The 65,194-nt window shown below is 37.5% G+C and overlaps 3 protein-coding genes and 1 pseudogene across 3 annotated transcripts; 2 read left to right on the forward strand and 2 right to left on the reverse strand.

The window, feature by feature from the left end:
- Positions 1 to 12,380: 12,380 nt before the first annotated feature.
- Positions 12,381 to 23,981, reverse strand: LOC110801929 (pentatricopeptide repeat-containing protein At3g26630, chloroplastic-like; annotated as a pseudogene).
- Positions 23,982 to 28,653: 4,672 nt separating this feature from the next.
- On the forward strand, positions 28,654 to 33,390 carry LOC110801923 (tryptophan synthase beta chain 1). The gene is made up of 5 exons (XM_022007325.2): positions 28,654 to 29,116; positions 30,418 to 30,774; positions 31,146 to 31,588; positions 31,714 to 31,808; positions 32,875 to 33,390. Exons 1-5 carry the CDS (start codon positions 28,754 to 28,756, stop codon positions 33,048 to 33,050), a joined length of 1,434 nt encoding a protein of 477 aa, XP_021863017.1. The 5' UTR covers positions 28,654 to 28,753; the 3' UTR covers positions 33,051 to 33,390.
- Positions 33,391 to 34,426: 1,036 nt separating this feature from the next.
- LOC110801904 (glucose-6-phosphate/phosphate translocator 1, chloroplastic-like) lies at positions 34,427 to 39,883 on the reverse strand. The gene is made up of 5 exons (XM_022007310.2): positions 38,997 to 39,883; positions 38,127 to 38,352; positions 37,456 to 37,678; positions 37,049 to 37,262; positions 34,427 to 34,887 (listed from the first exon to the last, which is right to left on the reverse strand). The coding sequence occupies exons 1-5, from the start codon at positions 39,504 to 39,506 to the stop codon at positions 34,876 to 34,878; spliced, it is 1,185 nt and encodes a 394-aa protein (XP_021863002.1). The 5' UTR covers positions 39,507 to 39,883; the 3' UTR covers positions 34,427 to 34,875.
- Positions 34,881 to 48,341, forward strand: LOC130459590 (uncharacterized). Its single transcript, XM_056827052.1, has 2 exons — positions 34,881 to 35,184; positions 46,669 to 48,341. The coding sequence occupies exon 2, from the start codon at positions 47,232 to 47,234 to the stop codon at positions 48,339 to 48,341; it is 1,110 nt and encodes a 369-aa protein (XP_056683030.1). The 5' UTR covers positions 34,881 to 35,184; positions 46,669 to 47,231.
- Positions 48,342 to 65,194: the final 16,853 nt, after the last annotated feature.

The raw sequence follows: 65,194 nt of genomic DNA on the forward strand, positions 1-65,194 counted from the left end.
AACAACTCTCTGTTCAATTCATCGTTCTTTCGAATCATGTGGGGGATTGTTGGAGTTTTATTCACTCCAAGTGGTTTTGCTTCAAAAGAACAAATATTCCCCTTTGGTAAAATACCCTCTTATATTTGGACAAAATAAGTGATTGAATTCGTGATTTATTTCGTGAAAGGTCATAATAATATGTTTGACCATTCAATTGCATTTCCCTTGATTTGCTCTATCTAATTATGGGCTAATTGATTCACCTTCCAACTTTATTGTCACAAATTAATTACCTTCTTGTTTTGGCTCATTGACTAAAGAATATATAAGACACCCTCCTTCCAAATGACAACGTCACGGAAAATATTTTCTAGCTTCTCCACAAAATTGCTTCAAACTCTTTGTTCTTCTAGTTCTTGGGCAATGTTAATTCGGTTTTCAATCTACTTCTTTGCTACACCAACGAGGTAGACGTCGTGTAACCCTGGAGGTTGATTGCTAAGAGGTCGTGTGTATGTAACGGGGCAAATTCAACTTTAGGGCAGTGATGTTTTGTCACGCCACGACATTCTCAGATAAGGCCTTTTACATTTTTTACCTATTATTAATCCAGATAAGTTTGTTATGATTCATTTGCTATTAGTCATATTTTCCTACAGGAACATGTATATCGTCCTAATCAATAATCATTATTTAAGTTAGTAACGTTAACTTTTAACGATCAAAATTACAATTATGCCATCTCAATAAACTCAAGAGAAGAGAATCACGTCTTAACTGGTTAAATTTGTCAGAGTGTTCTTAAGGATGTAATTATAGAGATTTTGTTGAAGAATTTTCCTTTTCTTAACTCTCTACACACAAGAAAAATTAACATTTTTTTTCTACTAATAATTAAATTGAGTTGAAAAGAACAAAAAACCTCCTTTTTTGTCAGTTGCCACCCCATAAAATATGAATCCAAAATAAATATCATGAAAAATCACTAATAAAAGATCCACTCAAATACTCAATCACCATTAGAGAAAAATGACTTACCTCATAACCCAAGCCGTCTCAATCATACTGGAGGCCCGGTGCAAAAAAAAAAAAAAAAAAATTTAACCCCTTAACTTTATGAAGTTTGCCGCTTCAATAACACAAAAACAAATACGTAGTACTATGTACTACTTAAATTACTTCTTATGGCATGCCGACTAGAGTTCATTTTTTTTATGAGAAACTTTCTTAAGTCCGTATCTGTTTTTATTATAAAAATAAGCACGAAACGTAATAAGAATGGACAAAAAAAGCAATAAGGAAAATACGAAGTATGTCTCCATTAATAAATTTTATTTCAAATTTTGTGAAATCAAATAAACTAATCCATCATATTATTTTTTTACAAAAAGGGAAAAGGGACCTCATTGCTGCACCACCTAAAGAAATAAAGCATAAGTACAATACTACGTACATTCCTTAACAAAATCACAATTTATAAGATATTTAGCCTTTTGGAAGATAGTGAATAATTAAGAGAGTAGACTGGAAGACCAAACATAAATTTATTGTGTAAAATGCTTCTCAAAAAGTTACATTATTAATTTTGATTTATTAGGATGAAATTTCAGTGTAAAGAAGGAAAAAATGTTGGAGAACTTATTGTTGTTTACGGAATAAATTGTTATAATTAAGAAACATTGGAGCAAAGAGAGAAAGAGTGAGGGTAGAAGTATACTTGCATCATACATAAGGGTTAATCCGTCAAAATTATTCTTAAGAGAATCCTTCATTTTTTGAAGAAGGATTTTAGGGGCATGGCGGTCATTACACTGCTACAAAAAAGCATTTTTTGCTTTTAAAAGGTATAGGATAATAAATGTATTATCTTATCCTTTCCACAATTTCCCTGTATGATTAAACTAGTGTATCGCTATTCGACGCCCGCATACGTTAAAATCGCCCGCATTTTTAACGTGAAAGTACCTTTTTACCCTTGTAAATATGTACCCCCTCCCTCCATTTTCACCCAACGTTCACCCCCTCCCACCTCCGGCCAGCCACCATCTTTTTTCCTTCACACCACCACCATTGCTCCTCCATACCTTCATTTGGAGGTTTGAGCCACCCTTACCGTTACTCCTCCTTCTCTTCACCCCACCATTAGCTCCCGCCACACATCACCATAAATCCCGCAACCAATAATAGTTTCTTCCCCACCATGAAACTTTTGCTCCACCATTATTGTTGAAGAAGAGCAAGACCGTAGTATTTGCAAGCCGAAGCCAACCATCGTTAAAATCACCATCACCATTGACAGAGCATTCTCATCCGCCATCATCGGAGGTTAGGAAAATCGTTTTATTTTATTTAAATGAGAAGTCGGTATCGCACACAATTTGCGCGGGCCACACGCCGGTGGCGCACAGATCTTGCTCAGGGGACAGAAAGGTGGCGCACAAGATCTGCGGGTACATCCATGTCGCTGGCGCAAATTATGTGCGCCACCACCGCGTGGCCCGCGCAAATTGGGTGCGCTACTGGTTTTGATTTTTTTTCATTCTTACTTATGTAATTACATAGATTTGTTTATCTTAGCAATGTTATATTATATATTTTACATTAATTCCGTTGATATATAAATTTGTTTACATAGATTTGTTTATCTTACGTTATAAATGTTAATTAATTAGTTTATAAATGAAGAAGTTTTCCTTCATTATTCCATTAGTATACTACTGTACAAGCAATACAGCTGGTATTATGCTATGATTGATGCACTAATTATGCTCTAATTATGCACATTCCAAATATACAAGGATCACCAATATTGCTAACATAGCTAACGTAACTGCCTAATATACACAATATATTATTCTAACAGTTAAATTTTTTAGAAATGTTTTAGTTTTGTGGTGGCGCAAAAATGAGCACGTCGGGATATTTTGGGTGGTGGTGGGAGATGATGGAGTTTGGCTGGAAGTGTAGAGCAAAGGTTAGGAGAGATGAAGAGGGAGGGGTGAATTTAATTTAAAGGGCAAATAGGTACTTTTACATTAGAAATACGGGCGTTTTTAGCTAATGCGGGCGTCAAATAAAAATCCCCTTAAACTAAGCATATGAAAGAAGGAGAGTGCACAGGTACCTGTCCAAGATGTACTACTTAATGGCTTGATGTATATGCGAGGGTATTTTGAAAAAAGCGCACACACAAAAGTATTTAGTAAATGCACTTTCAGATAGTTGGTTGAGTTTTCGATGAGGAAAATATTGTACTCCCTTTCTATCAAACATGTTTCTAACATAGATGTTGTATGTAACTGCTGGATAAAATAACAACATTGTTGTATATGCAAAGCAAAATTTAGTTTTTAATAAAAAGTTTTAAATTATTAAGTTTTCCATCAATCCTAAACTCTTCTAAAAGCATGAACTTCCAATTTGGAACAGTTAAATTACGCCCTTTTCCCTCAAATCCTTCTTTTAGAAAACCAAATTACTCTTAAAAATATATAGTATGTTTACTGATTTATCGTTACATACTTCAATTACAATATATCATTCTTCTTCTTCTTCTTCAAATAAATATACTTCTTACAATTGTATTACTATTTTATGTTGTCAATATGGTTGTTCACTACTCACTTGTACGTTACACATTCACAACCAGTGGCGGTGCCAGGAAATTCGTACTACGGGTTTAAATCAACTCAGCCATCTTCTTTATATTCAAAATATTAGATAATTTTTTGATACCGTACATAAGACACATTAAAATTTTAGCAACACAATTCATAGTCTAAAATTATTGGAGGTTATTTGTTATTTATGTACATTGGGCTAATCAGTTGTGCTTTGTATCATGGGCTTAGGTCACAGTAGCCTAATACTTTCGGTTGTAATTTAGGTTGTATATATACCTTTCTGATACTCAATACAAACCAAGGAAAAACACTTCTATCTAATTTGTCATGGTATCGGAGCCCTAGCAGCCTAGCAACCCTTACCGTCTCAATTTTTTTTATTTTGTTATTTCGCCGTTCGTACCCATCTTCCAAAGCACCAGCGTGCCTTTGCTAGATTCACCATGGAAGGCGACGGCAACACAAAGCACGATACATCTTCTCCGTTCTACTTGAGTTCGGGTGATCAACCTGGTACTTTGATTACTCATGTCATCTTACAAAATGACAATTACTTGGCGTGGTCAAGAGCATTCAAAACGGCCTTGAAATCGCGTCGTAAATTTTTGTTCATTGATGGAACAATTACCAAACCTACTGAGAAGAAGAAATTATTAGATTGGGAGGCAAATAATTCCATGCTTGTCTCATGGATAATGAAAAGTATTGACCCTAAGGTGGCTTCCATAATTCCTTACCATGAAGAAGCCAAACCCCTTTGGGATTACCTAGAGAAAAAATTATGTCGTGCTAATGGTCCACGCTTGCAGCAATTACGGGCCGACATTACGACTTGTAAACAGGCGAAAAATCAGTCCATTGAGGACTATTACATTCACCTCAAGGGATTGTTTGACGATCTTATTCGTCTCAAACCCCTACATTATTGTGAGTGTGGTACTTGTTCGTGTAATGTTGCCAATAAGTTTGCTTTAGACCGAGAGGAGGAGAAATTGCATCAGTTTTATATTGGAGTAAATGATGAATTATATTCCACTGTTCGTACCAATCTCTTATCTCGAGTCCCTGCTCCTACCTTAGATGAGGCATTGCTTGCCTTTACACAGGAGGAAGACTCTCGTCGCCATGCTCGTGGGAAAATAGACAAGGAGGAAGCTCAAAATCATGCCTTTGCAGTTCAAGTTACACGACCTCATACCAGATTTGATAAGCCAGACAAGTCTAAACTTGTATGCTCCCATTGCAAGCAAACTGGCCACGAGGTAAGTGCGTGTTTCAAGCTTCATGGTTACCCGGAGTGGTATACAGACCGACAACGTCGCTTGAAAGGGAATGTAGAGGGGTATGTTGGTCGTGGTCGTGGTACAACACCTATTGTGCGAGCACATGCTGTGCTGGGCAGCAGTGGGGTCGACGAGGCGGTAGGCAGTACATCTGGGGATGCCTTAAGTGCTTTGCGTGATCTTAGTGCCGAGCAAGTTCAAAGCTTGCTCACCGTGATCAATAATTGTAAAATGGATAAGATGACAGGTGAGTCTTTGTCCCTGGCCTGGCTTATTGATACGGGTGCCTCAAGAGATGTTACGGGGAATGCGTCATTCCTCACTAATGTTCATTCCATTGTTTCATGTCTTGTTGGATTGCCCGATGGAAAACAAGCAGTAGCCACGAAAGAAGGCCAAGTGATTCTTGGCGGAGGATTAGTTCTTGATCATGTTTTGTTTGTTCCTAGCTTATGTTGCAATTTAATATCGGTGTCGCAATTAATTGATAATTCTGATTGTGTTGTCCAATTCACTGACTCTTTATGTGCTATACAGGACCGACATTCGGGGAGCCTGATTGGAGCCGGTGAACGGAAGGAGGGACTCTATTATTTCCGAGGGATGCCTACAGTGTGTGCGGTGACAGTTTCTGGATTGTCTACATTCGAGTTGTGGCATCGTCGTTTGGGGCATCCATCTGACAGAGTTCTCAAGTTAGTTCCCGCAGTTAAAAATAGTACTAGTAGTGATAAGAAGAAATTGAATAAAGCTTGTGTTATTTGTCCACAAGCAAAACAACGTCGTGATAGTTTTCCTATTAGTGATAGCAGGGCTAGTAGAATTTTTGAGCTTATTCATTGTGACTTGTGGGGACCAAATAGTGTACCCTCATCTAGTGGGGCACATTATTTTTTAACATTGGTAGATGATTTTTCTAGAGCAGTTTGGGTGTATTTGTTGCATTCTAAAACTGAAGTTTATAAAGCATTTCTTTCTTTTTTTGCCATGATTGAACGTCAATTTGAAACCAATGTCAAACTTGTTAGAAGCGATAATGGTACAGAATTTAAGTGTATGTTGGATATTTTGATGAAAATGGCATTATATTTCAGACGTCTTGTGTTGGTACACCTCAACAAAATGGGAGGGTAGAGCGTAAACATCAACATATTCTCAATGTAGGTCGGGCTTTAATGTTTCAAGGGAACCTTCCTATTACTTTTTGGGGTGAGTGCATTTTAGGTGCTGTTCATTTGATAAATCGTACTCCTCCGGTTTATTGCAAAATAAAACACCATTTGAGATTCTTTTTGGTAAGGCACCTGATTTAGATCATTTGCGTATTTTTGGGTCCCTTTGTTTTGCTCATAACCAAAAATCCAAGACCAATAAATTTTTCCCTAGGAGTAGAAAATGTGCTTTTATTGGTTATCCAAATGGGAAGAAGGGTTGGAAATTATTCGACCTTGAAACAGAAGAAATATTTGTCTCTCGTGATGTTATTTTTCATGAAAATGAGTTCCCTTTTGATGATGGAAAAATACCTCCCATGACTGATATTGTGCCTGCTTCTAATGACAATGTGAGGGTGGATGTTGATTTTTTGGAGGACTTAGAGTCCGTGTTGGACGCATTACCAGTGGAGGAACATGTTGGTGTTGGTAATGAGGATACTATTGGTATTGCAAATGAGGAAAGTATCGGAATTGTAAATGAAGATAATGTTGGCATTATAATTGAAAATAATCTTGGCATTGAGAATGTTAGTCCGTTGACTAATGATATGGGCCCTAATAGTGATGCATCATCCCAACATGCCTCTGTCTCTCAACAATCCACTACCGAAGAAATTTCTATCACAACAGCTCCATTACAGCAGTCTACGGGTAGTGATAATGCAGTACCAATTGGTTTGGGTCGGGGTTTGCGTGAGAAGCGTCCGTCGGTGTTACTAAAAGATTATGTCACTGACATTGTACGGAAATCGAGTCCTTCCCAAAATTCATTGACATCTAATAACTCCTCAGGTAATCCTTATCCTATAGCACATTTTGTGAATTGTGATAATTTTTCTATGCGACATCGTATATTTCTATGCGACATCGTATATTTCTATGCGACATCGTATATTTCTATGCGACATCGTATATTTCTTGAACCCCGTACTTTTAATGAGGCAATGAAAGATCCGGGTTGGAGAGACGCTATGAAAAAGGAGATTGGGGCCTTGGAGGATAATGAGACATGGGTGATGGAGGAACTACCTCCCGGGAAAAAGGCCCTCGGTTGCAAATGGGTCTATAAAATCAAATTTCATGCAGATGGAAAAATTGAACGTTTGAAGGCCCGACTTGTTATATTCGGTAATCATCAGGTTGAAGGGATCGACTACAACGAGACATTTGCCCCAGTAGCCAAGATGGTTACCGTGCGAGCATTTCTAGCGGTCGCGGCCGCAAAGAATTGAGAACTTCACCAAATGGATGTGCACAACGCCTTTCTTCACGGAGATCTTGATGAGGAAGTTTATATGAAACTTCCACCTGGCTTTCAAGGTGGCAAACCGGGTATGGTTTGTTGCTTGAAAAAGTCTCTGTATGGTCTACGTCAAGCCCCGAGATGTTGGTTTGCTAAGTTAGCTGCTTCATTGAAGAAGTACGGTTTCCTTCAGTCTTACTCTGACTATTCTTTATTCACTCTTTGTCAAGGGAAGGTACAGATCAATGTTCTTATATATGTCGATGACTTAATTATTTCCGGGAATCACTCTTCCGCAATCTCTTCTTTTAAGAAGTACTTGGGTGAATGCTTTCATATGAAGGATTTAGGTCCTTTAAAATATTTTCTCGGCATCGAAGTTGCCCGTGCTCCGGAGGGAATTTTTTTGTGTCAACGTAAATATACTCTTGACATTATTGCCGAGACGGGTCTACTAGCAGGGAAACCTACGAGTTTTCCGATTGAGCAGAATCACACTTTGGCATTGGCTAACGGTGCATTACTTGATGACCCCGAGAGATATAGGAGGTTGGTTGGTCGTCTCATTTATTTGTCTTTCACTTGACCTGATTTGGCTTACATTGTTCATATTCTGGCCCAATTTATGCAAGAACCTAGGCAGGAACATTGGGATGCGGCTATTCGTGCCGTGCGTTACTTAAAAGGGAGCCCGGGTCAAGGTATTCTGCTTGGTACGAAGTGTGATTTGTCTTTGACTGGTTGGTGTGACTCGGATTGGGCTAGTTGTCCTTTGACTAGACGCTCCTTGACTGGCTGGTTAGTGTTTCTCGGTTGTTCACCAGTCTCATGGAAGACCAAAAAGCAACATACCGTCTCTCGTTCTTCTGCCGAAGCGGAATATCGTTCCATGGCCGCAGTCACTTCGGAGTTAAAGTGGCTCAAAGCCTTACTTCGGAGTCTTGGAGTTGATCATCCACGGGCTATGAACTTGTTTTGTGATAGTAGGTCTGCTTTGCATATTGCACAAAACCCTATTTTTCATGAGCGTACGAAACACATTGAGATCGATTGTCACTATGTGCGAGATGCAATACAAGATGGTACAATTGCGACTAGTTATGTGTCGACAGATGAGCAACTTGCTGACATATTTACTAAGGCACTAGGCAAGCGCAAATTTTTGTTTCTTCTTCACAAGTTGGGCATTTGTGATTTGCATGCTCCAACTTGAGGAGGGGTATTGGAGGTTATTTGTTATTTATGTACATTGGGCTAATCAGTTGTGCTTTGTATCATGGGCTTAGGTCACAGTAGCCTAATACTTTCGGTTGTAATTTAGGTTGTATATATACCTTTCTGATACTCAATACAAACCAAGGAAAAACACTTCTATCTAATTTGTCAAAAATCCAATTAGAACGCAAAAAAGGGGAAGGAAAATATACTATAGTACTATGCATTTAGCAAAATTTCATATTTTAAAATTAATTTTATATAGGAATGAGTATAAAAAGAATTACGGAGTATGATAAACTAATGTTAGAACAAAAAAAAAAGACGAAGTAACGTAATTTCCCCAACCAAAGAAGAAGAAAAGTAAAAGAAATAATAAAAAAACAACTAGCATAATTGGCCATTAAGGATCAAACCCGCGATGTGAAGCAAATGGGTTTCAGATCTCCTTGAACCATTGAACCAGCAAGAAGTGTTGATGACTATTATGAGCAAGAGAACACTTATACTATATTTATCTGAACAAGCAACGGATTTTTTTTCAGTATTTTGCCAGTATGGGGGCAGTTGAACCGACTGAACCCATAATGGCACCGCCACTTTTCATAACTAAACACTGAAACAATATACATTTCATCCCATCCTCTCAAACAATCTCTTGTCCATAATTACTTTTGATGAGAAGGCTTGGTAAGTAAGCTAATAAAGAAATACTCATGGTTCGTAGTGGAGATGCATGACCATGAACATCCATATGAGACATTTTTATCACTCAACACCGAAGCAACATACATTTCATCATGTCCTCTCACAATACCTTATAGAAGTAGCTAACAAAATTCCTTCCCCTCACGGGAGAGAGAGAGGGGATCTATTATCATTATCATTACCCCCATTGTCTCAATAAGGCTCCCGCGAGAAGCGGGGTAGGGGGGTCGGACGTACGCAACCTTACCTCTGCAATTGCAGAGAGGTTGTTTCCAATTGACCCAAAAGCAATAACGGGACGACAACGGGACGACCATCTTCAACTTCATGGAAAGGAAGCGATTAGGTTTTAAGAGCCATTTTGATTTAGTCCATTACATCCCACAACCAAAAGAACAAATGAACCTTTGGCTCCATAGATGATCTATGCTGATTATTATTTTTGCACAGACATTTATAATAAAAAAAAAACTAGAAAAGGTTAAACATGGTTCTACTAATTGAGGACTAAGTGGTATATCGTTCGTGCCGCACATAGAGCTGTCAAAAACTGACCCGACCCGAGAAACCGACTTGAACCGACCTGTATTTTTAAGGACCCGGACCCGAATCGAGATCCGAAATTTTGTTAAAATAGGAAACCCGTAACCCGATCGTAGCCAACCCGTTAAAACCGACGATCGATTTCGACCCGTTAATGCATGACCCGAACCCGAACCTGATACCCGACCGAAATATAACCGATAATAAAACTGAGTCAGCTTACCCGACCGAAAAATGACCCGAACCTGATTCAACACCCGACCCGATGTCAACCCGAAACCGATTATAATTCCATGAAACCTGTTATTGACTCAATTCGTGACAACCCGTTACCTGAATTTACGCGACCTGTTGACAACCCGATTTGTCATTGACCTAACTAAATACTTCGTAATAACTTAAATCAAGTTAATATTTTTTTTAATTACCTAATCTAGAACAAGTGAAAAGCGTTAAACCAAATTTATAAAAATTAATTATAAGGTTAAAACTTGGCTAATCATGATAGCTATCATACCCGGTCTTAACCCGACCTGAATTTTAACCGACCCGATAATTATCCGATCCGAACTTGACCCGACTCGTTACGACCCGAACCCATAATTGTACCCGGCTAGAAAAAGACCCGACCCGAACCCGAACCGAACCCGACCTAAACCGAAATGGAAAAATAACCCGACATGACCCGACAAATTTTCAACCTGACCGAACCTGACCTGAACCCGACCTGCACCCGGTGATAAAATGACCCGACATAACCCGACCAGTTCATGACCCGAGACCCGAGATGACCAGACCCGGACCCGACTCGAATAACCGTTTTAACAGCTCTAGCCGCACATCCTATCATAGTTTTGAGGGTTGCTGGACTTAAAGTGGGTTGTGCAGTCGTGCTTCAGGTTAAAACTCATATGATATCGTTTATGATCGCGTTTTTCTTCACAATAGAAATAGTAGCAGAACCATTAGGCGTTGTGCTGGTTATCTCTAAAATGGAATAATCCATTTTATGAGTTAAATATTTTGTTCACTGCATCTTTCTCTTATGACCAAATTTTGCATCTTTTTCCCATTACTTTTATGCAAACCTTCAAACATTAGTACCTCAATGACATGTGGTTAATTCTTGGACTTGGCCAAATTCAGTTAAAGTTAAATGTTACAAATTGTGTTCCTTCAAAAAAAAAAAAAAATGTTACAAATTGCAATTAGATACGAGAGAGCTAGCGTTGGGAATATGTTTGTAGTAGTAGTCGTCAGTATTCAGTGCTTGACTATACTCATTGTCATTTTTATTCTCGCTTTCCTTAAATATGAACTTGGTATCTCGACACTCCAATCATAATCATAACACTTATAAAGCCTTGAACTTTTATTACTACTAGTGATTTGGCCGCGCGCGGTATGCCTTGGAAGCCTAATATGACGATAATTTTGGTCTAAGTCTCTACGCGTATTTATAACACGTTGGAGAGTATAAGTCCTATACTTTTTTTTATATATGGATCTATCTTCTTTGTACAAAGTATGTAGTTTTCATTACCTTGTCACTGAGTATCCATTTTGGAAGTAACTCTCCAAAACAAAACTACTTATCAATATTACAAAGGCGCATAGAGTACTTAGACCAAGAATAAAAGCAGATATTCACATAAGCATAGATAGTTTGCACTTCATTTGGTCCAAAAGCATGCAGACTTTCATTTCTTTAAAAGGAGTGGCACTTAGACGTGTGCCCATACATGTCCAACACCAGTAGCTTAGTTTTAGTAAAATATGGAAACTACAATCATATTTCTGAATAAACACACAAGCCTACAACAGAAGCAACATTAGTGTTTAGCATGAGAGTAAAGGACCAACAATTCAGAGTCAATAGCTCAATACTTTTGACATAGATTGGAAGCAAGAACGTCAATTGGTCAAAAGATTACAAAAACAAGTGAGCCAGCAAACTACTTAGGAACTCGAAGAATTAAGATTTCAGAACCATATTCCATACTACTTTTATTTGGCTATCAAAATGGTCAGCAGAATAGAAGATCAATTCATCATAGCTTTCCAAAGCATAAAGTAGTCAAAAGTATCCTTCACTATCCAAGTATCCAACTTCCCAAGGATAATTTCCATGCCAAATATACTACATGTATAACTGTTTTGAGGTTGTATCTAAGTTAAAGCTTCACTTTGAGGTGGTATCTAAGTTAAAGCTTCACTTGAGACGAATTTCATGAATTAAGACCCATTGGTTGATGAATGGTATAGCAATTTTCTACAGCAAGAGTTACCATTAAGAAAAGATCTCCACAAAACAAAGGATAGTGGATTCATAGCCATGGGTTTGTCTTCCATATAACAGTTTGAGACTTAGAGGAGATATCTCATTCATGTTCATAAAAACTTAGACCTTCATGCACACAAATAAACATGTACTTATTCTCCCTGACTACTACAGAGTACAACTCACTAACTCAGTAACTTCCTAGTCACAAAGACATAAACCCCAAATAAGTAGTTTATAATATCATTCATTTTGTTAAATGCATACAAGTACTATATATACTTTTTATAGTTCAGGTATCTTATACGAAGTAAGCGGAATCCATTTGTGTTGGAGGACATGAAAAGAAGGGGAAATGAATGAGTATACCCCGGGTTCAAACATACAAACATAATGCTCTAAAACAGGCACAATACCACACACTTCAGTCAGGAATTTAAAGTAATTTAAACCTTCATCCACTCTATCTGTTTGAACACAAGCACTCAATACCCAGACAAATGTGATTGAATCAGGCATTACCTTTTCCTCCATCATTTCCTCAAAAAACTGCCAATGCCAACTCCCCACACCCGTGCACACCGAAGCTAGAAATCATGAAATTCCAAGTAGCTAAGCTCCTTATTTCCATCACATCAAACACCTTTAGTGCATCTTCTAGACTACCACACTTACTATATATATCAATGAGGGCAGTGCCAAGGTAAACACCCAATTGAAACCCATTATTCAAAGCATAATCATGCATCCAAGCCCCTAAGTTAAGACTCCCCATTTCTGTACACGCTCTCATCAAGCTAACAAAAGTGAACTCATTAGGCCTCACTCCTTGCACCTGCATCTTGGAGACAAATCCAACGCCTCTTGAGGCCTCCCATTCCACACATACCCATTAATCATAGTAGTCCAAGAAACCACATTTCTAACAGGCATTTGATCTAACAGTCTCCTAGCACAATCCAACTCCCCAAACTCGATCAAACTCGAAACCATTTTGGACCAAGAAATAATATTTCTCACAGGAATTTCATCAAACACCTTGCGTGTATAGTCCGAAACCCCACATTTTACATACATATCCAAAAGGGTATTCTTAACAAACATATCATTACCATAAAACCCAGTTTTAACAGCGAAGGCTAAAGGAAATAATGCCCTTGGTCCAAGTATGCATTCTATGTTAAGTCTAATAAATGCGGTTCAGTATTAATTAACAAGTTAATAATTCAGTGAAATCAAGTGAGCTGAATGCCTAGCTAGAGGCCGCTTCAGTTCAAGTGGAATTAATGATATTAATCCACAGCTTACTCTTGACTGAACCCGTAGGGTCACACAAATAGTACGTAAACGGATCAAGTATTTAATGGCATTAAATACTCCATCTATGGATATTCGGAATCGACGGATCTTGGTTTCAGTGGGAGCTGAGATCGTCACAGGCAAGAAATGAATACTGCGGAAACGATGATATTGCCGGAAACGGAAATATGGATCGTATCTGAAATATAAATATCATCCAAGTCGTAGATGTTGCCGGAAACGGAAACATGGTACGTATCGGAAAATATTATCGGAAATGGAAATATTGCCGGAATCGGAAATATTGCCGGAAACGGAAATATTGTCAGAATCGGAAATATTATCGGAATCGGAAAATAATTCCGGAAACGGAAATATTAAATATTTGTTCGAAACGGAAATTAATTCCGGAATCGGAAATATTAAATGTTGTTCGTATCGGAAATGAATTCCGGAATCGGGAATTTAATCGGAAGCGTATCGTACGAATTAGCATCGGACGAGGCCCGCTAGACGAAGGCCCAGCACGAAGCCAGGCCATCGCCCAGCGAGCCGCACGCAGCAACGCACGCCTCGACCAGGCCCAGCGCAAGGCCAGGCCCAGCCAAGGGCGCGCGCGCACGCAGCACTGCACATGGGTTGTGCGCTTGTCGTGGGCCGCAAGGCCTGCGCGGGTGCACGGCTTGTACGATGCGTGTGCGGGAAATCCTAATCCTATTAGGATTCGTGCGAAGATTAAAATCCTAATCCTATTAGATTTGCTTTGTTATTTAGAGTCCTAATAAAGTTCTAATTAACAAATCCACATCCTAGTAGGATTACAATTCCTTTTCCAAACCTCTATAAATAAGGGGCCTAGGGTCATTATTTGCATAGACGATTCAAGTATTCAAAGTGATTTTGAGAGCAAAAATTCAGTCATATAATTGCCTACATTAGCCGAAAATTCTAAGTACCTTAAGGGCGATCCTAGTTGGTCAAGCTTAAGGCAGATCCGGACGTGTTGTGGACTATCTACGGAGGGACGACATTTGGAGTCCTAAAGACTTGTTCTTGTTCGGTTCGGGCGCAGCTAGGGAAGGCACGCAACAAATTGTATGCATCTAAACTATGCTAAATGATTATGTGTAAATAATATGTTTTCCTGGCTTTATGGTTTTTCCGCATGATTTATGTTTTGTCATATGAATCATAACCTAACAGTGGTATCACGAGCCTCTTATTATTTTCATAATCTAAATTGCATGAACATGGTTAAATATTACAAATTTGCAAGAATTAAAAGGGGTGATTAATTTTCGTAATTGTTAATTAATTGCAAATTGCGTTTATTTAATTATACGTACGCAGTTTTTCGGCAGTTTCTTCGTTACTCATCCATATCGAGTGATTTTTGTGTCAATTCCGCATGTAAAAGGCATTCTAAAATTTTGACAAAAATAATATTTTTCGGCCGAACCCAGAATTCTCAAATTCGAAGCCTAACTATGACTTTTCGGAGGTTTTAGTTTTTCGAATGCAAAATTTCGTAAATTTAAGATGTTAAATTAAATATTTGCGATTCTTGTTGATAAATCTTGAATTTTTGATTGACCTACTGTATATGTTTAACAAGTTTGAATGCCTAGGCTTGTTAATTATGCAATCTAATTTGTAATTATGATTAATTTGTTGAAAATTGGAATAATTTAGAATTAATTTGATTTTCATAATTAGTTATAATTTAATTAGAAACCTATGATTAAAAACCACCATAAAAATTGTAAATTTATGTTAAATTTTAAATTTTTATGACCTAGACTTGAATCCATGTTAATCGGAAATCAATTAAATAATAAATTTTCGATTTTTCGCCCTAAAATTATGAAATTAATATTATTTATTAATTTGTCATTAATTTTGAATATAAATTTTTAATTTTTATGCGACTCGCTCATATAACTTGCACGCACAAAGCAATGGACGCTACGTGTTACCCTTAAGGGGTGTTGTATAGTGCGGGCATGCGACGACGAGCAAGGGAGCTCGTCGCCCATGCGGTACGAATGCAGCGAGCAAGGGCATGGTGCACGAGCAAAAGGCAGCAGCCCTGCCTTGTGTCGTGGGCTGTGAGCAATGGGCGTGTGGGCAGGGGCGAGAGTAAGGCACGAGCAGTCGTGTGTGGGCAGCAAGCGTGCTGCGCCACAGCGCGCACTGCCTCGCGCAAGCATGCGGAGCCTCGCGCGCAGCGATCGCAAGCTCGCGTGCCACGAGCGCTACGCACAGCGTCGATCGCTCGCGCGCAGCGAGCGCAAGCTCGCATACTGCTGCCTCGTGCGATGAGCGCAAGCTCGCGTGCGGGAAAGGCAGGCGCGCAGCGAGCGTTGGCTCGCATGGATCGAGCGCTGGCGAGCGAGCGCAGCGAGCGATGGCTCGCGTGCATCGAGCGCTGGCGCGTGCATCGAGCGCTGGCGCGCGCAGCGAGCGTTGGCTCGCATGGATCGAGCGCTGGCGAGCGAGCGATGGCTCGCGTGCATCGAGTGCTGGCGCGCGCAGCGAGCTTTGGCTCGCGTGTTCGATTGGCGCCTTGCGATGGTGAGCAGCAGCGATGCGACGCAGCGCATGGGCTGCGCGCACGTGGCCAGCGATGGTTGTGTGCGTGTGGCCCATGGGCGTGCGTTGCGTGGGATTGTTGCGTTGCGATTAGATCGTTTTGAAATTTTAATTTGAAATTTTCAGTTTACGTAATTTTAATTAATTTTAAAATTAATAATTTAAATTATTTTCTTGGATTTTAATTTTGAATATTGTAATTATAATAAATTTTATTTATTCTAATTATTTTACTAAAATTAAAATCATGAATTAATTTAAATATGACTGAAATTAAATTAAACTTTTTGGATTCAATTATAAATTTATATGAGCTTTAAATTTTAATTAAATTTGTATGTTTCCGGTTAGACTAGAAATACATTTTTATGTTTAAAATTAGTAAAGCATATGAATTTATTGGTTTAAGTGGGAGCCCTTTTTAGTCATAAACTCTTGATTAGGTCTACAAATCCTTAAGGTTAAAACAACTTGATTAGAATTAATAAGGACTGAATAATTTGTAGATTATTGGTGCCCTTGATTAATTGCTGCAAATGTTTATGTGATGCATAATGTGTTTTACTAACCAGCTATGTGGGCCATTCATGATAATGAATGGGTGAATGGTATATATTGTATATGTACTGTTTTGCAGGTTATGAAGTGACTAGTATGGCCCAAATAGGATAGAAAATATGGTATGCGTACCATTAATTTGAATGTAATTGGTCTAAAGTACCAAAGTTGTTTTTCAATTCAAATATGGTCTGTGTACCATCAAATAGTTGTAATTAGTTTTAATTATAGCTTATCCTATTTGAAGAAAATGGTGCCTCCCACGGAGATTTTCAAGACGGACTTTGAAGTTAAAGCTTCAAGATGAAGTCGGGCCATACTAGATCACATTTATCTTATGCATGTTTTAAGTTATTTATTGCTTTTAAATATGTCTTAAAATGCATGAGATCAAAAGCTTGATTATGTTGCATGATTAAGGATTTTAGTTCACTTAAAATCTAACCAACATAGTAAGAGCCTTAAGTTCCAAACTTAAAAATTGAGTTAAAAGGTGCCATGCCAAAATATACACTTGCTTGGATATCCTTTACATCAATCTAGTAATAGTTTTCGCTCAGCGAAGTGTTACTTATTGGTCCTAAAGGGGCAAGGTACACAAATAATTGTGAGTACATGTTAGTTTTGGTGAAACTCAACGATATAAGTAAGGAGTCCTTTTATGTCGTGGCAAAATCGATAGGTTTACCTAATAAGTTCTTAGACGTACCTATCAACCAAGAATAGTTTCTAGACTATTAGCAAAAGGCTTTTGCTTACCTAAGATGTTTTAGGATTAAGTCGACAAACTGTGCTTAGTTCTTCAATGATTTTAGGATCTTGGAATCATTTTATTCACACCTGCCGGAACACATAACTTGAATAAAATGCTTAATGAACATTGAATTATGCATGTATGCTAGAATTTAAGTTTATTAAGAGAAACTGTGAATGGTTATTTATTTGTTAATTCTTTTCAATTGTAGTTTTAAATATGGCAAACAACAATTCATTCAACATTCGATCAATTCTCGAAAAGGAGAAGTTGAGCGGGAAAAACTTCCTTGACTGGCAAGGGAACTTGCAAATAGTTCTTATGCAGGAAGAAAAGGAGTATGTCCTGGAAGAGACGATGCCCGAAGCCGCAGGCGACGGGGTCACTCAGGCAGCCCTCAATCGTTGGATTGATGCCAACAAGGATGTGAAATGTCTAATGCTCGCCACTATGAGTGCAGATCTGCAGAAAACGTTCATCAACTCAGATGCTTTCACAATCATCAGTGAGTTGAAGAACATTTTCCAAGATCTGGCTCGAGTCGAAAGATTCGAGACTCACAGGCAAATTCTTGAGACCAAGCTTAAGAAAGGCGAGCCCGTAAGTCCACATGTTCTCAAAATGATTGGACTCATTGAGAATATGAGTCGGCTGGATCAGCAATTTTCTCAGGAAATGGCTATAGACACCATCCTCCATTCTCTTCATAGCGGGTATGATCAGTTCAAACTGAACTACAGTATGAATAGTCTGGACAAAACGTTCACTGAGCTTCACGGTATGCTGAAGACCGCTGAAAAGACGCTCAAAAGTGATAAGCAGGATGTGCTTATGGTGCGTGGGGGCAAGTTCAAGAAATCTGGAAAGAAGAGGAATGCTAAGAAAGGTGGCAACAAGGCCAGCCCAACTAAGCAAACTGGCGCCAAATCTGTAAAGAGGAAGGTCAGTCAACCCACTTCTGAATCCGAATGCTTCTACTGCAAGAAGAAAGGGCATTGGAAGAGAGATTGCTTGAAGCTAAAGGAAGATCAGAAGAACGGAACAATCGTTCCATCTTCAGGTATTTTCGTTATAGACTGTATACTTGCTAATTCAACTTCTTGGGTATTAGATACAGGTTGTGGCTCACACTTATGTTCCAATCCACAGGGACTAAGAAAAAGTAGAAAGTTAAGCAAGGGTGAAGTCGACCTACGAGTGGGAAATGGAGCACGGATTGCTGCATTAGCTGTAGGAACTTATTATTTGTCGTTGCCCTCCGGGCTAGTTTTGGAACTGGAAGAGTGTTTCCATGTTCCAAGTCTTACTAAAAACATCATTTCAGTTTCTTGCTTAGATGCTAAGGGATTTTCCTTTTTAATAAAAGACAATAGTTGTTCGTTTTATTTTAAAGAGATGTTTTATGGATCTGCTAGATTAGTCAATGGACTATATTTATTAGATCACGACAAACAAGTATATAACATAAATACCAAAAAGGCCAAAAAGGATGATTCAGATCTCACCTATCTGTGGCATTGTCGATTAGGCCATATAAACTTGAAACGCTTAGAAAGACTTCAAAAGGAAGGAATTCTAGAACCATTTGACTTAGAGGATTATGGTAAATGCGAATCATGTTTACTTGGCAAAATGACAAAGAAACCTTTCTCTAAAGTTGGAGAAAGAGCAAATGAACTATTGGGTTTAATCCATACAGATGTATGTGGACCAATGAGTACAAATGCTAGAGGTGGTTTCAGCTACTTTATCACTTTCACTGATGACTTCAGTAGATATGGTTATGTCTACCTAATGAAGCATAAGTCTGAATCCTTTGACAAATTCAAGGAATTTCAGAGTGAAGTAGAGAATCAATTAGGCAAGAAGATTAAGGCACTGCGGTCTGACAGAGGCGGTGAATATCTGAGCTATGAATTTGATGACCATCTGAAAGAATGTGGAATTCTATCAGAATTGACTCCTCCTGGAACACCACAATGGAACGGTGTGTCGGAACGGAGGAACAGAACCTTGCTAGACATGGTCAGGTCAATGATGGGTCAGGCCAAACTTCCATTGGAATTTTGGGGACATGCACTAAATACAGCTGCACTCACTATAAATAGAGCTCCGTCTAAAGCTGTCGAAAAGACTCCATATGAGTTATGGTTTGGAAAGCCTCCAAATGTGTCTTTTCTTAAGATTTGGGGATGTGAAGTATACGTCAAACGATTAATTTCAGACAAACTTCATCCAAAATCTGACAAATTTATCCTTGTGGGCTATCCAAAGGAAACAAAGGGGTATTACTTCTACAATACATCTGAGAACAAGGTGTTTGTTGCTCGAGATGGTGTCTTTTGGAGAAAGATCACATTTCCAAAATGACAAGTGGGAGAAAAGTAGACCTCGAAGAAATTCGAGTCGAACAACAAACTCTAGAGAATGCTCAAGATGACATTCAGGATGAAACTCAGAGATCTTTAGAAGAATCTGGTGAGAATCATGGTCAATCTAGAAATGTTACCCCGCGTAGATCGCAAAGATATAGATCTCAACCGGAAAGGTACTTAGGTATTTTGACGAACGAGAGCTATGGCGTTCTATTACTTGAAAGTGATGAACCTGCGACTTACAAACAAGCTATGACGAGCCCTAGCTCCAAGCAATGGCAAGAAGCCATGCAATCTGAATTAGACTCCATGTCTGAAAACCAAGTATGGGATTTGGTCGATTTGCCAGATGGCTACCAAGCCATTGGAAGCAAATGGGTTTTCAAACTGAAAAAGGACAAGGATGGGAAACTTGAAGTTTTCAAAGCTAGATTGGTTGCAAAAGGTTACAGGCAAGTCCACGGTGTGGATTACGATGAAACCTTTTCACCAGTTGCAATGCTAAAGTCTATTCGGATAATGTTAGCAATCGCTGCATATTACGATTACGAAATATGGCAGATGGATGTCAAAACTGCTTTCTTAAACGGCGTTTTAACAGAAACTGTGTTTATGACACAGCCTGAAGGTTTTGAGGATCCAAAGAATGCTAAAAAGGTATGCAAGCTAAAGAAGTCAATCTACGGATTGAAGCAGGCATCCAGGAGCTGGAATATACGTTTTGATGAAGCAGTCAGTGACTTTGGTTTCATCAAGAACGCAGACGAATCTTGTGTATACAAGAAGGTCAGTGGGAGCAAAATTGCTTTCCTAGTATTATATGTCGACGACATATTACTTATCGGAAATGACATTCCTATGTTGAACTCTGTCAAGATTTGGCTTGGGAAATGTTTTTCGATGAAAGATCTAGGAGAAGCACAGTACATATTGGGCATCAAGATTTACAGAGATAGATCTAAAAAGATGATTGGACTTAGTCAAAGCACTTATATCAATAAGGTGCTTGATAGGTTCAAGGTGGCAGACTCCAAACCTACCCATGTCTCATGGAATAACTCTAAGCAAGACTCAGTGCCCAAAAACACTTGATGAGCGTAGACGAATGAATGGGATTCCATATGCATCATTGATTGGTTCAATAATGTATGCTATGATATGTACACACCCGGATGTTGCGTACGCACTCAGTGCTACGAGCAGATACCAGTCAGACCCAGGAGAGGCGCATTGGACTGCTGCCAAGAATATTCTGAAGTACCTGAAAAGGCACAAAGATGACTTCCTGGTCTATGGTGGAGATGATGAATTAATTGTTAAAGGCTATACGGACGCAAGTTTCCAAACCGACAAAGATGATTTCAGATCACAGTCTGGGTTTGTCTTCTGCCTCAACAGAGGTGCAGTAAGCTGGAAAAGTGCTAAGCAAAGCACCATTGCGGATTCTACAACTGAAGCGGAGTACATTGCTGCACATGAAGCAGCAAAGGAAGCTATATGGCTAAGGAAGTTCATAGGTGAACTTGGTGTAGTCCCCTCCATTAAAGGACCAATAGCCCTGTATTGTGATAATAACGGAGCTATTGCACATGCAAAGGAGCCTAGACACCACCAGAGAGTCAAGCATGTACTTCGTAGATTTCACCTTCTACGAGAGTTCGTTGAAAGAAAAGAAGTCGAGATAAACAAGATTGGAACTGATGACAACATATCAGATCCATTGACTAAACCTCTGCCGCAGGCGAAGCACAATTCGCACACTGCAGCTATGGGAATCAAGCATATTGGAGAATGGCTTTGATATCCTTGTTTAATGTTTTAAAGTTTTAGAGTTTAAATCTTTGTAAAACATTATTGGTTAATCATTCACAATAAATGAAAATAATTCATTTTTCCATTTAATTTGTGGTTTATTAAATGATGAGTCCCTTCAATTCGACGATATATTCAAGATAGACTGTCAGGACCAGTCCTGTGACTAAGAAATGTCTATCAAGTGAACTTGAATGTCAAAGGTTGAAAATGGTCCCTAGTCGGAGTTTTCTATAAAATTGGACGCATAGAAAACGTTAGACGATTAGAATACAAGATGACTAGTAGTTCTGTTTCTTGAACTATGTGGACATGGCAATGTCATAATCATTTGCATAGATACTTACTTTGGGAAGACTAGTATCGGACAAGACCTATGAAACTTTACTGTAAGAGATGAAAATCTGTCATAAGTAAATTTCATTAAAATTATTAGACACTAAATCCTCAATACCTGAGTGATTTGAGATTACTTGTTTGAGAACTGGTTGCTTTAACGTTGACCAACCGTCGCACCGTAAAAGGAGGCTATAAAGGCAACGCTCAGGTAATCACCTATCAAACGAAGTCTAATCTCAAGATCGCAAGATTGGGATTGTCCTCCCATAAATCGGGATGAGATGCTTAAAAGTTGTACAAGGCCACTCGGAGAGCTAGAAACTGTGAAATGCATGGCCGTGCTCGGATGAATCATAGGATATGATTATCTGTTTATTTGATCAGTTGAACTCTGAAACCGAGGAACACCTCTGGACATAATAAGGATGACAACTCTTACCTTATGTTCAAGAGCAAGCATCGAGCGACAAAAGAATTAGGAAATGCACACTTGTCCCTAAGGACAAGTGGGAGACTGAAGGAAATAATGCCCTTGGTCCAAGTATGCATTCTATGTTAAGTCTAATAAATGCGGTTCAGTATTAATTAACAAGTTAATAATTCAGTAAGATTAAGTGAGCTGAATGCCTAGCTAGAGGCCGCTTCAGTTCAAGTGGAATTAATGATATTAATCCACAGCTTACTCTTGACTGAACCCGTAGGGTAACACAAATAGTACGTAAACGGATCAAGTATTTAATGGCATCAAATACTCCATCTATGGATATTCGGAATCGACGGATCTTGGTTTCAGTGGGAGCTGAGATCGTCACAGGCAAGAAATGAATACTCCGGAAACGATGATATTGCCGGAAACGGAAATATGGATCGTATCGGAAATATAAATATTATCCAAGTCGTAGATGTTGCCGGAAACGGAAACATGGTACGTATCGGAAAATATTATCGGAAATGGAAATATTGCCGGAATCGGAAATATTGCCGGAAACGGAAATATTGTCAGAATCGGAAATATTATCGGAATCGGAAAATAATTCCGGAAACGGAAATATTAAATATTTGTTCGAAACGGAAATTAATTCCGGAATCGGAAATATTAAAAGTTGTTCGTATCGGAAATGAATTCCGGAATCGGGAATTTAATCGGAAGCGTATCGTACGAATTAGCATCGGACGAGGCCCGCTAGACGAAGGCCCAACACGAAGCCAGGCCATCGCCCAGCGAGCCGCACGCAGCAACGCACGCCTCGACCAGGCCCAGCGCAAGGCCAGGCCCAGCCAAGGGCGCGCGCGCACGCAGCACCGCACATGGGCTGTGCGCTTGTCGTGGGCCGCAAGGCCTGCGCGGGTGCACGGCTTGTACGATGCGTGTGCGGGAAATCCTAATCCTATTAGGATTCGTGCGAAGATTAAAATCCTAATCCTATTAGATTTGCTTTGTTATTTAGAGTCCTAATAAAGTTCTAATTAACAAATCCACATCCTAGTAGGATTACAATTCCTTTTCCAAACCTCTATAAATAAGGGGCCTAGGGTCATTATTTGCATAGACGATTCAAGTATTCAAAGTGATTTTGAGAGCAAAAATTCAGTCATATAATTGCCTACACTAGCCGAAAATTCTAAGTACCTTAAGGGCGATCCTAGTTGGTCAAGCTTAAGGCGGATCCGGACGTGCTGTGGACTATCTACGGAGGGACGACATTTGGAGTCCTAAAGACTTGTTCTTGTTCGGTTCGGGCGCAGCTAGGGAAGGCACGCAACAAAGTGTATGCATCTAAACTATGCTAAATGATTATGTGTAAATAATATGTTTTCCTGGCTTTATGGTTTTTCCGCATGATTTATGTTTTGTCATATGAATCATAACCTAACAAAGGCATGAACCTCCTTCCCCTTCTCGACATTCAAAGAATCGGAACAAGCTTTGGTTACAAATGGAAAGGTGAATTTATCAGGTGGAACGCCGGCGCAGATGATAAGATTGTACAAGGTGAGAGACCGAGAAGGAGAACCGTTGATTGTGTGAGCTCTGATGATGAGATTTCAGGTGAAGGTTGAAGGAGACTGAAATTGTTGGAAAATTGAAATGGCGTAGTTGAGATTTCCATCGGAAAAATAAATGGAAAATTGAAATAGCGTAGTTGAGATTTCCATAGAAAAAATAAAGGCGGAGGGTTGATAAATTCAACATTCAAGAGCAGAAATTTGAAGGTTCTATTTCAGAGGAGAAGGAAAGCTTCAATGAAAGGAAAGGTCAGAGAAGGAGAAAGAAGGGGAAGCAATGAGCAAGTGAGAATAAGAAACGAATAAAAAATGTGGAAGTTACTGTTCATAAGCTACAGTAAAGATCCTCCCACTTTTTAAAGAGTAAAGATGCACTCAATAGTGCACTTACCATTATGCCCCATTTTGTGTCTCAATTATATTTTTGTCTTATTCTTATCAATAGTTATACCTACCATGTGTCTCCATTTTTCTTTTTCGTTTTTTCTTCTATTTTGCCTTTTCTTTTTCCTTTTGTTGGGAATCCAATAATCCATTCCACCGAATTTCTCACGTTACTCTTTCTAACCTAGCTTTCCTCTGCCCTCTTTTTGTCTCTCCTATCAATGTTATTTGTGGAATGTTACAATATGAATGGCACAAATATTGTAAACGTATGTCTGATTTCATATTATTAATTACATGCAAATCGAACTTTGACATTGTTTTTCTAGCCTTTAATATAAATTTATAAATGTTAGTCTTTTACGTAAAATTTCTGCAAGCTAAATTTATATACCTTGGGGATCGTGCGCGCTAGCGCACGGTCCAACAACTAGTACATACAAAAGAGTCAAGTTGGGTAAAAGATAAACCGACGGTAAAAAAGTTCCTAACACGGGCAAGTAACATGTGTGAAAAGTCGTAGCTTTGAGAACATCTCATTCCCACTCCAACCACCAACATCAACTGGATTACGTACATATCATCTTTAAAGCTTTCAAGTTTAAAAGAAACAGAACATCCGCTAAACTCGTTGCAGTTGCTTATTAATAGCTGCTTCAAGCCCTCAAATCCATATCTGCCTTTATCATTCTAAAGTACTCTTGATCGTGTGACTGTGTAGATTAAAAGTATCTATGTGTTATAACAAGATGATATTCCCTGTCAAAAAAAAAAAAAAAACAAGATAATGCGGAGTATGTTTTATAAAAGATTATATGTATGATGATTAGGGGTGTAATTTGGATGGACTGGATTGGACTTTGCCAAGTCCAAATCCAATCCCAAAATTTTTGGACTTGGATATTTGAGTCCGAGTCTGATCCAAACTTTTTTTCGAGTCTGATCTAGTCCATACCATAAAAAATTTATTCAGTCTGAATCCAGTCCAATCCGGTCCGTATTTTTCTTAGAAAAGAAACTTCATTTAATTTTTTTTTTTTATAAAAAAGTTATACTCAAATGGTTCGATCATAATGCAAATAATATTGTTAACAACTAACTTTTCTGACACATAAAATAAAATATACGAGTACTAAATATTGGGTATGAAATATTTTAATACCTATAATTACAAGTTACTCTTCCATAAAGGCTAAATAAATAGCAATTAAGCAATAGATATAATTGTAAATAACAATATGTCTTACAAATCAAAATCTTAGCAAAAAAGGTTGTAGTTCTAAAAAAACAAAAATTTAAAATACAATAAAGCTCAATAATCAACTATCACAACCAACGAGAGTGAGCGAAAGAGAAAGATGTTGATATGGGTTTTACATGGGTTTTATATGGAGTGTGATATTTGGTTGTTTTTTTTGTTGCACATAAGTTATTTAAGGTCCAAATATCACATATTTCACAATAGTTTTTAAATTTCATATGTTTATCTATAAACAAAATACAAACTTTTCTATAAGACGGTCTTACAGGAAAGACCGCCTTGATGGCCTCCAACATGCCACGTAATTGCTGACATCAGCCCGTATATATTTTTTAATAAATATATATATACATTTTTCATTATTTTTCATTTCATTTTCACATTTTCAACCTCAAAATCTGATTCTCTCTCCTCCCTCAGAATTCTGGATATGGCTCTCTCTCCTCCCTCAAATTCTCTACCAAATCTTCGCCGTCGCCGCCGCAGTCGGTCTTCGTCGCCGCCGTGTCATCCTCGACGTTATCGTCGCAAGATTAGAAGAGAGGAATGGAGATGGAGGAGCACCGTGGGGATGGGAGAAGCAGGGAGCTGAGGCGGCGATTTACCTCGCATCAGCAGCGACCTGCAGCTGTGGTCTCGGCTTCGGCCTCGGCGTCATCGGCGGTGGCTGCAACGGAATGAGAAGCGGGGAGTAGAGCGTCGAATGAATGAGAAGAAGGAGAAGTCGATAACGGTGGTAACGAAGGCCTTCTCTCGCCACCAAGGCCGTCCGCCTCAGCCACCGGATTCCGCCTTCAAAACAGGTTAGGTTTTCTACAATCTGTAGATTTTCATTTTATTTATATGAATTATTATGTTCTTATGCTAGAGTTTTTGGATTTTGATTTTTGATGTAATTAGGTCTTGCGATTTTGTTTTTGATTCGATTAGGTTTTTGTTTCGTTTTGATTGAATTGATTAGGTTTTTGTTGTCAATCCTTTGGGTTTTTGGTGTCGATAAGATTGGATTGTTTAGGTTTACTTTTTTTCAGCTTATGTGGATGTAATTGATTTGTTCTTGTTTCCGACAGGAGGAGGAGGCTTTGCGGTGGTGGCGGTCTGGATGATGGTTGTGATGTGTTGGTGCTGTGGTGTGATGCCGATTATTGTGATAGAATCGCGTCACACTGTGGATTCGTAGCTGGAAGCACTGGTGTTTTAGGTTTAGTTAAGAATTGTAATGTTTTAGTTACACTTTTTTTATATTTAGTTAAGAATAATTATGTTTTAGTTTTAGTTATAATTCTGAAATAATGATCTTCTCGGTGGAATTGTTGGACATATTTTCTATGTTTTAGTTATGAATTTTTAAGTTTTAGTCACGATTTTTTTGGTTTTAGTGAAGGTTTTTTGAGTTTTAGTTACGTATTTTTGAGTTTTCATTCAGGGCTTTAGTTATGATTTTTTGAGTTTTAGTTATGATTTTACCAATTTAAGTTACGATTTTCTTGGTTTTAGTTAATATTTTTTGAGTTTTAGTTATGTATTTTTGAGTTTCAGATAACGAATTTCAGATTTTTAGTTAAGGTACAAATTTTTAAGCATTGAAAATAATCAGTTGAGCAATTGAATCAATTAGTTAAAAATTAAACTAATAAGTTAAGCTTCAGAACCAATTAGTTAAGCAATGTAATAAATTAGTTAAGTAATGTAACATATTAGTTAAACCATGCAACCAATTAGTGAAGCACTAGAATCAATTAGTTATGCACTGGATTTAATTAAGTTATCACTGGAACTAATTAGTTAAGTTTAAAATTCAATTAGTTAAGCAACGAAATTAATTAGTTATGCAATGAAACCAATTAGTTATGCAACGAAACCAATTAGTTAAGTACTGAACCAATTAGTTAAGCACTGAAACCAATTAGTTAAGCAATAAAATCAATTAGTTAAGCATTGCAACTAATTAGTTAAGATTTTATGAGTTTTAGTTAATAATAAGTATGTTTAAAATCAATAACTATTTGGCTCATAAGTGTAACTATTTGTCTTTATACCTTAACTATTTTGTTATTCAATTAAATATGATTTTTATTACTTTTAGTTATGTTTTACACTAGTTTAGTTAGTACCAAAAAAAATTTGAAAATTTTAATTTCCAAAAAAAATTCGGGAAAAAAAATTCGAATCGAAAAAAAAATATTTAAGCCTGAAATCCAATTAATTAAGCCTGAAATCCAATTAGTTAAGCTTAAAGTCCAATTAGTTAAGCTTGAAGTCCAATTAGTTAAGCCTGAAAAAAAAATCAAAAAAAAAAAATTTCGAAAAAAAAAATTTCAAAAAAAAAAATTTCAAAAAAAAAGTTACATGCTGACGTCAGCATGACGTCAGCACACGCGCCAACATGGCTGCCAGCAAGAGTGCCAACAAGGCGGTCTTTCCTGTGAGGCGGTCTCACACAAAAGTTTTCTAAACAAAATCATAGAACTTTGGACTCCAAAAGGTTGAGTCCAAGTCCAGTGCAAAAATAATTAGACTTGGTAATTTGAGTCCGAGTCCGATCCAAAATTTTTCAAGTCCGATCCAGTCCGATAAGTTTGGACTGGATTGGATTGGACTTTGGACTTTTCTCAATCCACTTACACCCCTAATGATGATATACGACAAATTGAGGATATGTTTGAGTAAATCCTACCTTTCTTATAAAAACGTGCAATGATCAATCTATTCTTGAATATAATAATATACTATTTTTTCATTCATCAGATTAATGATTGCACTATAACAGTGATTTAACTCACTATCTTAAGAAAACCTGGCGCGATAAAAAAACACTAGTATGTATGGGAAGCTGATACATACCCAGGGGGCAGGGGATATGTATGGCATCATACCCATGGGATATATGTAGCCTCTCCGATATGTATTACAGATTACTATGTGACTATGTGTATGTGTACGTCTGATATTGATTAGGAATTTCTCGCACAAAAAGTCTGATACAGAGTAAATTGTCAATACTCAGCAATCCAAAAAGATTTTGTTGGGAGGATTCTATAATTAATTAAATGACCAGATTAGGATATCAATGTGCGGGTAATATGATTCAACCACGAGTCTTGGATACCAACCACATATTCCAAATTTTCAATGGTCATTCGATAAAGTCGCATATAAAAGACAAGCATTTGTACATTTTAATTCCAGCCCTATTATTTTTAAAGAAAATAAATTCCTCTGTTTTTCCCTGTCTCTCTCTATCCCTTTCTCTCTCTAAAACAAAGTTGAAATTGTAATGGCCTTGGCATCAAGCACAGCAGCAACTCTTACTACCAGAACCTCGTCATCCCTCGCAAAACCCTACCAACCCACCACCACTACCACCGCCGCCTTCAATCTATCTCTTCAATCGCCGTCGAAATCCCTTAGAATCTCCCCAAATCGTCATTCAATTTGCTGTGTTATGGCCCCAGATATGGCTTCCAAGGCGGCGGCTTCGGTGGCGGAGGAGGAGAGAGATTTGAGCGTATTTCAACGGCCTGATTCTTTTGGAAGGTTTGGTAAATTTGGGGGCAAGTATGTGCCGGAAACCCTAATGTATGCCCTTTCTGAGCTTGAAACCGCATTCCGCTCTCTATCCAGCGATCATGATTTTCAGGTTTATATTCATTTTCTCTACTCCCTTTCAATGGCTATTTTTTTCGTGGATTTGATGGATTGGATACTATTGTTCAATTGTTTACTCAATGATACAGATGTACCAACACATTGCTGACGATTATTTTTGACAACAGTGTGCTGACGAATTGATATCGATTTTGTTTGATTTTTTTGTTCGAGTTTCTGATTTTATTTTTAAAATGGGAGGTGGGGAATTTTTATATGAGCTAATTATGTGATTGAATTATCTTTTAAACAAAATGATACCAGGTTCGAGAGAAAGAAGAATTGATGATGTGATAGGCATTGAATACGGAGTTATTGGGTGAATCAAATTTGAAAGCAATGGTTGATGTTCCTAACTTTATGTGGTTGATTTTAATTTTGGGATTATTGGGGTGACAATGACATGCATGTTGTTTTGATTGGGAACTGACATGAAATCATTTCGAAATGACTGGAAAGTCAGTTCAAGTCTTTTTAGGGTGTACTTCGGACTCATTAGCAAGTTTTGCTTTGATTGAATTGGGGAAGATAAATCTTTTCAAACTAAAACCCTCATTTCCCCTTATTTCAATAATTCTAGATGTAGAAGTGTACAACAACTTCTCATATTGTAATGAATTTAAAATCATATTGGCAAACTATAGATAATTAAGCAGTAACTGGAAATCAAATGTGCCTCTAAATGGACGGACTGGTTAAGCAATATACATCCTTGGGGTCAATTATTTTGAGCCCTAGATGTCTATTGCCCTATTTAGCCTCTTTTGGGTGTGTGTGTCTTGGGGAGGTTGGATTTTGGGGAAGGAGGTAACAACTAACGAGTGTTAAGTGGTGTTAATACCATAAGAGATATTCCGTAGTTCCGTTTTGGCTTTGTGGGTAGTTGACATTTTGAAGTGCAATCGAGGTGTTAATGCCATAAGAGATCTTCTGTAGTTCCTTTTTGGTTTTGTGGGTAGTTGGCATTTTGAAGTGCAATCGAGAATACTCTGCTTAGTTTCTTGCAAGTAAGAAGAGAATTGGAAGCTAAAGTCCCTAGTCACTATTGAGTAGGAAGAAACTTGCCTATGAGGCTAGAGGGAAGATGGTGAGGTTGTTGTATTTTGAGGAACACTATTCATCTTAGGCTTTGATATAGTTGATGTTGTTTCTGACACTTTGTATTAGTAGCCATGTAAAGTTATAGATTTTGATACAAACAAAGAACTCCATTTATACTTTTGGTTGACGGGTATGGCTCAAATTTATGTGTCAATGATGGCAGTTTGTTGATAAAGGTATTTTCTGTTGCAGAAAGAACTAGACGGGATACTGAGGGATTATGTGGGGAGAGAAACTCCTCTCTACTTCGCAGAACGCCTTACTGAGCATTACAAGCTTGCTAATGGTCAAGGGCCTGACATATACCTAAAGAGGGAAGATTTGAACCACACTGGTGCCCACAAAATCAATAATGCTGTTGGTCAAGCTTTGCTTGCCAAGAAATTAGGAAAGAAACGTATCATTGCTGAAACTGGAGCTGGTCAACATGGAGTTGCAACTGCTACCGTGTGTGCTAGGTTTGGCTTGCAGTGTATTATTTACATGGGAGCACAAGACATGGAAAGACAAGCTTTGAATGTTTTCCGTATGCGTCTTCTTGGTGCTGAGGTTTGTTTCAGTTTTTCCCTTGCCATCCTCTTGCTTTTCGGCATTGTTATTTTTATTAAATTAATCTGTAAACTTTTTTCTGCAATGGCTTGCAACATCTGTTATGTTTAATGTATGCTGGTTGTGCGATTTTCTATCCGATCTCTCGTCATATGCTAGGGTGTATGTGGCAAAATGAATTTTGGTTTATGGATTATTCAAATCTGACATAGTTGCCTTTGTACAAAGACTCAAAAGGGACTGTCAGTTTTTTTATGAGACTGTCATTAAACTTTTGGTACAAAGACTCAAAAGGGACTGTCAGTTTTTTTATGAAACTGTCATTAAACTGTTGTGAAGCTTTTTTTTCCTCCTAAATTATTGGTATATAGGTCAGAGCTGTCCATTCTGGCACAGCCACTCTGAAGGATGCTACATCTGAAGCGATAAGGGATTGGGTAACAAATGTGGAGACAACGCATTATATTTTGGGGTCTGTTGCTGGCCCGCATCCGTACCCCATGATGGTTAGAGACTTCCATGCAGTGATTGGTAAAGAAACTAGGAAACAGGCATTGGAGAAATGGGGTGGCAAGCCAGATGTGTTGGTTGCATGTGTTGGAGGAGGTTCTAATGCCATGGGACTCTTCCATGAGTTTGTTGAGGACAAAGATGTTAGGTTGATCGGTGTTGAGGCTGCCGGGTTTGGCTTAGATAGTGGCAAGCATGCAGCTACTTTGACTCTAGGGGAGGTTGGAGTGTTGCATGGAGCGATGAGCTATCTATTGCAGGATGATGATGGTCAGATTATAGAGCCTCACTCAATTAGTGCAGGGTATGTCATTTATTGATTATCCAAAAAGATTGGATGTAATTTTACCATATGTTTTGTCGTATTGGTTGTTATTGTTAAAATTACTCTTATTGTTATTTATGTTTGAAAAATATCCCAACAAACAGCTTGGACTACCCTGGAGTTGGTCCTGAGCATAGCTATCTGAAAGACTTGGGACGTGCTGAGTACTTCAGTGTTACTGATGAAGAGGCTTTGGAAGGTAATTTCTGAAAAATTGAAGATTATTGTCTGGATGTGCTTGTGTCCATGCTTCTCTGATCTGTGTTTTCAACTTTGACCCTTATGTTATATACTGCCTAAAGTTCTCTCCAGTTGTGATCAACCATCCTTCATTCCCCAAAATAGGAGCGGGTAAAGCTGACTTAGTTGTTCTTGTGAGTGCTAGTTTATCTTGTTGAATATATTAACAACGGTAATGTGGTCAAAGACATGACTTTCATAAGGTCTTTTGGTTTCACTTATGATTATAATTTTCTACAATTCTGTGCTCATCTTTGGTATGGAATCTCATGGTCAATTCAGTGATCAGAACTAACTCCTCTAATGAACTTTGATTACTTAGGGGTAAAGCTCGTACATTTGGACCTTCTCTGGCTCTGCATCAGTTATTCTTTGGGATTAATTCAGGGTCCATGTTTGCAAGGGAGTGGGAAGGGTGGGAAATGGGAGTGAGCTGTAAAGTGGCTCCGATTATCCTCGTTCTTTACTCATGGGGAAGATGAGTTTACATTGAAAATTGTGAGCGAGAATGATTGTCCCCCTGTTTTTCCATTAGGAACACTAATGTTCTTACAAAGGGCAGGCTAGATGCCTTTTTCTGCTTTCCATCTTTATTACTCCACCATTTTAATTGCCTGTTCCCTTTGCTGTCAAACCTGTACATATGGACATCTTTATTCCCATTTCCTTAAACCTAACAAATGGAACTGCATGCTATTTCTATATCCACCATTTTGCTCCCAGTCTTTTTGTCACATCAATCAATCATCATTATTGTAGTGAATTGAACAACAATATAGTTATCACTAGTGTAAAGGAGTTGACAGCTCTAATTCTTATCCAACGGATGATATCTGGGTATGGGTGTTGGTTTAGCTGTGTGTTGATTGCATAGTAAAAAATGTTAGGGATTTCAAGGCTTTTCTCTGCTCAACTTTAACGACTCAGTCGTAAACATTTTAGTTTACATTTTATGGTATTCTGCTACATCTGGCTGGCTATCTTAATTCTCTTCTTAGTCCTTACCGTGTTGATATTGCGGGCAGCGTTCAAGAGATTATCCCGACTAGAAGGCATTATCCCTGCTCTGGAGACGTCTCATGCACTGGCCTATCTGGAGCAGCTGTGTCCAACTCTCCCAAATGGCACTAAGGTGGTTCTCAATTGCAGTGGCAGAGGGGACAAGGATGTACATACAGCAATCAAGCATTTGAAGATGTGATATGTTGGGAAGATACTTGAGAGAAGGAATAAAGTTTGGTTTTGTGATTGTCTTTATCAAGTGTTGTTGTATGCGCAAAGAACATTCAAATTTGTTATTTGCAGCCGTCATTGTATGTGTGTCATAGACATAGTCGAAGCAGCAAGTATTTAGGATTGGGTGCATATCAAATCTACAAATCTGTATGTTATGTTCGATTTGTGGATTTGAATAGCTGTCTTTACTTAGTGTTGTATGCGCAAAGAACATTCAATTTTGGACTCACAAATGTACGATTACTGGTATATTGTATTGTAGATTACAATCTATATTTATATTATCAAAATATGTGTCCGTCAAACTCACAACTTTCCACTAACTATTTTGTTGCTCATCTTACTCCATATAGAACCGACCTATATAGTACGATAAATTTACAAAATAAGAGGTATTTTAGGCGAAGAAGAACCACCAAATTGATCTAGGCAATGAAAGATTAGTGTAGGTGTGGTCGTTAGCTATTCTTCCCAAGTGGAAATTGTTGGTATGAAAGATTCTGAAAGGAGGTTTAGCTGTTAAAAGCTAGTATGGTAAGCAGAGGTATATGGCCTCACAGCACTTACTCAATTTCTTAAACGGAAGCGTTGGCATGTTTTTACGGGTATGGAATGGGCTTTAGTGCAGGCTATTGATTCTGTTTCGATCTACACAAACTCTTCAAACTTGGTTCATAGAGTTTAGATGACCTCCACCACAAATTATTCAACAGGTTTGGACCATTGACTCTATTATGCCAAAGGGGAAAAGTTTCAATCAGTACCTTATACCTAAGGTAGACCGAGATCAAGTACAACATGCTCATGATATGACGCGTAAAGTAGCTACATTCTACAAATGCTATTAGTTTTGTTTCCATGCTCCACTTCCCCCTTAAATGCATTTTTAGTTTTGTTTAATTCATGCATGTCTAAGATTGACAAAAAAAATATATTTATAGTTTTGTTTAATTATGTATACTCTTATTTTCCTTTTTTTTTAATAAAAAACAAAACAAATAAAACCTATTTCAGAATTTAGTTTATCCTTAAAAAAAAAAAAATTCACTTTAAACATTTACCACACCGACCAAGGATTTATGCGGATGATGCTAGTTAGCCACCTAGTAAATCTGAAATAGAGGAACAAGTTTGAGTCTCTTATCCTTGACCTTTTAGCTCTGTAATTTAATCAGACAAGGGTAAAAATATTTTAAACTCCGTCGTACGTTAAGTAATTGAAGGACATCCCCTCAAAAAATAGTACAAAAAACAAAAAAAGACACCGTTGCGACTTACGAGCTGAACAAATTTATACTCAAAAGAGAGCTCCAAAAATTGAAACTATAACTACAAATCAGGTAACAAATTTATACTCGTGTAATTGAATTATTCATGTAGGATACACAATCGTCCCGGGACTCGAACAATTCACTTAATAACAAAACAAAATTAACTGTGAAAGCACACATAAATGACAAGTGAATTATAGTAATACTGGGCACTTTTGCACCAAAAGATAGACGAAGTTTTCAGGCTTGTCTTATTTGAAACTTGAAAGATCACTCATGAGCCACATAAAAACATAAAATTTTATCCGCTTTCGTCGTCTCCATGCTAAGGACGGTTCTGTATGATTATTATAAAAATCCTACTATTTTTATTATCTACACATAAACCAACCAGCCATGCCAATCCAGCCTTATCAAAATCCAGTGGCCATAAATCCTTCAAATTGAGCACCACCACCAAATAGCTTTGTTCTTGTAAACACACATAAGCTCTACATTCAACTCGGATTTCCCGATTCCTTACAGCTTAGCCTGCAGGAAGCGTTAAGGGTACATCATTAGTTATCATGGTTAGATATTAAGTGCCAATCATTAACTCCAAAATTCAAGTGCTTGTGTTTCAGAAAAAGATCTTCAAAAAATAGTCAATTAGCAGTTCAGAATTATGAAACAAGAAACCATCGCAAAGGCACGAGGAAGAAACCATATTAACATTTCTCAAGATATCAGAGACTCAAATGCAAGAAGTTATTGCTGCTTGCAGTTTCCATGCAATATGAATTGTTGGACTGCCATGATGTACAAGCAGTTGCTGCCTAGTTAACTCAGGTAACAAACCAAAACATTTTATGTTCTCCCATCATTCCTTTCCAGAAACAAAATTTTGAATTTGAGGGAAAATTTGACAAACCGTTATGGTGTTTTTCCCACAAATCCTTCCCAACTAAAATTTGATTTTTATGTTACCCAAATTAACTACTTGAGTCATGATGGCATCACACTTCACAAGGCCACACACAGTAATTATACTATATACTATACTGCTCTCATCATTTAATCAACTGATGCAAGCACAAGTTGACCACCCCGTAATTAACTGAATTAATTCTATAAAAAGCTAAAAGTACCCCGTATGAAGCATAAAAAAAACTAAAAGTTTTCTGTATGAAGCAACATATGACTCCTATATGCACAGAATGAAGTACTAAAGTGTCATGTAAAAACAATGACTCTTATATGCAGAGAATGAAGTACTAATCAAAGAGAGCAAGAAAACACTTTAAAATTTGGGCCAAGTTGAATCGAAATTCAAAATACAAAATTGTAATATTTGAAATCCAAATCCTCTGTTTGGTGATTATATAAGGAGTTCAAATATAGACTACTAAAAAAAGTTCACAAGTAATAATCGTTTAACCTTCAAGACCTTCTCTTACTAACAACCATAGAGGAAATTCCAGAAAACCAGTAGTTGGTTAATGAGGAGGAATTCGAAAATTCGTTTATGCATAAGCTCCGTTCGTGACGAGAGCTTGCCTGTTCTAAATTTCTTCAATGCATATAAGATATATACCAAATGTACAACAACATGGAGATTAGTTTCAAATAGCATAATGTCAATTGTAAAGAAAAGTGGGTGGGTTCAAATTTTGGGTTTAGAAGAGAAAAGAGGAGTAGTGTGTATGAGGCTTTAGACCAAGTTCAAAATCGTAGTTTTTGATGCTTGTCTAAACAACGAATTTGTGCTAAATTTAGATTTTATATTAAAATTTAACTCTCAAAACCAACATAAAGAAAATCACATAACTTGGCCGTTGTTTCATTCTTACCTAACTATGGAAGTACCTACTATCACCTTCTCTATTTCCGGATTTTGGAATAGATTTTGGATTACTAAGGAGTTTATGTATAGGGAAGAGCAAATATTTTTACTTTTTAGTTGTGGGCACATCTGATCTTCCTATAGTTCGATCACTATCATCAGAGAGTCACGGTCAATCCATAAGTCTCCCACAAGGCATGCGTTTTAGCATCTGTTTTGGAATACGCACAAATTCCTACCAAACACCACCATTGACAACAACATAATAATGAGTCGATTGATAGACCAAACTAGCTCCAAATGAGCTTAAACTTAGGGTTCTCCATATTTTAGACCAATGAAAACAATGGTTAAGACCTTTCCCAGACAAGGCCGAATTTTGTTTTAAGATGGTGCACTATATAGAGGTTAATTCCTTCTGGAAGCTTCCAGGGATCTCCGGAGCACTCTTATACATAGCTTGATAACTTGGTGCTAGACTTGTGTAAAATATTCTAGACTAATAATTAACTAAAAGAGTTGTTTTGAAAAGTCAATAAAGGAGGTGGGACGTTCTAGCCTTTTAGCAAGGATGCCTATAAATAGATAACTCCCCTTCATTTATATCATCCAAGCAATGTAAACATTCGCTCAACAAGAGGCTCTAAGTATTCACGCTTTAATCACGCCCCCAACCTCTTTTGATTATTACTTCTATTTAATTTTAAAAAACTGTTTTTTTTTTGGCAGTAGAATAGTTAAAATAGCACAATGTTGAGATGTATTTCTTTACATTTTTATAATCAGCATGTCAAAAAGACAACTTGGTAAAGTCACAAAATAAAATATAAAAAACAAAGATCATTCTTATCAAGATTACAAACAACATACCTGAGAATACAAGAAGGTCCCGAGGATTGCAATGGCAGCTCCAAGTGCATTTACTGGCTGAACAGGAGTTCGGAAAATAATGATGGAGGACACAATGACAGATATACGTTTCATTGTGTTCCCTACGCTAAACGTCAAAGGAGAGATCTCATCTAGTGACATGTATGACACTTGGTTATAGAGGTGATAAAATACACTCTGGGCGACTACCCACCTACAACAAATAATGACGTTAACATTTCATTATTAGTAACAACACTAACAAAAAAAACCAATGTAGTAATAAAAATTTAGTACAAGGTCATTACGTAAAAGTTGAAGACATCCAAATAGAAACGGACATCCAAATAGAAATCACACGGACACAAGGGAAAGTTTAACTAATGACTAGATGGTAAACCAATTACCAAATAAAGTTGGGTCCAATTTGAGAAACTGCCTTTTCCCATCCAACTGCCCACATCTTGGGACCCTCCACAGCGAGTGCAAATGGGGTGAGAAGTGCGAGAGACAGAATTGATAAACAAGCATAGTAGTTCATCCCACTAACCGACTTCCCTTTCATGCCTTTCTTTGAAAATATGTTGCGGAAAACAAACGCCAAATTTGATATCATCGCGCCCATAAAACCTAAATAGAACAAACACATACCAAATTTAACATTGAGAAAACAATATAATAAACATTAACGTTTTACGTTACTAGTGTAAGATCTTCTTTTCAAAGAGTTTGTTAAGTTTTTTTTTTTTTTAAAATGTGCAAACATTACATTGTATTGTATTTGTATTCTAGAGGCGGAGGTGTAAATTGAATAACTTAAATGTTTTAAAAAAAGAAAATGAATAACTTAAAAGTTTAAAAAAAACGTTAATGACTTAAATTGGTATGAACAACTCAAGACCCAGTAACTCAAACAAAGGTTCCACCCTCACATAGTCATATACACCCTCACATAGTCATATACACCGACTTGCCATATAAACATCGAACAATTCAAGTTGGCCAAAAGAAAATAGAAAAATAAATATGAAGCAAATTTTGACCCCATAGGCAAAATATTATTTTCTGCTTCCCTTACCAATCATGTTGAAGTTAAGCTCGGTGACAGCTGCAAGCGCACAACCTCCAATGATGGGAACTAGTGACAAGTACACTCCTGATGGAAATGACTCGCCCAACAAGAATCTTGAGACTAACACACTGAAAGCAGGTTCAGCACTCTTAATAATGTGTGTAAATGAAACAGCAACCTTTGACATGCTGACGGTGGCGGCTACATGCCCAATTGTATGTGCCACGGCAACCTACCAAAATTGTATATTGAGAGACAACAAAAACAATTAAACTGGGGACCAAACAGAAACACTAAGACTGATAGCAACCGGTATCAAAGAAACCAAACTAGGTTGTTCAACCAATAAGAAGACAAAATCAACTCAGATTTTTTCTTCATTAAACAGCCATCAAACTCCAAATTACACAAGAACATTTCAACATTATCAGACAAATCATTCAACACTTTACGATAACTATGTTTTTACATTAACAACCAACTCCATACACAAGAAAAACATGTTGAGAGCTGAAACACCCTAACTCAACTTAACCTGCTACAAACACACAATTAGAAAAATTCAAAGGTATTTCATCCTAAAACTACACCTAATTGGATTATATTAGCAAACTAAAACACACACACACACAAAAAAAAAAAACTAAATTTTGCATACCCCACCCAGTAATCCAGTGCCTACCGGTCTTCGACTAATCCAGATTCGAGCCGGGACACAAAACAACACAATTACGGTGCTATAAGGCCTATAACCACAAAACTAATTCAGGTTCTAAATAACATAGTACAATTAATCCAAAAAACTACAACTTTTTACTTACCAATTCAAATAATTGAAAAAATGCAGTAAAAATAATCAAAAAAGTTACAACTTACAGGGAGAAGGGCTTTCCAGAAATCAATATCAGTAGAAGGAGCCTCAGCAACCCTAGTTCCCCAAGATACCAACATGATCAAAGAGCCCATAGCAAGGGACAAAGTTGAGGTTAGCCAAGGGTAAGGGAAGGCATTCAAAACCTTCTTGTTGTAAATATTGAACACAACATTCAAAGCCCACCATGTTGCAAAGTAAATTCCAATTTTAACCTTCCTTGCAGCTTCACCAGGAACCTCTACTACTCCATCATCAATGGGTTCAGACCGATCTGCCTCATATGCTTCACACTTGATCACAGATTTTCTGTCTTTTAAAAACCCATTACCAAAACCCAAACCTTTAACCTCAAATTTTGAAATTTGAAGGGGTTTTTGGATCAAAAGATCGGATTTTCGACAAATTTTTGGGGAAAAATTGACAAATTGGGGTGTGGGTAATTGAGATTTTAACCTCAATACATAGGGATTTGTGAAAGAAATGGTGGTTTGCTTCACACTAGTTATCATCATCTCTTACAAAATCAAATTTCCTTTTTTATATCAAAGATCAAAACTTTTATCTCTTCTGATATCAAAAATCAAAAGTTTTATTGATCAATTACACAAAAGCAACCAAATTCGAATTTGGTGGCTGAGGAAAAGGAGAAGAGCTCTTGTGGTTATGGTAGGTACTGAATTATTATTCGGTAGGTGACGATAATATATAGAAAAAGTGAAGATTAAATAGAAGTATGAGAAATAATTACGGGAATTTTATGGTAAAAAAGTTGGGGTTTTAAGGGTTGACAAAGAAATTAGTGGCAAAGTTTTAGAGAGAGAGAGAGTGTTTAGATCTAAAGCTAATTTTGTGAGCTTAGACTTGAATTAAAAACACAATAGAGGTTAGAGAAGAATTAGGTGGCAAAGAGGCGGGTGGTGTTGGGAGTTGTACTGAAATATTTAATTTAATGAGAGTGATGGATAGTTCAGTTGGTTAGAGATTCCATCCCGGTTCCAGGTGATCCTGGGATCGATTCTCATCACCGCCCTTGTGGCTCATTCGCACCAAAAAAAAATATTTAATTTAATTCTTGTAAATTTATTTATAACTTTTAAAAAGTTTAATTAAATTGATTGAAATTTAGAAGGAATAGTTGGTGTTAAGAAGAGATTAGAAGTTTAACAAAAAGAAACACTATAGTAGGGAATGAATATTAATCAAAATATTAAAGAGGCTGTTCTTGACCGGAAGGGGCAAAAGTCACCACTTTAATAGTGGACCTTAAAGGAGAGCATCAAAATCTGATTCAAGTAGCCATAGATGTAATTTGCATTCTGAATTCCATCCCAGCTCGATCCAAATTCAGAAAGAAAATCCAACTTTGAGTTGGAGTTGATGTCGAGACTCTAATTACGAAACTAATAGTCAACTACTCATGTACAACATATATAGAGTACTCAATTTAACTAGTACGAGTATACAAGTAAGTTATGAGTGTACGCATGTGATCAAATCTACTCGTTAAACATTAGGCAAAAGGTGAACTATTTATTTATTTGTTTAGTGAAAAAGAAAAGGTGAAGTATTGTGTTATGAATCTAACATTTTAATCAAGTCGGTCTCGATACAGTGGTTGCTTATTGTGTCTCTTAACCAATAGGTTGGAAGTTCAAAATTCAACCTTTGGGAATGCATGAAACAGTTTATTGGTCAGCCTTTACCCTTAATTGGAGCACGGGGGATGAGAGGGTACTACTGTCGACGATGGACACTTTGATTATACACCAAACAAAGAAATGAATCTAACTGTTATAAATGAAGGACCTTTTAGGCTTGAATGTTGATTTGTATGACAATTTGATGTTTGAATAATGAGAAGAAATAATTAAAGAAATTAAAAACACACACAAAGATTTAAGGTGGTTCACTCTTCAATGAGCTACGTCCACCATGGGGGAGGGTTTGGAGCTTGTATTACTCTTCAATGGAGAAAGGATTACAAAGAGGAATTCTCAAAGGTGAAGAAGAGAGAATTCTTAGATCTAGGGTTTCAACCTCACTTGTGTTTCTCTCTCTTAATACTGAAAATCTCATTACATTTGGTATTTATAGTGTTAGACATCAAACCAATCTAAGGGACAAGAAAAGGCCACGTCGATTGAACCTTTCGGAGAAGAAAACAGTTTACCCGCAGAGTTCGGTCGAACCTTTAAAGGGTTCGGCCGAACCAAGGTCAGGTTCGGCCGAACTTACCCAAAGTTCGGGCGAACCTCCAAAATCAAAGCTACTGTCTTCAGGTTCGGCCGAACCACCTAAGAGTTCGGCCGAACTTCCCCTGCTGCATGACAGCTTCTCGTAAAACAGTCATAACTCCCTCATTTCTCATCCAAAATGAGCTTATGACCAGGCGTTGGAAAGCTATTGAGCCAAGCTTTCACCTCCAACTTGAATCAACTCAATCTAATGAGTAGATCATGAGATATGTCCATTTGAAGTCAGACCTTCCACTATAACACCCTAACATCATTCAAGGAAGATTCGAGGCACACATAACAATTCTCCACCTTGACTTGAATCCTCCACACTTCCTCATAATGTAATACCAAACTATACTCCAAACACACTCCCAACAAGCCCTTATGGGCTTACATCGACCATGGAGAAAGACCAACTAAGTCCACACACAAAGTGAACTTAGTTGTCGGCAAAGGCTTTGTCAACATGTCGGCGGGATTCTCCTCGGTACCAATCTTCTTCAAGAGCAATTCTTTATTAGCTATCACATCTCGAACAAAGTTGTACTTGATGTCAATGTGCTTGGTTCTCTTGTAGAATGTGTTTTGATTCTTAGCCAAATGTATGGCACTTTGACTATCACAAAACACGGACACCAAGCTTGAACATGGACTAAACTCTCCCACAAGACCCTTGAGCCACTTTGCTTCTTTGAATGCTTCGGTAATGGCCATAAACTCGGCCTCCGTAGTTGAAAGAGCTACAACATCTTGTAGCTTTGATTGCCAACTCACGGCCGTACCACCCAAAGTAAAGACATAGCCGGAAGTAGATTTCCGGTCATCCAAATCACCTCCATAATCCGAATCACAAAAGCCTTCAAGTCCGTTTGCATTTCTACCAAACTCAAGGCAAACGTTTGAGGTACCCTTCAAGTACCTCAACAACCACTTCACGGCTTCCCAATGGACCTTTCCCGGTCTTGACATATACCGACTAACCATACTCACCGCATGAGCTATATCCGGTCTTGAACACACCATGGCATACATCACACTTCCAACCGCACTAGTGTATGGAATGTGAGTCATGGAATTTTCTTCTTCCTTGGATTGAGGACTAAGCTCCTTTGAGAGCTTAAAGTGAGAACTCAATGGAGTGGAAACGGTTTTTGCATGCACCATGGAGAAGCGCTCAAGCACCTTCTCAATGTATCTCTTTTGACTAAGATACAAAACACCCGCATTCCTATCACGAATAATCTCCATACCAAGAATCTTCTTGGCTTCACCAAGATCTTTCATATCAAACTCACTTGCCAACAACTTTTTCAAGTTGTCAATCTCAATCATATTCTTGCAAGCCACCAACATATCATCTACATATAAGAGTAAGTAGATGAAGGAACCACTCACAAGTTCTTTGTAATAGACACAACTATCATAAGAGCTCCTTGTGAAATCATGTGCCAACATGAACGAATCAAATCGTTTATACCATTGCCTTGGAGATTGCTTCAAGCCATACAAGAACTTTAAAAGATGACACACATGATTTTCCTTCCCTTGCACCTCAAAACCTTCCGGTTGCTTCATGTAGATCTCCTCCTCCAAATCCCCATGGAGGAATGCGGTCTTCACATCAAGTTGGTGTAACTCCAAGTCTTCCATAGCTACCAAGGCAAGCAACACCCTTATGGATGAGTGTTTCACAATCGGAGAAAATACTTCATGAAAGTCAATGCCTTCAATTTGTGTGAAACCTCTTGCAACAACTCTTGCCTTGTAGACGGGACCGCCCGATTCCGATGTACCTTCCTTCTTCTTGTACACCCACTTGCACCCAACAATTCTTTTGCCTTTCGGTGCAATGCATAAGCTCCAAGTATTGTTCTTGTGCAAGGACTCCATTTCTTGCTCCATGGCCATCAACCACTTGCCGGCATCATTTAGAGACATAGCTTCCTTGAATGAACAAGGATCATCATTATCGGTCTCCACTTGACTTGCAACGGAGAGAGCATATTGGACATAATCACACTCCTCAATGTATCTACTTGGAGGCTTGATTGGTCTCTTTGCTCTTTCTTCGGCAATAGATTTCTTTTGAGCTTGTGGTGTCGCTTCACGAGGTCTCCTTGATGAGGGACCATCTTCATGTGAATGCTCATCTAGCTCCACCTCCTCCTCGGTATCATGGTGTGAACCTACATCATTGCAAATAGAAAGCTCCTTTCCCGGAGTGATCATACAATTTTCATCAAAAACAATATCTCTAGAAGTTATGACTCTTCTATATTGGTTACACCATACTCTATAACCTTTAACTCCTAAACCATAGCCAACAAAAATACATTTTTTAGCTCTAGGTTCAATTTTACCATCACTAACATGAATATAAGCCGGACAACCAAATACTCTCAAACTAGAATAATCAACGGGTTTTCCGTACCATACCTCAAGAGGTGACTTGAAGTCAAGAGCCGAGTGAGGAGAGCGATTCACCAAGTAACAAGCCGTTGAAACGGCTTCCGCCCAAAAAGATTTCCCCAAATTTGCTTGTGAAAGCATACATCTAGCCCTCTCTAAGAGAGTTCTATTCATTCGCTCCGCAACCCCATTTTGTTGAGGTCTACCCGCACAAGTTCGATGCCGCACAATGCCATGCTTGAGACAATACTTCAAGAACTTCTTCTCTACAAACTCTAGACCATTATCGGTCCTCAAGGTTTTGATCTTTTTCTCGGTCTTCTTTTCAATCATGGTCTTCCAATCAAGGAACACATCAAAGACATCATCTTTATGCTTTATAAAGAACACCTAAACCTTCCTAGAGAAGTCATCAATTATAGTGAGCAAATAATTACAACCACCAATCGAAGGAACTCTAGAGGGACCCCACAAATCCGAATGGATGTATTCAAGTATCCCTTTGGTGTTGTGTACGGCGGGTTTGAAGCTAACCCTCTTGTGTTTACCAAACACACAGTGCTCACAAAAGCCAAGGCTTCCAAGCTTCAAGCTTCCAAAACAACCTTGCTTGCTAAGCTCCGACATACCATGCTCCCCCATATGGCCAAGTCTCAAATTCCATAACTTGGTTTCACTATCACTCATAGTACCCGTGGAAACATTTGCCGAGCCTACCATGGTGGATCCTTGCAATGAGTACAAGCTACCCACTTTGGCACCCTTCATCAACACAAGAGCACCTTTCACAACCTTCATTACTCCACCTTCCGCTATGCACTTACAACCGTTAGTGTCAAGAGTGCCAAGAGAAATCAAATTCTTCTTTAGCTCCGGAACATGACGAACTTTAGTTAAGGTTCTCACAATACCATCAAACATTTTGATGGCTACCGTCCCAATTCCAATCACCTTGCACGTTGCATTGTTTCCCATGGTGACATTACCTCCATTATACTCCTCATAAGAGCTAAAGAGATCCTTGTTGGGGGTCATATGAAACGAGCAACCCGAATCCAAAATCCATTCATCCTTACCCTTGTTTCTTCCATGAGTGGCAACCAATGCACCACTATCACTATCGGTATCAACATAGCTAGCCTCGGCGGTAGCATGAGGTTCTTTGCCCTTTCCGGACTTACCATCACCTCCCGATTGTTTCTTTTGCCACTTCCAACATTCCTAATTAATGTGGCCTTTAATGTGACAATAATTGCAAGACTTGTTACGGTTAGGATTCGGTTTCTTTGACTTGGACCGACCCCTATTCTTCCCCCCATTACCACCATTACTAGTAGAAGTCTTCTCATGATTTCTACTCCTCACAAACAAACCATCATTGGAGTTATTTGATGATTTAGAAATTAATTGATTATCAATTAAGTCCCTTTGGGTCAAAGCATCTCTAACATCATCAATACTCAAATCATCTCTACCATACAAGATAGTTTCACGAAAATGTTTATAGGATGGTGGTAATGAACATAACAAGTAAATTGCAAGATCCTCATCATCTAAAACAACATCAATATTTTGAAGATCAATAACAATCGAAAAGAACTCATCTAAATGAGACTTAAGAGAATTACCTTCCTCAAGCCGAAGATCATAGAGTCTACTCTTGAGTAGTAGACGGTTGGTGACACTTTTAGCCATATAAAGAGCCTCCAACTTCGACCATAGATCATTGGCGGTTTCCTCCTTGGCAACTTCCCTCAATACTTCATTCGAGAGGCAAAGTTGTATAGCCGACAAAGCCTTCAAATCAATCTCCTCCCACTTCTCTTCCGTAATGGTAGTGGGTTTCTTATCCTTCCCTTCAAGAGCCTTGTGCACACCATTTTGTATCAAAATAGTTTTCATTTTCAATTGCCAAAGGCCAAAGTTAATTGACCTATCAAACTTCTCAATATCTAACTTCATTGTCGACATGAGTATTCAATACTCCCCAAGAAATCAAACAAACAACCCAAACACAACCTTAGCTCTTGATACCAATTGTTATAAATGAAGGACCTTTTAGGCTTGAATGTTGATTTGTATGACAATTTGATGTTTGAATAATGAGAAGAAATAATTAAAGAAATTAAAAACACACACAAAGATTTAAGGTGGTTCACTCTTCAATGAGCTACATCCACCATGGGGGAGGGTTTGGAGCTTGTATTACTCTTCAATGGAGAAAGGATTACAAAGAGGAATTCTCAAAGGTGAAGAAGAGAGAATTCTTAGATCTAGGGTTTCAACCTCACTTGTGTTTCTCTCTCTTAATACTGAAAATCACATTACATTTGGTATTTATAGTGTTAGACATCAAACCAATCTAAGGGACAAGAAAAAGCCACGTCGATTGAACCTTTCGGAGAAGAAAACAGTTTACCCGCAGAGTTCGGTCGAACCTTTAAAGGGTTCGGCCGAACCAAGGTCAGGTTCGGCCGAACTTACCCAAAGTTCGGGCGTACCTCCAAAATCAAAGCTACTGTCTTCAGGTTCGGCCGAACCACCTAAGAGTTCGGCCGAACTTCCAGCAGGTTCGGCCGAACCTCCAGCAGGATCGGCCGAACTTCCCCTGCTGCATGACAGCTTCTCGTAAAACAGTCATAACTCCCTCATTTCTCATCCAAAATGAGCTTATGACCAGGCGTTGGAAAGATATTGAGCCAAGCTTTCACCTCCAACTTGAATCAACTCAATCTAATGAGTAGATCATGAGATATGTCCATTTGAAGTCAGACCTTCCACTATAACACCCTAACATCATTCAAGGAAGATTCGAGGCACACATGACACTAACAGTTTTAACACATGACACAAACTTTGATGTTTTATTGGTTCGATCTTGTAATATACTCCTATAATATATACCAAATAATTTATTTCTTCCTAAATTGGTTGCACATTCCACGAATTCCACCTATTTCCATTATATGTAAAGTCTTCTGGGGCCTAGTCAAATTTGTTTCGCTAATATTAGTTGTGTATTTCGCAGATCTTGTCCGGTGGTGTGTTAAGGCACAAATGATAATACACTAAGTCAATGATTGCAAAATGTTGACTTTAGTCAGTTAGTTAGTTAAGAGTTTGTTAGCTGTTATAACAAACTTGATGACATGGCATTGTATTGTATAAATTCGATATTGCATTGTATAAGTACTGATAAGCTGATTGTGATCAGTTATCAAATAACAAAATAAAATCCTAATTCCTATCTTTCTCTCTCTGATTCTTCGTACTCTCATTCTTCTCTCTTCTTCTTCTTTTCTCTTATCTTCTATTCTTTCCTTCTTCTTAGTTCTTCTTGACTTGATCAGCAAGAAATTGATCAAAGATATTGATCAAAGCAGTCACACTTAAGGTGACTGCAACATTGGTATCAGAGCAACTATTGACATCAAACAATCTTTGATGATCTCAGATAAGACCTTGGGAAATCAATTCTGAAAAAAAAATAAAAATAAAGAGATTTTCGCATTAGCAATTAGAAATTGATCAATTTGGTTGAAATTGATTGTTGAGCAATTCCTTAAACTGGCGCCTGCAACTCGAAAAGTGATGGAGGATCACTTGAAGCAGCTTGAGGAAAGATTACATGAGCAGTCTGTAAGGGTGGAAACACAATCTGCACAGATTCTGGATCAATCAAGAAAGATTGATGACATGCTAGCTGTGATGATGGAAATGAAGAATCAATGGAAGGATTCAACTCCTACAGGTTCTAGGAGTGGAGGTAATCATGAAACTAATTCATTACAGAAATCTTTAGGATATAATCCAAAGTTGTCATTTCCTAAATTTGATGGTACTAATTGCAGAATCTGGATTAGAAAATGTAGCAAGTACTTTAACTTGTGTAAAATTGCTGATGATCAAAAGGTTGATTTAGCTTCTTTAAACATGACTCATAAGGCTGAGAGTTGGGTTAGTAGTTATTTGTCTGCTAGAGGACATGTGGAATGGCATGAATTTTGTCTTGACTTGGCTGCTAGATTTAAAGATACTAGGGGTACCAATTCTGTAGAAAAGTTTAATAAGTTGACACAAACTGATTCAATTGAGACATATCTGGATGAGTTTGAAGATTTGAAATCTGGTGTACTGCAAACCCATCACAATTTGCCTGAAGAGTTCATATTAGATAGCTTTATTGGGGGTCTTGATCCAGTAGTGAAACCCTTTGTGAAAGCTTTCAAACCTAATACTATAGCTGAGGCTGTGGAGTTTGCAAGATTACAGGAAGAACAGAATTTAGCTTTAAACCAAAAACCAGCCAAAACACATTCATACTCACAAAATTACAAAGCCATACAAGCTGTCCCTTTGAATGTCAGTAAACCAGCCTTGTTACCCACTCCATCTACAAAACCTATCCCACTACCCATCACTAAGTTTCACAATAGACCAAACAGAAATTTTAGACATGTACCTGCTGATGTGAGGGCTGAGAAAATAGCAAAAGTCCTTTGTTACTACTGTGATCAGCATTATGATAGGAATCATAAATGTCAATTCAAGGAACCACGACTATTTACTGTGGAGATTGCTGGCAGTAGTGAGGATAAAGCAGATAGCAATAGTGATCTAGAAGCTGAAACAGATGAAGATGAGGATGTGAATGAACCAGTTCTGTCACTGAATGCACTATCAGGAAACCAAAACTTTTAAACCATGAGAGTAAAGGGATTAAAGGGGTCTAGAGTGTTTCATATCTTAGTGGATTCAGGAAGCACTCACAACTTTCTGGATTTGAATTTAGCTAGAAAAATGGGGTGTTCCATTGAGAGCATTCCAGCTCAGCATGTTACAGTAGCTGATGGCAATCATCTCAAATGTCAACATGTTTGTAAAGGGTTTAGTTGGGAGATGCAAGGAAAATTGTTTGTGACTGATGTCATGTTGATTGATTTAGGAGGTTGTGATATGGTCTTAGGTGTCAAGTGGTTGGCTACACTTGGACCAATATGTTGGGATTTTAAGGAGTTGAAAATGGTGTTTGATCAAGAAGGTGATCATTTTATTCTAAAAGGAGTACATCCACAGAAAGTCAGGTTGCTTGAAGGGCCACCTACAGAGAAACTTATAGAGAATGCAGTCCAATTGTGTTTGCTACAGGTTAGGGATATCTCATTAAATGAAGTGAAATTGGATAATGCCTTGTTAACACCTGTGTCAAGTGAGCTGCAGTCACTGAAAGACAGATACAAAGATATCTTTGCTGATCCTGAGTTGTTACCACCTCATAGGGGTGTATTTGACCATACCATACCACTTGAACCAAATGCAAGACCAGTGAATATTAGACCATATAGGTATCCACTCAAACAAAGGGATATTATTGAGCAATTGGTGCAAGAAATGCTGGACAGAGGTATAATACAGAATAGTGCTAGCCCTTTTGCATCCCCTGTGGTTTTGGTTGGGAAAAAAGATGGTACATGGAGGCTTTGTGTGGATTACAGGGAGTTGAATAGCAAGACCATTAAGAATAAATTCCCTATCCCTATTATTGATGAGTTAATTGATGAACTAGCAGGTGCTACTGTGTTTAGCAAGCTTGACTTAAGAGCTGGTTATCATCAAATCAGGGTACATGATGATGATGTACACAAAACAGCTTTTAAAACTCATGCTGGTCACTTTGAGTTTCTGGTCATGCCATTTGGCCTTACAAATGCTCCAGCATCTTTTCAAGGATGGATGTACAGTGTGTTTAAACCACTCTTGAGAAAGAGTGTATTGGTGTTCTTTGATGATATATTGGTGTACAGCAAGACTATAGAGGATCATTGGCAACACCTAGGTCAGGTGTTTGAACTCATGAGACACAATATGATGTTTGCTAAAGCTAGTAAATGCAGCTTTGCTATGGAAAGGGTGGAATATTTAGGACATTATATTTCAGCTAAGGGAGTTGAAACTGATCCACAGAAAATTTCTGCAGTGTAAAGTTGGCCTGTTCCATCAAATGTTAAGGAGTTAAGAAGTTTTTTGGGCTTAACAGGCTATTACAGAAAATTTGTGCAGAATTATTCTCTTATATGTAAGCCTTTGACTGAGTTGCTTAAAAAGGGGACATTTCAGTGGAGTGATCAAGCACAACAAGCTTTTGTTCTTCTCAAAAAAGCTCTTATTTCTTCTCCAGTTTTAGCAGTTCCTAACTTCTCTAAAGTCTTTGTTGTGGAAACAGATGCTTCATGTAAGGGTATTGGGGCTGTTTTGATGCAAGAAAATCACCCTTTGGCTTATATCAGTAGAACATTGGGTTCCAAATGGCAAAAGCTCTCTGTGTATGAGAAGGAACTGCTGGCAATTGTTTTTGCAGTTCAGAAGTGGGAGCAATATTTGATGAGCACACATTTCATAATTAAAACAGACCAAAAAAGTTTGAAATGGCTTTTACAACAGAAAGTCTCAACTCCTTTCCAACAGTTTTGGCTTTCAAAGTTAGTGGGGTTTGATTATGAAATTCAGTACAAAAGTGGAAAAGAGAATGTAGCTACAGATGCATTATCTAGGGTCCAAGATTCTTCTATTCTGTGTATGGCAATTTCAGTGGTTTCTTCTGACTTAACTGAACTAATAAAGGCCAGTTATTCATTGGATGCCAGCCTGCTAACTACACTCACACAGCTGCAGCAACCTGGTGCACTTGCAGTGGATAATTTTACCTTGGTTGATGGGTTATTAAGAAGAAAACATAAACTGGTAGTTGGACCTGATGCTAACTTAAGATCTAGAATCATTATTTGGTTGCACTCAGAACCTGAGAGTGGACACTCTGGCAGAGATCTCACAGTGAGAAGGGTTAAGAACTTGTTCTACTGGAAAGGGTTGACAAAAGATGTGAGGCAATTTGTAAAATCTTGTAAAGTTTGTCAAGCAGCAAAGTATGACACTGCTGCATATCCAGGGTTGCTTCAACCTTTACCTATTCCAGAAGCAGTGTGGGTTGACATTTCCATGGATTTTATCATTGGATTTCCTAAATCAGGAGGCAAAGAAGTTATCTTTGTTGTAGTGGACAGGTTAAGCAAGTACAGCCATTTCATGTCTCTTTCTCACCCTTTTACTGCAATCCAAGTGGCTCAATCTTACCTAGATCATGTGTTCAAATTGCATGGTTGGCCAAGAACTATTGTGAGTGACAGAGATGCTATTTTCCTCAGTCAATTCTGGCAAGGTTTGTTTAGCTTACATGGCACTACATTTTTGCTCTCTTCTTCCTATCATCCAGAGACAGATGGCCAAACTGAGGTGATCAATAGGTGCTTGGAAACCTATCTAAGATGTATGTGTGCTGACAGTCCTAAAGACTGGAATGCTTGGCTACCATTAGCTGAATGGTGGTATAATACCCATTTCCACTCAGCCACTCAACTCACACCTTATGAAGTGGTGTATGGACAACCACCCCCCTTACACTTGCCTTATTTACCAGGAGATTCTGCTAATTGGGAGGTGGACAGGAGCATGGAAAGGAGAGAATCTATGGTTTCTCTGCTGAAGTTTCATCTTTTAAGAGCACAGGATAGGATGAAGTTACAAGCTGACAAACACAGAAGTGACAGAGTGTTTTCAGTTGGGGATTGGGTGTGGCTTAAGCTGCAACCCTACAGACAAACTTCAATCCAGCGCATGGGTAATCAGAAATTGTCTCACAAGTTTTATGGTCAATTTCAGATCATTGCAGTGGTGGGAAAAGTGGCTTACAAGCTTCAGTTACCAAGTGATGCGAAAATTCACAATGTCTTTCATGTTTCTCAATTGAAAGCTTTCCATGGTACTTTGCCTATTGCAACTCATATTCCTAACTGGTTCCAAGGTCAAGATCTTCGAGCTAAAAGTCAACCTTTGGCTGTTTTAGACAGTAGGGTGGTCAATAAGCAAGGACAAGATCAGCTGCAATATTTGGTGAAATGGATAGACAGTCCTGTACATGAAACCACATGGGAAATAGCTTCTGAATTTGTGCTTCAGTTTCCTGATTTTCGACTACCTTGAACTTGGGACAAGTTCTTTTTCAAAGGGGGAAGAAATGTTAAGGCACAAATGATAATACACTAAGTCAATGATTGCAAAATGTTGACTTTAGTCAGTTAGTTAGTTAAGAGTTTGTTAGCTGTTATAACAAACTTGATGACATGGCATTGTATTGTATAAATTCGATATTGCATTGTATAAGTACTGATAAGCTGATTGTGATCAGTTATCAAATAACAAAATAAAATCCTAATTCCTATCTTTCTCTCTCTGATTCTTCGTACTCTCATTCTTCTCTCTTCTTCTTCTTTTCTCTTATCTTCTATTCTTTCCTTCTTAGTTCTTCTTGACTTGATCAGCAAGAAATTTATCAAAGATATTGACAAAGCAGTCACCTTAAGAGGTGACTGCAACATGGTCTTATTTTAAAGTTAACAATCCTTGACACATACACCAAACCAAATCGACTAGAAATTACTAAAGTGATACTTGAACTTGACACGGCAAGACACGAGTCAACCAAAAGCTAATCTGATTTTATAAATTTGTCATATGATACGTCGTCAACCTACTTTTTACACAACTATTGATATATTTGTTGACCTATTCGAAATCAACCCAAAATCAAACTTATTCGAAATCAATACGAAACTAAGCACGGACAAAAACCAACCAGTTTGTCCGCGTTGCCAACTCTATCTGAAAAGGCATTGTGTACGGGCGTACCTATGCCACAATTAGGACTAGGTAATGTGAACTTGTTGGGCAAATCTAATAATATGTACGGAGTACGACAATATATTAATCTGGCATGGTTGTCTTACGTAAACAAATAATCAGCATTAGCTATCAGCCTATCACTCTATCAGAGACAAGGAGCATATGTTTTATGCCTTAGATTCTTCTTTATGCTCTTACTATTCCGTATCCTTGAATAAATAAAAACATAATAGTGTACACAATTATATACTCTCTCCGTCCCGGAATACTCGCAACGGTTTGACTGGACACATTTGTCGATGCACAACTTTGAACATCAATATCTTCAATTATATATTATAAAAACTTAAAAAATATTAATATTTTGAAAATATATATTAAGATGAAGGCAACAATATATTATACACTAACACTTATTTTCATATACTATAAATAAAATAGGGTCAAAGTGAATTATGTGAATAGTGCAAAGAGTCAAACCGTTGCGATTATTCCGGGACGGAGGGAGTATGTTGATATGTGCCTCTCATCATCATTATTAATCAACCTAGCAAGCAGTGGCGGTGCTAGTAAGGGTTCAGTGGGTTCAACTGAACCCTTACTAGCTAAAATAAATCTGGCAGGTTCTTTAAGCAAACGGTCAAGTAATTTTTAACTCTGTAAATGACACAAAGAAAAGTGGCGCTGCAGTGGTTTTGGCGTTACTAACCTAACCAGACGTCAGGGGATCGATTCCCTTCCTTTCCCTTTTTTCGGCTTCTCCTCTATTTTTTTTTTTTTTTTGGTTTTCTAAAACAGTAAACCCACTTCTCTAATAGGCAGAGCAAAACCCTAAATCCACAACTCCTAAATAAACTCTACCCATAATTTCCTTGCTTTGTAATTATTTTTTGCAAATTTATTTACTTGAAAATTTGAAATATTTAATCAAAATTGTTTGAACAACAGATGAATTTGTGAATAAAATGTTCAATGTTAATTACTCTCCTAGATAACTTGGATTTGGTTTAGAGTATGATTTATCGCTTTACAATTTAGGAAGTTAGGGTTTGAACTTTAAATATTTTGTTATAATTGCTAAATTGAAATCTATGTGAAGAACAAGTTGCGGAACAAGATGGGTGATCAACTCTTGAATGATAGTTTAGTAACATTTATCAAGAAAGATTTTTTTAAAACTAGTTTAGGATGATGTAATAGATCGCTTTCAAAATATGAAAATTCTTCGAGTTCAATTGTAATTTTTTTAATGTTAATGTGATAGAACATGTGCCCCACGAATTATTAGTTGTAATTTGGATTTTGAATTATATGCGTCCGAGGATTCCGAACCCTTAAGGAGAAAATACTGGCACCGCCACTGCTAGCAAGTTTGGTTATGACGGTGAAAAACTCGATCACTTTGTACATTTGAGTTTCACCAAATGTTTGTGTTTGGCTGTTTGCGAGTCTGAATTCCCTTGCGCCCCCTTACTCTCAAGTATTGAAGTATATAATTGGGCAGACTGTCACACAAGGGCTTAAATCATCGTCATTATTAATTACTTCCTCCGTCCCGGAATATTCGACCCGGTTTGACCGGCACAGAGTTTAAGGAACTTGAATTGACTTATTTAATTTAATAGGTAGTAGTTGATAGTGGGGTATTATTTTATTGTAGTTAGTGGGAAATGTGTAAAGGGGTGGGGTTGGGGGAGAGTAGGGGTTGAATTTTTAATTATTTTTTGTATGGAGTAGGGGGTAAGTGGGTTAATAGGGGTGGAGTGAGAAATAATATAATATTGTTAGAATATTTCCATTTTTAGAAACATGTCAAGTATTAAGGGACGGCCCGATAAGGAAAACAGGTCAAGTATTCCGGGACGGAGGGAGTAATTATTAGCGGTTGAAAGGTTATACAATTAAACAATTTTACTCAAAACCGCCCTATTATTTTCCCTTATTTTCTATTAGTACCCTTACTTAATCTTACTTTTCAATTCTCTCACACTACCCCACCACCTCCGGCCACCATCGCCGGCCACTACCTCCGGCCACCACCATCACGTCGTAGGCGACAAAATGGCTTAGTCTTCACAAGAGTTTTTTTTTCCTTTTTGTCTGATTTTTTTTTAGAAACTTATGCATTTTTAGCTTGTATCATGGTACATGCTTATGAATTTTAAGTTTGTACCATGGTACAGACTTATGAGTTTTTTAGCTTCGACCATGGTATTGACTTATACTCCCTCTGTCCCTTAATACTCGCACCTGTTTGACCGGTGCGGAGTTTAAGATATTTGAATTGACTAATTAATTTAATGGGTGTTAGTTGATAGTGGGGTATTTTTTTAATATAGTTAGTGGGAAATGTGTAAAGAAGGGAGAGTGGTGAGTGAGGGGTGTGGATTTTTAAATGATTTTTTTGTAGGGAATAGGGGTGTAGGTGGGTTAGTAGGTAAGTGTGAAAAATAATATAATATTGGTAAAGATTTCCATTTATAGAAGCGGTGCAAGTATTAAGGGCCGGCCCGAAAAGGAAAGCGGTGCGAGTATTAAGGGACGGAGGGAGTACAATTTAAGCTTGTACCATAGAAGGAGCTTAAAATTCATAATCCCGTACCATGGAAGGAGCTAAAAATTCATAAGTCTCTAATTTTTTTTCCCGACTACATTAAATCAAATGCAACAACAAATCAAAATCTTAAATAATATAGACTTATGAATATTTAACTTGTACCATAGTATAGGCTTATGAATTTTTAGCTCCTTCCATGGTACAAGCTTAAATTGCATAAGTAAATACCATGGTCGAAGCTAAAAACTCATAAGTCTGTACCATGGTACAAGCTTAAAATTCATAAGCCTGTAACATGGTACAAGCTAAAATGCATAAGTTTCTAAAAAAAATTCCGGACAAAAAAAAAAACTTTTGTGAAGACTCGACCATTTTGTCGCCTACGACGTAATGGAAGTGGTCGGCGATGGTGGTCGGAGGTGGTGGCCGGTGGTGGTGGTTAGATTTAGGCGGGTATATGGGTAAATGTTGAATGAGGGGGGTAAATAAAGAAAGGTATGTTGGTAAATGAATGGAGCGGTTTTGAGTAATATGGGACGGTAAATAGTAAGCCCTTTTTATATCACCAAACCAAACGAAAATAATTAAATCGAAGTACACCTAATAGAAGGTTGAGAACGTAAAAGCAGTTTGATTATTATTATTAGGAAATTTTGTGAAACACTACCTTTAAGTTTGGTGGTTTTGTGAATTGCTACCTTATAAAAACTTTTTTTTAATTTAACTACCTTATAAGTTTGGTTTGTTTGACTAACACTACCGTTTGACGTTTTTCGTTAATGTTTTCCGTCGTGTATTTCTTCTATTCTTTTAAATATCTCTGTTCATTTGTCATTTTGTGCATTTGCCATATTAAATAACCGTTGTAGTGGAGTCCAAAGACGTAAAACATTAACAAAAAAATGGCAAATGGTAGTGTTAGTCAAACAAACCAAACTTATAAGGTAGTAAAATATAATTTCCTTTTTAAAAGGTAGCAATTCACCAAACCACCAAACTTAAATGTAGCAATTCACTAAATTTCCTTATTATTATTATTATTATTATTATTATTATTATTATTATTATTATTATTATTATTATTTTAAATCAAGAACTTTCAACCGATTCAAATATTTCAAAAGCTCTTCATTTTTATTTATGTAAATGAGCCACAAAAACTACTCCCTCCGTCCCAGAATACTTGACCTGTTTTCCTTATCGGGCCGTCCCTTAATACTTGACATGTTTCTAAAAATGGAAATATTCTAACAATATTATATTATTTCTCACTCCACCCCTATTAACCCACCTACCCCTTACTCCATACAAAAAATAATTAAAAATTCAACCCCTACTCTCCCCCAACCCCACCTCTTAACCCACCTCCTACTAACTACATTAAAATAATACCCCACTATCAACTACTACCTATTAAATTAAATAAGTCAATTCAAGTCCCTTAAACTCTGTGCCGGTCAAACCGGGTCGAGTATTCCGAGACGGAGGAAGTATAATTTTAAATAGAGCCTAATCCTATGGGCTAAACTAGTTTTTTTCCGAAACTACTTCAATAGAGTTGCTTTTTCATCATTTGCTTTTGTTCAGGAGGAATTCGATCTACTTGCTTTATGTTAATCTCGTCAAAAAGGTATAACGTGGAACACATGCCGATAAAATTCTGCCCCATAATAAAAAACAACTTCAACTGAGTATAAAAACAAGCATAACAAATACTCCGAATTTTCTTCTGTTTTAGAATCCACTCTAAAACAACCATCTATATATAAAATGTTTGTTTTTCGAAAATTAACGAATAATAAACTCCGTAGCTATCATAAGCATAAGCATAAGCATAAATATGATATTTACAGCTCCTAGGTTTATAAATAAGGAGGTAAAAAATATACATAATCAACATTGATAATATCGATATCATTAACGCATAAGTTTGTCGTACATTCTTAAATTAAAATTGTTAAACATACAGAGTATTAGGGATGGGCAAAAATTCTGTTCTGGTCAATCTAGTCCAATTTAATTTTTCTGCATTCGAATTTTTAAGATTGAATATGGAGTACAAAAAATTAGAAATAAATCATTAAATAAGCACCTTTTTAAAATTTCCGGATATCGAAATAGCCATGTAGTCGATTCAAAAAATCAAATACCTGTCCTCTTTTTTAATATTTTGGAGAGGAAATATGAATCAGATTCAGATCGATTGTACGATCAGGCCAACTCTAACTCTCCATATACTATGTTTACAAACTTTTGTATCAGGCGGTCTTACGAAAAAGACCGCCTTGATGGCAGCCAATTAATATGCCACGTAAAATCTGACGTGGCAGAACTCATCAACTCTTTTATTAATGAAAATATAAATACCCATTTTCTTCCCATTTTCATTTCAAAACCCTAATTCCTTTCTCTCTCCTCCAAATCTCTACGTCTCTCTCTCCTTGAACGCTGCATCAAAATTGATGACGGAAATGACGAAGCAGGCGGCGGAGCTCCTCCATTTTCCAGCGGAGATATTACGGCGGCCGGCGAGTAGTGCGAAATGATGGAGAATAGCGGTGAAGGAATCAAAGGAAGGAGGAGAGCCGCTCTCTTGCCGTAGGTGTTTCAGCAGCGTAAGAAGTCGGTGGCCGACGGGATAGGGAAGCAGGGAGCTGCACGGCGAAGGAAAGAGATGAAGGAGAAGTGTTTGTCCTTGCTGCCGACGCCTTCCGCGTTGGCGTTGGTGGCGTTGCACGGGTTGACCCGCGGGTGTTAGTGGCGTTGCGCGGGTCACCTCCTCGCAAAGCTGCGGCTTCAATGGTTTTAGGTTTTAGGCCACCGCAAGATCCACCGTGGCCATAATGATTTTTGATCTCGTCGTCGCTGCTCATCAAGATTCGAGGAGTAGAACGGCGAAGGAAAGAGAAGAAGTCGAAGTCGATTATGATGATAAATGGCGAAGGAAACAGGTTTGATTTTCTACAATCTGTAGATTTTAATTTTATTTATCTAAAATTATCATGTTGCTGGAGTTTTTGGATTTTGATTTTTATGTAAGCGATTTCGTTTTTGTTTTGATTAGGTTTATGGTTCGTTTCGATTGAATTGTTTAGGTTTTTCTAATTTCCTCTTTTGATTTAGGTTTTTTTCTATTTTCGCCGCTGGTGGTTGCTGCTGGTGGCTGCCGTGGAGGCTACAACCGCCACCCTGGTGCCGGAAGTTACGGTGCTCGGGCTTGCTAGTGCTCGATGTTGTTCATGTTGTTGGTGTGGTAATCGGAGCAATTGATGCAGAAGGGAAGTTGCAACAGCCTTGCGGTGGCTGCTAAGCCTTGCGGTGTCGCGAAGGAGCAATTGATTGCTGTTATTTAATTAGTTTCAGGTGTTTTGTTTCAGTTAAAAATATGTTTCTTTTAGTTAAGAATGTTGATGGTTTAGTTAATTTCGTTTCGAATGCTTCTTTTAGTTATAATTTATTTTGTTTTAGTTACGAATATTGTTGTTTTAGTTACAATAATTTCATTTTAGCTAAGAATTATTTCATTTTAGTTAAGAATAATCTTGTTTTAGTTAAGATTAAATTTTAAGCATTGAAACCAATTAGTTAAACAATTGAATCAATTAGTTAAAAAATGAAACTATTAAGTTACGCTTTGGAACCAATTAGTTAAACAATGTAATAAATTAGTTAAGCAATGCAACATATTAGTTAAACCATGCAACCAATTAGTAAAGCACTGAAAGCAATTAGTTATGCACTGGATTTAATTAAGTTAACCACTGGAACTGATTAGTTAAGTTTGAGATTCAATTAGTTAAGCAACGAAACTAATTAGTTATGCAACGAAACCAATTAGTTAAGCAATGAACCAATTAGTTAAGCACTAAAACCAATTAGTTAAACAATGAAATCAATTAGTTAAGCATCGCAACTAATTAGTTAAGATTTTATGAGTTTTAGTTAATAATAAGTTTGTTTTAAATTAATAACTATTCGACTCATAAGTTTAACTATTTGTTTTTATACCTTAACTATTTTATTGTTCAATTAGTTATGATTTTATTACTTTTAGTTATGTTTTACACTAGTTTAGTTAGTACCAAAAAAGTTGAAAATTTTAATTTTGGAAAAAAAATTCGAATCGTAAAAAAAAAATTAAGCCTGAAATCCAATTAGTTAAGCCTGAAATCCAATTAGTTAAGTTTGAAGTCCAATTAGTTAAGCCTGAAGTCCAATTAGTTAAGCCTGGAAAAAAAAATCAAAAAAACATTTCAAAATTTATTTTTTAAATTTTTTTATATGCTGACGTCAGCACATGCGCCAACATGGCTGCCAACCGGGCTGCCAGCTATACTGCCAACAAGGCAGTCTTTCCTGTGAGGCGGTCTCACACAAAAGTTTCTCTACCCTGTTTATCATTGTCTTAAATAATAAAAAATGAAATTTTACAGAGGATAAAGATATATAATTACTCCCTTCGTCTCTTTTTGTTCTCTTTGTTTGGTATTTTGCACGTGTTTTAAGGGCTAATTAATGTGAATTGAGATTCCTCTATTTTTTTATTTAAACAAGGCAAAATACGTTTATTTATAATGTTTTCACTTTTATCAAAATTCTGATATTGGGAAAATGAGAAAAATTTAATGTTCCAATGGAAAAGTTTTAGAGATTAAATGACCAATGAATTTAATTGGTTAAAATAATAATTAAATACAAATTTTAATGGAATATTAAAGCATTCATGTGAAAATATAAAATAAAAATATAAAGAACGTTCTGAAACACCTGAAAAGACAAACGTAAATAACAAAAAGAGACAGAAGAAGTATATAATATAATAAAGATCACGGAGAAAAGCAAAGTCAATTAGTCTTGAAAAAACACTCCAAATTGCATCAATCCATATACACTTTCCATTTTTCATGCCGGGGAATATAACGGAGCATATTCTAAAGTAATCAACTTATTCCATTATATTCACCATTTTGTAATTGCAGGTGACCACTTTGAATAAAAATAAATAAAATAAAGAAATCATGATTAGCCCAAAAAGTTGCAAATTGGGTTGGTCCATGATTATGATTTATGTGAATAGTTAGACCCAGTTCCACTAAACAGCCCATTATTAGCCCAAAAGGAAGCCATAATACAATAACATCCTCACAAAAGGCTGGTCATAAATGGCTAAATGCCTGCTTGAGTCCAATTGTGAAGTTGGAACTTATAAAACCCATTAGGAAAATTAAACCCAGGGCCCGTGAGGAGTGAGGACCAACCACTTCTATGTCGTAAAATGTTCGCTTGCACTATATGCTAGTAGTACAACTTATATGAGAAGACCTGTAAAAAATCGAGCCAATCCGAAAATATTGGATTTTGAACAAAATTTTATGAAGCGTAATCCGATTACAGCCTAAGTCGAACAACCACGAGAAGTAATGAGTCGAATCCGACCGACCAAAAATCATAGTAGTTATAGAAATGAATGAAATTATGAGAACTTTTCAACAAAAATATAATTATTATTACTATTGTGGGTATAATACGATATTGATTTGACTGGTACACTACCTTTTGGTTGAATTTGACTATATATAAGCTTGTGTATAATATCTTGGTAATTTATACACATATTTTGTACGCATATTTATTGAGATATGATAATATAATTATATTTATCGTCCTACTTAATGAAAATACAAGTGACCAACCCGAATGCACTTGAACACGAAGGTTTGGGTTCACGAACAATTATTTGTTAACTCGAACCCAAAAGTGACTAACCTGAATGTATCTGAAGCCAAGTAATTTATTACAACAAACCCGTAGACCCGACCTATTTGTCAGGTCTAGGTACGAGTAACCCTGTACATGGCTCCTCCGAAAGTATACCGTACTACTTTGGTAAGATATCTACGGTATCTATGTTTTTTTTTATGCAAGCTAGGACTTATTAATTAATTAACGAAATGGGAACCACAAGTTTACGGAGGTAAGTCCTCCAATAGAACATCATACACGAAATCGAGGGTTCATTAGCAAGCTTGTCAGTTGCTTTGTTTCTTGCTCTTGGTTCATGCTCCAATTGTATCCCCTAATTCAACAATCATTTTTATCAGGAGGTCCCTGCATGTGTTAATTAACATAAAATTAACATCTCGAACACTTGAACCTTTAAGAATGGCGTGTACAACCTGCATTGAATCCAAGCAGAGGACTATATTCCTCCATCCCCTTTCATCAATCTGCTTTAATCCCAATAAGATGACTTTGATTTCTCCCATTAATATAGACCGAGCCCTACATTTTTTTTTACCATAGCCTAGCTTCCATGTACCAATTTTATCTCTGAAAATGCCTGCCACACCTACAAAATCTCTTGGATTCTTAAAAGGAGCATCACAATTTAATTTAGACCATAAGTTGCAACTTCTTGAGGTGTGGAATTCCCAAGCTAAAGCTCGGGCCTCAAACATACATATATCAGGAGTTGTTTGATGTTGGGAAAAGATATAATTGTTTCTCCGGATCCATATTTTCCACAAAGAGAGGGCAAATAGAGTCTTTCAAGGGAGTGAAATAGAATCTGGGTTGTTGTTGGGTTTCAAAGTTTAGCCAAAATGAAGGGGGTCATAGAAAAATCACCTGATACATTATATAACCCCCAAACTTCTTTTGCACGTAGAAAATCCCTATGAACACGGTGAGAGTTCTCGGGAATATTTACACACAAGTCACAAGAGTCATATTGAATGATATGCCTCTGATTGAGCAAAATCTTGTGAGGAAGACGATCAAAAGACACTAACCAAATAATATTTTTTTTACTATAGGCAAGGTTTCCACTTTCCAAAAATAACTTACCTCCGCATTTGTAGGACAATTCCTATCATTTTGCCGCACCTTCATCGCCCTAGAGAAATCAATTTTTTTAAGAGAAGTAAAATATGAGTACATGAAGTCTTTCGATACTAGAGTAGGGTCAGGGGTGGGTACACTAAGGCATTGATTGAGAAAATCATCAGGTAATTTGAAGGAGAGGGAGCTGAAATTCCAGTTATTATCGTGCCAAACATGAACAACCAAAAGGTTTTCTTCATCTCTTTGCAGAGGACCGTGAATACTACTTCTAAGAGAATTACCCCATTCCACTTATTGTTCCAAAAACTAATCATACTCCCATTCCCAATCTCCCAGTGAAGGCTTTCTTTGAATAAGTTATAGACTTTTCCCATGCCCTTCCACAAATGAGATCCCGAGTTAAAGGCTCTAAAGATATTATTAGTTTTGCAATACTTGTCCCTTTAAACCCTAACTGATAGGTTGTTATCAATATTTATTAATTTTCACCATTGTTTTAACATGTGGGTTCTATTAAGCTTCTTAGCGCATCTAACCCCCAGACCCCCTTCCTTCTTAGGTTTAGAAACTTTCTCCCATCCTACAAGATGTAATCCTCTATCCCCTTCCCCGACCTTTACCCTAAAGGAATTTAGCAATGTCAGAATTTAGGCTTTGGAGGATAGCTTCTGGGAGCATCATGCACTGCACATAGTAATTTGGAATTGAATTTGGCGTGGATAAGATGAGGTAAAGCCTACCAACCTTAGATAGGAATTTTTATTTCCAGGAAGAAAGTTTACTCATGATCTTTTGGGTAATAAACTTAACTTTGTTTTTGAAAGGTCTCGAGCTTGATAAAAGGAACCCTAAATAACGATTAATATTGGTAGTGTCCTTTATTCAAAGCATCATAACATAACTGCCTATCCTCAAGAGAAGTGTTTTTTGAAAAGAGCATTCTACTTTTATCCACACTAATGGTTTGCCTTGATATCTCAAAAAACTGATCTAGTGATCGAAGGGGAAAAACTAGGTCATTACTAGTCACTCCTAATCAAACATAAACCTAAACTAATCACTAAACACAAGTAAAACGATAAGGGTCGAAATCCACAAGGACTAAGGTGCACTAGATTATGCTAATCGAACAATAAGTTAGGTCGGAAACGAGTTGGAAAGTCAACTAACCAACTAACCCAATTTAACTAAACTAACTAACAAAGGACAACATGGTCAAGGAATGAGGACCAAACGCCAACAAATCATGATACAAGCATAAGATGATCAAAACCAGGGATGATAATGCATAAACACTACATGAAAGAGACGTTGGTTCATTAATGGACTCCAATAATCTCCCGGAGCGAATCCTTTCTTAGAATGACAAAATGCGGATTCCCATCCTACACTATATCACTCTTGATTTTCAGCTCACAATCAACAATAAAACATATATCAACCAACAAATAATCAACACAAGGTCACAATCCCTTGATTTTCCAAGGTCGACTACCCCAAATTACAATGCCACACACAAGTGATCAATTCATATGCACCAAAGTTTGAGTACACTCAATCATGGAATAATTTAATCATGCAAATCTCTAATTTCAAACTCAAACCCCCAAATCAATCATGGTTGAGCTTTCACCCAAACCTAACCAACCACACTACTCCATAAACATAAAAAACAATAAATTTAAAGAGTTTAAAAACTAAAAGCATGATTATACTCAATAATAGCAACTAATTATCTAAACATGAATCATTAAAATAAGCAAAATAATTAAATTAATTAAACAATAAATAAATAAAGCAACAAATGAAGAAATAAATTAAGAGAGACATAGAAATTCTCATTGATTGATTGATGGTTGTTCAATAAAAATTGTTATCCTTGAAATTGAAAAACTCAAATTTTCATTGATTTTTCCTCACTTTCTCTCCCTCAAAAACTAAGCTAATGAAAACCCTAAACCCTAAGAAAAAGGAGAACTAAAACTAATTATGTACATGGCAATGTAGTTCAAGACCCAAAAAATGGGTATTTATATTAAAGCCTAAAATGAAAAAGAAGAAAGAAAAGAAAAAGGGAAAGAAAAATAAAACAAAGAAAAGGAAATAAATAAAAGGAGAAAATAAAAGGGAACTAAAAACAAAACAAACCAAATCCCCTCCTTTCAAGCCAATAGGCCCACGAATTAAATAAACAATCAGAACCCCTCCAAACATCTCAAGAGTCAGACTAGAGCTGGCAATGGGCCAGGTTGGGTCGAAATCAGGTCGACCTGTTTATAAACGGGTTGAGATTTCCCCAACCTGGACCCAACCTGTTTAGTTAAACGGGTTGAAAATTTCAACCCAACCTAACCTGAAATTGAACGGGTCAACCTGATTTCAACCTGCTGACCAATTTACTTAATTTTTTCTTAATTTTTTTTTGACAACCTGATGTTCTCTCCAATCTGCTAAATAAAAATATAAGGCTTAATACATCACCAAATCTGAAATTAAAGTTTAATACTTAATCAAATCCGACATAAAACTAAAACTAAAATATATCACCAAACAAATATTAATATGTAAATGTTACGGAGTACAAAAACTCTCCTGTCAGACGGCCAGACGCTCACGCGCGCGTCAGACCGGGTGAGTTTCCCACGCGCACATCTATTCACGCGCCTGAAAAATTTGGTTTCTTTCCTGTCTCCTTCCTCATTTCCTCTGCGTAGCCCATTCTCTCTGATTCTTCTTTCTCTCTCTCCTAATTTTTCCATCTCTCTCCTTCATTTCTCCTCCATTCTTCTTCAATTATTCTTAGGATTTTTCAGCTTTTGTTGATTTTTTCTTTTGATTTTTCAAGATCCGTTTCACTTGTTGTTCTGATCGGTTTGATCTACTTTTTGTTTCAATTTAAAGTTCCATCTAAACCCTATTTGATTCACCAATTTCTAATGAAGAAGTTCATCGGGGAGGAGCAGCGGCGGACATGATTGACGGCGACGCAACATAGGGGAAGGGATAACAGATCGAAGGTGTGAGTAAGTAATCGGCGTTGTCGCTGATTTATTTAATAAATAGTTCGAAGCCGATTATTCCGTCGATGATGGAGGCAACTGCGGCGGAGGTAGTTGTGGAGGTGGCGGCGACGAGGTTGGTGGTTCCAAAGATGGTGGTGACGAGGTTGGTGGTTCCACAGATGGCGGCGATGAGGTTGGTGGTTGCGGTAATGGTGGTTGATTGGGTGGAATTATAATGCAGAATTGCAGATTTATGCAATAGGTTGATCAGAATGTATGCGTGGTATGATATCTCAATATCTCATTTCTTTGAGGGTGTTTGTGGGTGGAGAGTACTGGAGCAACTGTCAAGAATGGACAATTTCAAAGTGAATATAATAGTTTATTTAGGTAACTTAATGGTTTATTTAGGTAAC

This window comes from Spinacia oleracea, chromosome 4 (genome assembly GCF_020520425.1).
Source record: "Spinacia oleracea cultivar Varoflay chromosome 4, BTI_SOV_V1, whole genome shotgun sequence".
NCBI classification, from domain to species: domain Eukaryota; kingdom Viridiplantae; phylum Streptophyta; class Magnoliopsida; order Caryophyllales; family Amaranthaceae; genus Spinacia; species Spinacia oleracea.

Coding starts and splice junctions, on each gene's coding strand:
- LOC130459590 (XM_056827052.1), top strand. CDS start 47,232: ATGGAGGATCACTTGAAGCAGCTTGAGGAAAGATTACATGAGCAGTCT.
- LOC110801904 (XM_022007310.2), bottom strand. CDS start 39,506: ATGATGATAACTAGTGTGAAGCAAACCACCATTTCTTTCACAAATCCC. Junction 38,353..38,996: donor TCTGGAAAGCCCTTCTCCCT/GTAAGTTGTAAC, acceptor CAATTTTGGTAG/GTTGCCGTGGCACATACAAT. Junction 37,679..38,126: donor GCTTAACTTCAACATGATTG/GTAAGGGAAGCA, acceptor TGTTCTATTTAG/GTTTTATGGGCGCGATGATA.
- LOC110801923 (XM_022007325.2), top strand. CDS start 28,754: ATGGCCTTGGCATCAAGCACAGCAGCAACTCTTACTACCAGAACCTCG. Junction 30,775..31,145: donor TGCGTCTTCTTGGTGCTGAG/GTTTGTTTCAGT, acceptor ATTGGTATATAG/GTCAGAGCTGTCCATTCTGG. Junction 31,589..31,713: donor CCTCACTCAATTAGTGCAGG/GTATGTCATTTA, acceptor CCCAACAAACAG/CTTGGACTACCCTGGAGTTG.